This window comes from Vigna angularis, chromosome 4 (assembly GCF_016808095.1).
Source record: "Vigna angularis cultivar LongXiaoDou No.4 chromosome 4, ASM1680809v1, whole genome shotgun sequence".
Lineage (NCBI taxonomy): Eukaryota > Viridiplantae > Streptophyta > Magnoliopsida > Fabales > Fabaceae > Vigna > Vigna angularis.
In genome coordinates, this window is record NC_068973.1 from 31,454,128 (window position 1) to 31,526,159 (window position 72,032).

Consider the following 72,032-nt stretch of genomic DNA (forward strand, 5'->3'; position numbering starts at 1 on the left):
TAATAAATTAAATGTAAAAGTATATAACTAAAAACAAAAATATTTTACAAATTTTGATAGGGAGTCTGACCTTACTTATTTCTTTTGTATATAACTCAAAATAATAAAAAAATGTACCATAAGCTATCCAAAATTTATCTCTACTATTTCAAATAAAATAATAATAAATAAAAATATGATAAAGACTTAAATAGAATAAATAAAACGTTGAGCACTTTGTCTATTATCTAAAAGATAAAGAAGCGTTACATTTAATTAAAAGTTTTAAAATTATAGATATCTACAATCTAAACTATTATTTCAGAAAGATACTTGTTTACTAGCTGAGTGAAAAAAAATTGCCAGAATAAGTTTATAAAGATATATTAATTTTGATTTTTTTTAATTTTCTTTTTAATTATGAATTTTTAAATTTAAATAATTATTCATAACAAAAAAATTATTTTAAATTTTATTATTTTAATAATTAATTTTTTAAATTTAAATAATAATTCATTATAAAAGAATTATTTTGAGTTTTATCATTTTTAATAATAATTTTTTAAAATTTAAATAATTACTCATAATAATTTTTTATACAATATTATTTATAATATTTTTTATTTTAATAAATAAAATTTATTTTATCTATAACTATATTGTAATTATATGTCCTTTTTATTTTTAATTTTATCCTTTTAATTATTATTTTAAATTTAAATAGTTTATAAATAATTAAAAAAATTTAGGCTACTAAAGTATTACAAGTTGTGCAGGTTTTATAAAAAATACTGTGCATTGTTATTCGTGAGTCAGTTTTATGTATATTATTGATACAGTAGGTAGTCGGTCAGATACACGTTTGTATATATATATATATTTTCTTTTTTTTTTCAGGAATCATGTGTAGCAAGTGTAAGTAAATTTGTGACCTAGAAGACCCTAGTATAAAAATATCTATAAGAGCATAAAGCGCTAATTTCTCTTTTTCTTTTTTTACAAATATTTTTTATTCTCCCACCTCACTCTTGTCCTGCCCTGAAGAGAACTGCACGAAATGAAGTCTAAAAAAACGGATCCCAATAAAAAAAACTGAACCCTAACCCTAGAATACGGGGCTTATCCTCTGCTTCCTTTTTCGATTTGTTCTCTCCGGAACCACCAGGTACGATAGGGTTTGTCACTGAATCTTCACTGGCTATACGCGTTAGGGTTATATTTGCAATTTGTTAAGCTAGGGTTTGGATTTATATGATGGAATGCTCCGCTTCCTGTGTACCTTGTTGTTGCCGGCTATGACCGGGGGACGATGTCTCCCGTTGAAGGACATGACGGAGGAAGGGGATGCCGCTGCCGTGAGGAGACCCTATCGGTCTGATTTTGTGGCGGAAATTACTCGTGATTTTTCCGTAAGTGAAATTGATTACTTATCCCAGGCTAGGAAAGCTCTCTCAGAAAGTTCTCCCTTTGATGTTGCCGAAGAAACTTCGACTTCTGCTGCGCTGACGCTGCCCAGTGGATTGGCTGGCCTGCTGAACAGACAGACTGATAACAGGAGACGTCCGAAGAAGTCCCATTCTGGTGGGCAAAAGAGGAAATCTTCGACTAGGGCAAACCAGAAGAAACCTGAGGATTCTAACATTTGGATTGAGACTGAGGAGTACTTTAGAGACCTAACCTTGGCAGATATTGACTTCTTGCTTGAGTTCTCTCGCACTTCTAGTTTAGCTTCTCAGGACTTCTCCATTCCATTATTGGGAAATATTCCGACCTACAATGCAGTTCGAAGTTATAGCGAGAAGGAAATGGAGCCTGCTCCTAAAGTCAGCGTAGGAGTCGGTGGTGAGGATGAAAAGAAGGGTGATTTAGTGGGTAGTGAGGATGCAAAGAAGGTTGGTGAAGCTGTGGAAAGTGAGGATGGATTGTTGGTAATTGAGGCAATTGATGATGCTGTTGTTGAACAACCATGTCCTCGGGATGACAGGAATCAAGACAGTTCTGATTCTGCTATCAGTTTAGAATGGTTTTTGGGACGTAGGAATAAACTTTCTTTAACTTCTCAGCGTCCCTCCAAGAAAAGGAGGCTTTTGGGCGTTGAGGCTGGTTTGGAGAAAGTTATAATGTCTTGTCCTTATGACGAGGGTCAACCGTTTTGCCACTACTGTGGCAGAGGAGACACTGGCAGTGACTCCAATAGGTTAATTGTATGCGCAGCTTGTAAAATGGCAGTTCACGGGAAGTGCTATGGGGTGCATGAGGGTGTGGATGAGGCTTGGCTGTGCTCCTGGTGCAAACAAATGGGTGATGTTGATGAATCAGTGAATCCTTGTGTTCTTTGTCCAAAGAAGGGTGGTGCATTAAAACCAGTTTATAGCAGTGTGAAAGGTGCTGGCTCAGCTGCATTTGTGCACTTATTCTGCTCTCTGTGGATGCCTGAGGTTTATATAGATGATCTGGAGAAGATGGAACCTGTTATGAATGTGGGGGAAGTCAAGGAAACCAGGAAGAAATTAGTGTGTAGTGTTTGCAAATCAAAGTGTGGTGCATGTGTTCGGTGCAGCCATGGTATGTTTCGTTATTGTAGCATGCAATTCTCAATTCTTAGGCCAATTTTTCATTGTTTTCTAGTTATGACTTAAAGCATGTCTGTTAGACCTTCTGACTTGGCTTTCACATAGCAATGCTTTTTAAGGTCACACATAGTTTTGTTTGTCTGTTGCCTTTTAGTCTGTGTGCAAGGATTGCTGGGTTACTTTCTGCTAAGATGATTTGTGTATTAAATTAGGTATAGTGAAGTTGAACACAATTTAAACTCTTCAATGTGCAATTTTCTTACCTTCATAGATTAATTATCATGGTTCACACCAAGCATTTTAATATCTTTGCCCGACATTTTTGTACCGTTCATTGATTACTTGCATCCCCAAATTTATTCTTAGAAACATTATATTGATTAAAGAGCTTTAATTTTTCGATTGCAAAATGATCATTTAAATTGATGGGAATTAATCATTGTGTATGATTTGAGTTAAAAATATTACTTTGGTACTTTGGTTCAACATTAGAGTTGTATTATATGACATGGCTTCTTCGAGTGTACAAGTGTTTTGGTTATTTATTATTCTCTGTCTCCTTGAAAAACACACTTTTATTATTCTAATTGTAGTGCATTGTTATTTTGTTCTAAAACGTCCCTGGTCCTGGATAATTGTGAAATTAGGTTGAAAGGTGACGTTCTTTCCATTTTTCTTTAGACAAGTATACAATTCAACTTAAACTGATTATCTTAATCCTTGTTTTTGAATATTACATATTCTCAGCAGTGTCTGACTTGGGCAATTGTTGATTATGCCTAATCTGTGTTTGAAGTATGCTAATCAAAATTTTGAAATTAATTTTTGTAGATGATTAATTTTTTCATGGTTCAAGAAACTGTCTGTCATTAACATGACTTGCAATAAAATAGGACTTTGGTCTTCACCATTTTTTCCACAATTTTTTTTGTCTTTTCCCCTTCAATGTGATTTTGGGAGGAACTGAAGACGCTGAAATGTGAAGTTTTGTTGGGGATGCACGTATTAGTTACCAATGTCTGATGGTAAATTTCATATTATAAGCATCTTTTTCCATTTCTCTTTTAACTACGCAGTATGCGTAATTTGAATTCAAATTTGGGCTGTGTGTGTGTTAAACCTGCTTCTGTTGATATTCCATTAACTTTTCTGTTTATGAGATTGGACCATTGAGTAAACAAAGAACTCCTTTCTCATATCATTAAGTATTTGTTTTCCCTTTCTATATTCTTATTGATAATGGACCTTGGGTCCAAAAGTCCATCTTTCCTCGTTTAGGAAGGTTGGAGGTGGGGATTACAGAATTCGGGGCAGTGTTACTAATGGGGGAAGGGCAAAAATTTGCCATATAAACAATCCATTGTAGTCTATGGTGCCACCATAGCAGGCCTCCCTTCACAAATTGCATATGGCTCTCGGTGAAACATGTCACACCACTCTGCCTTGGCTGCAATGGCGCCACCATTTTAGTGCACCTGCTCTACAAAATGCCAATAAGATAATTGTTTTTTTTTATTTGAAGGATAAACTTTTAGCATGTTCAATTTTTTTATCAACCTGTTGATACTCTGGTTTGTTATTCATGAGAAAACAGAACATTGATCATCTTGATATTTTCTGGAGAGGAATAGTTTTAATAACGTTTCAGTTCTGATTTTGTCTTTGTACAAGTCTCACTGATTCTGTGACAGGAAACCCATATAAAACAAGCTAAACGGTATATAAACCATTTAGTGCTGCTCTTGAAAATTGGGTAATTAGGACTTTAAAATGATTATATCAACTACTGCAGATAGGTGTTTTATAAGTTTATATTTTGATCTATTGCAATTTGTATATAGGATTTTGGACTCAAGCTTGTTAATGTAGTATTTTCTGAACAGGGGTCGGGATTATGCAGCTTTTCATTTTTTTTTTCTCCCTTTTATTTATTATTTTTAGCCGTGATGAATGATAAATGTCTTGGATTTCAACAAGTTTTACAGTGGTTGCGAAAAACTGCCCAAAAATGGGAATGACTTCTCTGTTTTCTGTTTTTATTAAACAAATTCAGCATATCCTAATCTTTTATTCACCATTTTTTTCTTACCTTCCCCAGCAAGGTTTAGTGTAGTGAGTAAAGTTTTACAAATGTGTTCCTCATAATTAATGTGTTTGCTAATGGTAATTGGGGCTTCTCCCAATGCAACCGACCTCCTTAACCTAGGTCTGAGTCCAGCTACAGGATCATAGGTGTGGAAAGTAGATTGCATCATTTTTAGTTGAGTGAAAAGGGTTACTGTAATACTAAGAAGAGCATTGAATGGAATTATTACGTGGGATCTCATGCCAGGGGTGGAAATAAGGCAGACCAGATCAGACCAGACTTGACCTTCGTTAAAAAAAGTTTGAACCCCTAACCTATTTATCTCCTTTTAAGCCTTTTTTAAAAGTTCTGGTCTGATCTGTATGAATGTTTAACCTGACTTTTGAGCTTGTTTAATAGTTAGTTTTGTTATAAATTTAAAGGGCAGTGTTGTATTATTTGCCCTAAATAGTCCCATTGGTTATTAATATGCGCTAAATGTATTGTGTGTGTGTGTGTATATGAGGTATATGTTATGTATAATCATGTGTTTGTATATATAATATAACTTTGATTTACTTATTAGAAACCTATTTTGACCTTAAACAAAGTAAAAATTATCTTTTAATAATGTTATAAGTTTGACCTTTTATGTGGGTTGATATGCTTATTAATTAAGAAAGGTAAATAAATATATATGATTTTTATATATTATATGAATTTTAATAATAACAAATAATAATAATACTATACAAATCTTATATATATATATATATAATGAAATAGGCCAGCTTGTTAGGTGTAAAAAGCCTTTTGAATAGCTTAATGCTTTACTTTTTTAATCAAATATATAGACTTAGATAGACTTTTACAAAAGCCTAGGCCTGATTTCTTTTCTAAAAGAGTCTAGACTTGCTTGAGCCTGTATAGGGCAATACATAAGCTATGTCTGGCAACCTGACCTATTTCCATCCCAAATCCCACGTCTTTGAGCATGTGGCCTATAATTCACTCAGCCCAATGATATCACGCTATTCATCTGGCTGACTTTGCTTAGGGGGTATTTATTTCATTGTAAAACATTTTATTCCCAGGAATCATATTCCTACGAATATTATACCCAAGAATATTATTCTTATAGACATGTTCGGTTGGCATTTAACAATTTTAGACTGAAAATAATTTTTATTAATTAAAAAAATGAAATAACGGTAGAAGAATGGTTTGTGGATGGGTTCTAATTATAGAAAATAACTTCCATTCCGATGGAAATATGAGATACCCACTCCCTCCTCATGGGAGTGGAAACCAGTTAACATGCGGGAGTGTAACTTTAGGAGTAAGTAGTTGTCTGGAATATATTTTCATAACCTCCTAACAAACATGAGAACAATTGTTCCCATCCTCAATGTTCCCAACACGTTAAACATGCCCCCTTTTATGCCTTGCAGCTACAGTTTCTAAATAGTAAATATTTCAATTTATGTTCTCGTTTTGATCTCTTGAGTTGTGTTTGTAAGTTGTATTCTTAGCTATCTTATTCTCCTCACATTCTTGCAACTTGCAAGTCATTTCTTCTGTGTGGTATTTTCAGGAAGCTGCAGAACTTCTTTCCACCCTTCATGTGCAAGGGATGCGAGACATAGGATGGAGGTTTGGGCAAAGTATGGTAATGATAATGTGAGTAATCTGTCTTTTTTTGGATAATGTCCATTTTCCCCTTTCCACGAAGAAAGTAACAAAATAATTAGCAAAATGTTGAATATTAATATCGGGGTTCCTTTTTTAGTGACAACTGTCTAAACTGTTGTGCTACTTATGTGTCATGCAGGTTGAGTTGCGGGCTTTTTGCTTGAAACACTCGGATCTACCAGAGAGCAAAAGCATCTTGCCACAGGAAGCCTTTATAGAGGTTAGAAATGAATTATCAGAAGCCAGTGACCTTCCAGTGACATTGCCAGTGAGTGGTGAACACAACTTGAGAGATTGCAGGAATGGAGGATTAGTTTCTGACAGTAATCCAGACAAATTGAACCATTGTGACGAACCACCAGATGGAGGACTACCTGATTGCAGGTTAAGTGATCACATGTTGGGATGTGGTGCTGTGCCCCAACAAAATGTTGAAGTGGTAGAGAGAGGGAATGAGAATGCTGATGGATCTGATTCTAACAGTTTTGCTCTAGTTTTGAAGAAGGTATTCTGCATTATATGTATATCCATACATGTGTTTGTTTTGGATAAGGCTATAATTTAGTAAACAATTGATCTTATTCCATGTTTCGTTTTAAACTGACATTCACTCATTTTTGGTAGTTGATTGATCGAGGAAAAGTTAATGTAAAAGATGTAGCATTGGAGATTGGCATTTCACCAGATACATTAACTGCAAATACAAATGTAACCAGTGGAATTTGTCATGCTTTCCTTTTGGAAAATTATCATTCTTAGTATAATATTTGTTTATTAATTTTATGTCCCAATCCTTTTTCTTGCAGGAAGCTTATATGGCCCCTGATGTCCGACACAAAATAGTGAATTGGCTAAAAGGCCATGTATATTCCGGTGCATTTCAGAAGGGTTTAAAGGTCAAATTCAAACCAGCCAATGCATCCAAAATTGATAGTGGAGCCACGGATGGCTCTGATACTTTACCAATATCAGACTCAGGTTTGCTGGATCCTGTTGCTGTTAAGTCGGTTCCGCCAAGGAGGAGAACAACCAATAACATTAGGATTTTGAAGGATAATAAAGTGATATGTTCATCTGAGGGGGTTACAAGTGAGAATGGGATGCCGGTACACATGTGCAGAATAGGTCAGTCCAACTGCGAGAATCCAACAAGTTCCAATGAAGCATCCATCCCTAATGCAACAGAAACGGTAATTTTACTTTTATAATTTATTTTGCTTTGTTTCTGAGTATTTAAATATTATTGTAATACATTATTCTGGATGATTCAATACTTTAAGAGTAACAAAGAGTCTGAAACTTTGTTTTCGGATTGGTAATAGATTGGCTTGTTTTTTACCTGGTTCTTGAAGTTTGAAATCTCATTAATGACTTGACATTATCCGTGTTATTTGTTTTTCACCATTTATTACTTTGTCAATCTTGAACCACATGGCGATTTTTGTTTTCGTTCTTTCTTCCCTTGTGATCTTTGTTACCCTTCTCCCAGAACATTGTTATCATTTTTGCAAGGATTCTTTAAATACACATTATAACTCTTTACAATTTCAAAGTGAGCAGCTTCTTTCAATCATTCATTCATTTTTTACACCTTCTCTATTGTCTGATGGTTCACCTGTTGTTTGGAAGTTGATTAGTGTTGCTACCCTGATTTTTGTCACTCCTAGCCTGCCTTAGTCATGGCCTCTTTGGGGGTTCTTCAAGGCTTGGGCAATTCTCACTTTACAAGCTACTTTTGTGAAGTTGAGTTAGCTTAAGTCATTCTAAGAGTTTTTTTTTTCCCTGCTGGTACTGCTTCTGCCTTGAGAAATCTCAGTTGTGTTTATACTCATTATAATGGTCTAAATTGTCAATTCAATTTTGATGTTTTGTGAAATTTCATGTCTTTTCTATTATTGTTAGTTTAGAACAATTTTTAGTTTTTGGACAGATGTATTTTCTTTCTTTCTTTTAAATTTGTTTTCGATGTTTGATATATCATTGAGCATTATGGTGGCTGCCAAAAGCTTAATGCAACCGCTCTTTTCCGGGCTCGGGACAGGCAACTGAAGCCATTGGCATTGCATGCACAAACTGAAAAGACCTTGAGTAAGGATTATACTGCGAATGTGATATTTGGGTGATGTTAAACCCCATTGCTGGAAGAATAAGTAGTACTTTTGCGATTTTGGGTTGTGGGATGATTAGTGAGTTAAATTCCTACAAATAAAAAGGGGGTTTAGAAGGAGGCTTATATTGTGATTTTATAGGAAATCCAGATTGATGTGGAGAGTCTAGTTTCTTGATGATAGGATATAAGGTGATAGAATATAATGGGTGCAGAGGGAAACAGTTTAGGATTTAATTGTTAGTTGGTTAATGGGTGCAGGAGAGAAGGAGACAGTTTAGGAATTAATTGTTAGTTGGTGGTTAGTTGGTTGGGGGGGCCTTTATAAGAAGGCAGGGAGGTCTTGTGTGGGAGAGAGCTATTTTTTTGTAGAATTGAGTTTGACTGGAGTTTAGTCCAGTGGAGGGAGGTTAGGCTTCCTTGAGTGTAAAGCCTGTACATTGAATTCTTTCATTCATTCAATAATACCAGTATTATCCAGTGACATTTTGTGTGTTCTTGAGAAACCAGTGGGTTGATTGACTTCTTGACTAAAGAAGTCTATCACTTGATCCGGTTTTTGATCCCATTATTTTTAATTCTAATCCAGTGTCAGTGGGTCACATTTTGAAATTTGGAACTGGTTTTCATGAAGCCACATTCTTTGATCTTAATATAGATTTTACTCTCCTCCGTTGCATGAGTTATATTTAAATGATATCAACAACTGCTTTTTGTAATTCATTTTTGTCTAAGGTGTGATGCATAACTGGAAAAATAGTGTTGCTTGCTTTTCTTCTGTGTTCTTTGTTCTTCTTTCTTGATCTGTCTACTTTCAAGAATGTGTTTTGCCTGACTATTGAAGTACTCTATCTTTGTGACATTGTATGACAATTTCATTGTAAGGTAGAATTGTTTGGGTTTATGACCCTTCTTAATAAGGCCATCTTGATGTTTTTCTTGGATGAACTTGACGAATGGGGATATTTTTACCTCTCTAATCTTAATGATGAAAGAAATGAAATAGAAGAGGGTATACTTATGTTCTCAATCCACTGGTTCCCCATGTTTAAATACCTTTTGGCAAATTGATAAAAGAATTGTGTCGCTAATCTTTAAATTACAATTGTGAAGGCTTTCCTTTTCCATCTGCTCCACAGAAACCAAAATAGGAAAAGCCATCATTTTTTAACTTAATTTATTTTTAATGCAGAACTTACCCAAGTATGAGGATGTTTTTCAAGAAGTTCAAGGTATGGCTTTAATAACTGCCCTTTTCAGAGTTCATTAGTTACTTCGTAGTATTTGACAATTTCTTTCTAAAATCCTCTCCCCCTTCCCCTTTTCATTCTGTTTCTTTTAAAGAAAGATGATTATTTTGTATGATGAAAACATTGTTTTTAAAGATTTTGGTTTGCTTTTAACTGTATATGTCTGATACTCTTCTGAGTAATCTTATATTGAATTATTGTCATTATGTTTTTTCCTCTTGCTGCTCTATGTTTTTTAAAAAGTATGTATACTCATTTTTGCAGAGAATGCTGATAACCCTCACAAATCCTGCTTATCTGGGTACGTTTCAGATGACAAGTGTAGTATTTGTTTGCAAAATCCTTCTACGCTTTCATATCAGCAATTTCTTGTTCATTCTGCTTCAGAACCATCTGATTCTGGTTTCATGTGAGCTTTTCAAAGTGGATAATTTTAGTTATTTGCAGCAAGTACTGTTTTCTGTCTCTTATTATGTTTTAGTAGAAGTTCTTTGATGTGAGGACTTACATAGGTTGGTATTCTTCTTTAAAGCCAATTTCAATTTATTTGAAATGCAGAAAGGGTGCAATCTCTAGTTACATTCATCCATTCATCAACAAGAAATTGCTGCAGATTCAGGATGGGGTGCCCTTGGAGAATGTTATATGTGAGATTAATTTAAATATTCTTTTAAGAGGTGTTTGGTATGGCTGTTCTAATTTCCTGAATGTATATATAAACCTGTTTTTGATAAAATATTTGGGTATATTATATGTGAAAATTTTCAATTCTCAAAAGTATGTCAAAACTGATGTTGGTGTGTGGTATTGTTATACCCAAATATAAAATAAATAGGTTTCTGTGTGCATAGAAAATTAGAATGAGGCTCCTTAGTTGTTTTCTTTAATATCCCTTTGGAATGGTCTAACAAATTCCTGTCTCAGCAGGTTCAACTGACAAGGGAAATTCGGGTTTGGTTGAATCCTTTGGAGCTAGTGGCTGCTCAAATAGCCAAAATCAGAACTTAACTTCCAGTGAAATATCAAAGCCTGACGAAGTAAAGAGGGAGCAATTGGTTAGGACTAAAAAAGTGGAACTTTTGGAATTTTCTCCCCAAGATGAGTTGGAGGGGGAACTTGTTTATTTTCAATATAGGTTATTGCAGAATGTGGTTGCAAAAAGAAGGCATATTGGTGTGTCTCATTCTTCCCAAATTCTCATCAATTCCTTGTTTTTAAAATTTAATTTGAAGTTGGTAATATTGTTTGGAACCAGGAATTTGTTTTCTCTCTTTGTTAAACATAGAGCGATAGTTATTCTTGATTTTGTAATTGCAGATAATTTAATCTATAGTGTTGCAAAGAGTTTACCACATGAGATTGATAAGGCACATCAACAAAGATGGGATGATGTTATTGTTAATCAATATCTACGTGATCTTAGAGAGGCAAAAAAGCAGGGCAGAAAAGAAAGAAAGCACAAGGAAGCACAGGCAGTATTGGCTGCTGCAACTGCTGCTGCAGCAGCATCTTCTAGGTCATTCCGGAAAGACACATTAGATGAATCTATGCAACAGGAGGTCGTAGATACTTTATTCTCTCCCTCTTTCTATAATCAACTAGTTGTATTGACAACACAATATTATCCTTTTTTTCAGAATTTTTTAAAATCAGACCATTTAAATGGAAGGGCGGGTGCTTGTTCTCAACCAATGCCTCGAGCTAAAGAGACACTTTCAAGAGTAGCTGTGACTAGAACTTCATCAGAGAAATATTCGGATTTTTGCATGCCAACCTCAGATTTTTCTAAGGAGCAATGTAAATCATGTGATATTTGTAGACGATCAGAGACTATTTTAAACCCTATCCTAGTCTGCTCTGGTTGTAAGGTTTTAGGACTCATCCCTGGTCTTTTTTCATGTATTTGTTTCTCTTATCTATGTTCCCATAGTAATTGTTATTCTGTTGCAGGTTTCAGTCCACTTAGATTGCTATCGTAGTGTGAAAGAAACGACAGGTCCGTGGTACTGTGAGTTATGTGAAGATTTGTCATCTAGAAGCTCTGAGGCATCTGCCATCAACTTTTGGGAGAAACCTTATATTAGTGTGAAATGTGCTCTCTGTGGTGGTACTACTGGTGCTTTTAGGAAGTCTTCTGATGGTCAATGGATTCATGCTTTCTGTGCTGAGGTTAACTATTTCCCTTTGATTTTTTAGGGAGATTGTTCTTTCTTTCTTTAATTCCTAAGTTTGGCCAAGTGTTAACTTGTATTTGGAATACTTTCTAGTGGGTTTTTGAGTCTACGTTCAGAAGAGGACAAATAGATGCTGTGGAAGGAATGGTATGGGCCTAAACTCTAATTCCTTAGTTTGGAATTCCACCCTCCTTGCTCTTGCTTGTTAACATGGAAAAAGAATTGACCTATCTTTATTAACACCTCTCGGTGTTCATTGTTAAATGCCAGGAAAGTGTGCCAAAAGGCGTTGACACTTGTTGCATCTGCCATAGCAAGAATGGTGTATGCATGAAGGTAATGGTAACAAAAAAATTAATTTTCTTCTTTATCCTCTGTTTCAATCAATAAGCTTTTGAAATTAACGTTTTTGTTTGAAAATAAATGTTTAAATGGTGAATGCAGTGCTGCTATGGGCATTGTCAGACCACATTCCACCCATCCTGTGCTAGAAGTGCTGGTTTGTACATGAATGCAAGGACTGCTGGTGGCAAGGTTCAACACAAGGCTTACTGTGAAAAACATAGTTTGGAGCAAAAAGCGAAGGTTAAATTTTGCCTCTAGAATTAAAATGTACTTAGTTTGTCTAGCTTGATCGTATCCTGAGTTTGTGCTCCTAATTTTATTCAGGCTGAAAATCAAAAACATGGAATTGAAGAGTTAAAAAGTATCAGGCAAATTAGGGTGAGACTTCGTTTTTTTTAATCAGCTTCCTCATTATTATTGAAGGACTTGATAATAGGATGCATTGTACGTCGAACTTTGCATGTTCTATTTGTAGACATCTAAGCCTGCTTAAAACATTTTGTCGTCTAAATTCTATTGGATAAAGATTCAGGCTTGGTCCTAATTTTGGTTGGGAAGGTTAGTCAAAATGTGATGTAATGATGGTGTCAATTAGTGTATCTTTTAATCCGAGTTAAAACAACAATACTGAGTTTCTCCTCGGTGAAGAAGGGAGTTAAGAATGTGAGCATTACTCCTATATTTACGAGTGCTTTGTGCGGTGTTATATAATCAAGATGACAATTCCCACAAATTTTTTTGTTGTACTTAAATATTCTGCCAGTTTTTGTGTAACAAAAAACTCCATCTAGGATATCCTCACAATTGCTGGCTTCCTTTAGTTCCCCGAAGTTTATGCTATAAATCCTTTAAAATGATTTTTTAATTCGTTTGAGTGACAATGATCTGATATGGATGGATTAACTATCTGGCTAGTGATAGCGTGAGGAAGTGACTAGTGTTTGTTGCACACTGAAATCTGTAGCAGTTGCTGTGGGGTTATGGTTTTGGCGGGGTTGAAATATGTTGGAAAGCTGCTTCAGTTGTGAGCATCCCTAGGCCAGTGTCTCCGTAAGGGGGCCTTACCAGAAAGGATGAGTGAGGCATCATATGTTGAACTATTAAGACAATAACTCTTAGAGTATTTAGATCCCATATTAACTTGAGATTTGGCCTTAGTATAGTGTGGGTAGTCCCCTCCTTTCAGACCAATTTTGCAGAGATGAGTTAGGTCCTCACTTCTAAGTCAAGATTCTATGAAAATTAGTAGTGCCTTTATACTCACTTGAGTGCATGACATGCTGATGTGTGGCTCTTTTATCTTTAACAAAATAAATTGAATGGTTGTTAGAAACTTCAAATTGCTAGCAATCATTACCAACCATAACATGATATGTGGAAAAATACAACCTTGCTTGTATTTTATATAGTGTTTGTGTTGTGTGTGTGTGTAGACGGGTCATCATTATAGTTGTTTGTGCATAATATGATTTTTCTGTTTTGAAGTCTGTTAGTGCGATTGATGTTAGGAATAATTTGAAGTTTATCAGATAACTTATTCTTCCTCTGTGTTTCTGAAACAGGTTGAACTAGAGAGATTACGTCTCCTTTGTGAAAGAATTGTCAAACGTGAAAAAATAAAGGTAATCATTTGTCAAATTTGCCATAAGAATCTCAATTGTTCTTACTTTCCTTCTTTTGGCAATTATTACTGATGAAATTTAATTGCCATTCTCAGAGTGATATATAGAATCTCTATGTAGCATTTTCAATTAGGTTGTAGATTCTCATGTTTGGATTTTCTTTAACTTTGTGTCATGCATGGCGATTTTTATTTACTTTTAGTATTGTGGGCATTTGCAGCGGGAATTAGTACTATGTTCACATGACATACTTGCCTTTAAGAGAGATAATGTTGCGAGGTCTGTGCTAGTTCATAGCCCTTTCATCCTTCCTGATGGTAGTTCAGAATCAGCTACAACGTCTCTAAAAGGGAACACAGAGGGATACAGATCATGCAGTGAACCTCCACAAAGATCAGATGATGTTACTGTTGACAGTTCTATTTCTGCTAAGCGCCGTGTCAGAGTTGCCATATCTATGGATGCAGACCCAAAATTGGATGATGACTGTTCAACCTCCCAGAGCAAATATAACCACAAGATTCCAGAAAGAACACAATTTTCTGGCAAGAAGATTCCTCATAGAGCTGCTGCATCACGAAATATTTTGGATGAAGGTGGATGGAGATCCAAATCTAGAAAGGTGAGTAATGACAGACTTCAATGTTTAATTATCATTTTTTAATTTTTCAATGAGATATGTAGTTTGTGGCTTATGGATTTAATGGGAGAATTTCTTAAGTCTGTCTTTGCAATTGCAGCATGCCGAAACATTTGGAAAAGAGCTTGTTATGACGTCAGATGAAGCGTCTATGAAGAATTCAAGGCTGCCAAAAGGATATGCATATGTTCCTGCTGATTGTCTGTCAAATGACAAGCACTCTAACGAGGATATGTATGCTAGTGGGCCTGTGGAGCATGACAGATAGTGTTGGATCCCAGCCTGGTTCTTTATTTTGCCCTCGAGGCTGACATCCATAATAATTGATGCCATGCGATTTTGCGCTTGGGGGATTTTATTTGAAAATGGAAAAAAGTAGAGATAGGGTTGATCACACTGAATTGTTGCAAAATGTTGCTTTCTGGTATGCGGGGCAAGTTTTGTTAGCATTGTTGTACATTCCTTATGAGAGTAAACTGTACAGTGGATGAGCATTTCTTGCATTTACTTGTATTAGAAGGGGGCATGCCTTCCGTTTTATTGACACTCGTGGGAATGATCGAACGGAAGCATTCCTTGTAATCATCATCATACAAGGGAGGATCAGGGATTCACCTGTTTTTCTGTAAAGTTGATGTACATATTTTATGACAGTCGTAGTAATCTGAAAGGGATCGTGCTCGGCATCAGATTCACGAGCATATAAATTATATTCAACTTCCATCTAAATTTGTATTTCCCCCTTTATGCTGCATTTCTATGATGATGATTCTTGTGATTACTGAAATCCCTGATATCATAAATTGTAATGTAGGTAGTGATAGTTGATCTATGCATTTTTATTGTCGAAAAACCCTTTTCTTTTTAACTGCTAGATCAAACCTCTGCTTGTATTAGCTGAATAAAAAACAAAGTGCTTCATGACATTCGTCGTACTTTGCATAGAGGTGACTTTTGAGTCATGTGTTTTGAAACACTTCTAGAAAATGATTTCCATAAAAAGATTTCTAGAATAAAATTTTTAAAACGGGATTTTCGGAAGAAACTATGCATTCTAGAATGAATTTTAATAAATCGAATAAGCTTTTTAGAACATGAGATTTGTTTCGGAACACGACTTTTAAAACAAGATTTCTGGAATGTCTTGGAACAAAATTTTTGGAAGCTTATCACTAACCTCACCGTTTTATTCTCTTCTTTTCGTAAAGTGCAACGGTGATGGAGAACGGAGTTGTAGTTTGAGGTATAGTAGTGATTGAGCAGCAGAAGTAACTCGCCATTTTATTCTCTCTTAAAGAGTGCAGCATACAGTGAAAAGGCTTTGATTTTCTTTGAGGTGCAGAAAGAAAAGAATCATGGTGATTCAACGAAAGTTTGGGAACTGGGCTTTATCTTTACCCATTATTTTCTGAATTGTGTGATCCATTGTTCAAACAATTTGTTTAAATAAGACAAACTATCTGCTTTTTATATTGTTGATTTGTGATCTATTCATTTATTATATGTATACTTTAATTATTTATATGTTGTTTAAATCAACCTTTGAGCGTTTCTTTGTCCTTAGGATGTAAAATAAGGGCCATTCTCGTTGTCTACACAAACAATTTGTGTCTACATAGCCAGTCAATCGTTCACTTTGTTGGGTGAGTTTTAATTTTAAGAAAACCAATTGTTCTTGAAAATATTTTAAAAAATTGAATGAGTTACTATTGATTTTAAAATTATTGATTTAAAGTTTAGTTTATTATTACTTGTCATTTTTAAGGTTTTAGATTTGACCTCAACTACCATTAATGTGTTAAATATGTGACCTCAACTACAAGGTAAAAACATTAGACCAGTATTTGCTTGTTTTCTTCTTCCCATTACATTCATTTGCATGATTTCTATTTAACGTTCTTTTCAAATTTTGCCTTGTTTGACAGGCTTAATTAGTTTTAAGTCTTCCATATATTATCTAATATTGTTTTGAGAGGTCAATTTATTGTTTTTAACTCAAGCTTCTTTTGAAAAAAACTTATTTATATTAAAAAGTGAATTTAATCTAATTTAGTCTCAAAATTTAATCCGCAGATAAAATTTAATTAACTTAGTTTCAAAAACATCTCACCACAAATCCTACATTTATTTATGGAGAAACTGTGATTTCCTAATTTCTTATCTAAAACGGTTTATTCATCTCAGTTCTAAAGATAATCGAAAATATAGTATTGACTAAAGATAAAACAAATTTATAATATATAAATAAATGTAAATTTTATTTTATAAATAGATTTTATAGAATTAAATTAGATTTAAAATTTATTTTTTACCCTAATAGAATAATTTTAACAAAATTTATGTTGGTTAATCTCACTTTACAAATATATGGATATCCAATAAATTTTTACACACATTTTACATCTATTATTTCAGCATCAATCTTTATTTTTCTTTATAAATATAAAAAGTTAACTTTTAATAACTCTAAAAATACGTTGTCAATTGGTGAAGTGGTGTAAAAAAAAACATTTTTCTATATTAAAATCCCAATTGAAAATTTTCGCCCCCATTTGATGGTATAAACAGTATTGATGCTACGGCCTGATGTTGTTGACTTGAACTATACTTTACTTTCACAAATCATTACTTAATTATACCATTTCTCACTTTCGTAGAGGATTTACTTATCTGCATTTCGCTTTCACAGTGTACAATGCTGACTTCTTATTCCTAACCACACTTCTCAATCACATGCCTTTAATTCAAATATTGCGTTTGGTGTGGAATTTTTTAGTGACAAGGTGAAAGAAAAAATGCTCTTTTGTTTGACGTAAAAGGTGAGACTAAAATTACAAACAGTGGTAATAGTTTATGAGTCTTACAATTTCCCATTCCTTTTTCAGACGATTTAATATGGAATAAGAAAAAGGGTAAATCATAACTCTTTCACTTTTTTTTTCCTTTCCTTTATGCTTTTATCTTACCAAATAAAACCTAAAGGGCTTGCACAAAATTTTCAGTGTTTGGAATTCGCGGGTTGCATCAAAGTCACCAAAATCTAAACTACAGAAAAAAAAACAAAAAAAAAAAACCGTCCTATGAATGGAACAGTAACCCCAACAACACCTGACTTCAATAATTGCTACGTTATCAATGTTTGTTGACCATTACAAGGAGTTAGCAGTTCATATTTTATGAACACAATGCAACTTCATTATTATATGTTTTATGTTTTTTTTCTAAGGTAGAAGATTGATCTTGGACCATTTCCAACCATAACCTCTATCGGATAACGGATTCAGGTCCAATTATAAACAATGATGTAAGAATGGATTTCATCATTTGAATATTAAAATATTTTTTGAACGAAATATATAAATGAGATAATATGCTAGTTGTTTAAATCCTGATTTCATGTAGCTTGATCATTTTTTTCTAATCTCCACGTGTTTTTATCTTCATTTCCACAAAGTCATCACAAAAGAAAAAAACTAAAATTTCTAGTTAGATATATAAATAACAAATTGCTTTTTATTAATGTACAAGGAAACAATGATATAAAGTTTCTTTTGGATATAAATCCTAATCTTTAATTTCTATCAAATATAAAGGCGTACATATTTTCAACAAGTACAAATTTGTATTTTATTGAATACCCTGTATGTAGTCGATACTAAATGTGGATCGAAAAGCTTAAAATGTCAGCAAGACCATAAACCTAAATTTTGCATATTGGAGAAGATCTAAATGGAGCAAACTCTTATCTTTATCAATACAACGTGAACTTTAAATATTATAAGTAATTTTGTTTTTTATTTTCAATATAGAATTCACAATCAAACAAAGTGATTGAAAAAAATAATTAAATTTTATCAATCTTATTTCTGTATTGATTTGATTTTGAATAGATCTAAACTTTATTTTTCGTTTTCATGTTTTATTCAAGGTAAATTCACAAGCGAATTTTGATTAACTTTCCAAAATATTGATAAAAATATCAATCTTTGTAAACTATAATGACAATATTTTTTTATAATATTTTAACATTGATGTATCATTATGTGATTGATAAAAAATTATTTCACAATCAATAATAATAATTATAAACACTAATATAAATGAATCACAAAATAATACACGTAAATGATATTATAAAAAAAATATTTTAAAATATCATTATCCTCTTGTAGAACCGGCCATAAATATTGAAAAAATAAACTGCGCCCTGAATACTAATTAAATTTTAACCCCACACCATTTCAAAGACAACAAAATAATTAACACGCATTAAATATTTGACCATTTGACTTTGACCGGTTTAGTATTGTATCAGAAAACATGGCCATGGTGATACTCTGCATCACCGCCACGTGAGATGCTTCAAGAAACAAAGCAAGCAAGAAACACAGGAAATGGGAAGCCTGGAAAATTAGAAGAGAGAAGAAAACCCTTTACATTGTATACGATGATGTACGTAACAATATGAGAAAACAAAAACAACATAAAATAAAAAAATGTAATAATCGAGGATTGGATCTGTGGATTTGATTATCAAACGGTTGGAGGTTGATGAAAAATCCTCGGATGGTGAATCTGTTGAAGCTGTAAACTTTTGAGTGCAGGTCTAGCCGTACCCGATCTCCTTTTCCAGAGACTATCCAATTCTTTTCCTTCCTCCAACTTGGGAACTCTTTTCACCACAGGCAAAGGAGGATCCATGTCTTCAATGCTCATCATGCAAACAACATTGTTGTTGTTCTCACTCCTGAGAAACTTTTGGTTTCTGGGCTTATCCGAAAGCTGTTGCCTTGATCTGCAGCTTGGGATGGCGGCGGCGGCGGCGGCAGTGGTGGTTTTGGGGGTGGTAACGATGAAGTTTTTCCCCGAGAAGAGTCTTCTGAGTTTGGAGTATTTGAGAGATGGGGAGGATGTGTTAGTTTTGTTTGAGAAATAAAGTCTGTGAGAGGGAGGGATGCCAGCTATTTTGTTGTTTCTCTTGACCTGACCCATGCAACTGATTCTTGGGGATAAAGGGTCGTTGGCGGAGGGAGCAGAAGGGTCTCTGAACCGTGGCATGGTGACGTCTTTGATGGTAGGTCGTGAACAGAGCATTGGAAGGAATGTGCTTTTCTGATAGTAAAACTGATGCTGCTGATGGTTTTCATTGCCCATATTAATATATTGATAGTTTTATAGAACAAATCAGAGAGAGAGAGAGAGAGAGAGAGAGAGAGAGAGAGAGAGAGAGAGAGAGAGAGAGTTGGAAAATGTCAAAGCAAATGGTTTTGGCTAGGTCTTTGGGCGTTGCAATCAGAGACACAGTGAGGTGTGAGAGTTTGAGGTTGTCAAATATGTAAGTTTTTGTGTGACTTTTACTGGGACTAAAGAAAAGAAATGCAGAAGGAAGAAGAAGACAAATGATTGCAAAAGAAGAAGGCTGATGGAAGAGACAGGACCAGTCTGGAATTGTATATTGGTTTTTCTTTGGAATTTAGCAGAAAATTAGGTTTTGTCTGTCTGATTAAACTCTGGAAGAGACTAATGATTCCAGCTTGCAATTGCATCTGGTTTTTCTGGTTGTGAGATCTGAATGCTAAGGAAGTTTATTTTGATAATGGGATCTGAGTGCTACTATGATATAGGTGGAGCCACCACTTGTCCCCTTTATGCTTCCTCATTTTTTTAACTTACAAAGGAAACAATACTCATAGAGTTATGGGATACGCATTCATAATATCTTATTATTTTGCTCACTCACCACTCCCAACCCAATACAAAACGTGCAATAATTTCTCTAATGTTTTCTCACCATCACCTACACCAAAACCTTTCCAATAATTACCCATCTTACTATGCTGTCTCAAATTTCTTTCATTTTCCAACGTATCATTAAAGTTACAACCAGCTTTCTCCTTTTTATAATTCAATTACAACTTCAAGTAATCTTAGTCATTTTGACACGTATTATGAGGACAGCCACGTTTTTTTATCAATAAGGCAATTTGTTCAGACTCGGGAGAGGGTATTAGGAAAAGTAAATGTTAGTCAAATTTTAATTTTAATAAACTCATTATAATATAGAAAGAAAAAGAGTAAGATTTTAAAAAATAGATAAAAGGAAGAAAGAAATAGAATTTTTTACGTTTCATTTCATATGAGTTTATACTAAATTGAATAGTGTTTTAACCCAACAATATCCATTGAGAAAGACGTTAATTAGCGAACTGGAACCTACTTTTAATGTAATTTAAAAGTGTACAAAATGAGGCGGGATTAAAAATTTTTGTAAATGAAATATTTTTAAATCAATATTTCACGAGTATTAATTAAAAAGTAAAACAGAAACTTTTTAATAGAAATAAAATAATAATATATACAATCATTAAACCTGTTAATACCAGCATTTTAAATAATTTAAAAAAAAGGTTTACATGTTAAGCAAAATTAATGTGATATTTTGATTAAATGATAGTTTTCACTTTATATTTTTAAACAATACAATCAAATCAAGCAATATTAAATGTTGTTTGATACTTATTAAATTTTCAAAGTTTTTAGAATTAAAGAAATTAAAAGCTGATGTATTTTACATTACAAGTGAATGAGAAGAGTTGATTTAAATGATAAACTAAAGAGAAATTAATTGTAGTCAAAATTGAAGATAGTATATAGAATAAAAAATTAAATATGGTGAGAGGGGGTGGTATGGGTTCAAATTTTTAGACGTGTAAGTTTGACTTTTTGTTCCACAGTCAAAGTACGGTAATGTTTTCGCGGTGGTTCCACTTTTTCCTCGCACTCCTCTTACAAAGCAGTGTATTATTACTCCAACCATTAACGTGGACAAAATGATATATATTGAACTAAACCGTTAAAAAGTAATGGTCGTGAATAAAATGTAGTTTAAGTGATCTAATTATTTTTTGTTTTATTAAATTATATTCCATTGAAAATGGTTAATTTATATTTTAACATGAATGATTAATTTGGTTTGTAATTTGGGCTAATTTTTATCACATTTGATTGAGTTAAATTTGGATGAATTTTGATAGAATTGATTTGATAACAAATTTTGATTGTAGCTAATTTAATAGAATTTGATCAAATTTTGGATATAACTGATTCGGTCAAATTCGGTTAGGACATACCAAATTTAATTAAATTTAGTTTAAGATTATCTCAATCAAATTTAAATATAGATTAATTAGTTGAATTTTATCAAATTTCAATTAAGATTAACTTAGTTAAATTTTTTAGGATTGACTTAATCGAATTTGATTGGGATCGACTCGGTCGTATTCAATCAAATTCTGATCATAATAGATTCAATCAAATTTAACCAAGTTTCTATCGAGATTAACTTGACAAATTCGATTAAATTTTAGTAAATTATTAGATTAAATTTGGATAAACTTTTTGATAAATTTTAGTCGAATTTAAATCGAATTTCAATAAAAATATTTAGTAAAATTCAACTAAATTTTATTGTGACTGAGTTTATTGAATTCAAATATATTTCGATTCATTAATAAACAATTAACGGAAAGATAATTTTAAAAATTTAAATTTTTAAAACTGATTTATATAAAATGATTCAGTTTATTTTTTGCTGTAAATAATTCATGATTTTTAATATAGAATGATAGACTTTATTTGAGAGGTGAGTTGAGTTTAACTAATTTTATTCACTACTTAATTTTACCTTTTGCCACGTTTAGCTTTTAAAAAAAAATGAAAATCAGATATATTGATGTAATATAATAAAATCTTAAATGTAATCATAAAGCATACACATAAAAAAAAGTTAATGTTACAGTGTACTTAAGTTGGGTGGCTAAATACTATATTGTTAAAAAATCATTTTTTATTATTTTAAATAGTAAATAATAGACACTTTACATATTTAATTTCTAATAATATATTAATATATAATTTCAGATGTAGGATGGATTGAAAATAAATAAGTAATTATTATGGGTTGAATAAATCTATCTATCTGTATATCTATATATAAATAAGATTTGTTTTTCGTGTTTACACTTTGTTTTCCAATTTTATTTTTTAGATTAAATTTTTTAAAATCAAAATAATTATTTCATCAATTTTATCTTTTAAGTGATTATTTATTTAAATTTAATTGGTTTTTTATTTAATTAATTTTTTAATTATAAAATTACCTAAAAAGTAAATAAAAATATTTACAATATAATTATGAAAATTATTTTAGTTTTATAATTATAATAATTAAAAGAATAACAATAATAATAATAATTTTATAATTTTGATTATCATACAAAATATGAACATTTATTAGTATATATAAAGAAGATTCTCCATTTTTATATTCACATTTATTTTTTAATTTTATCTTTTAAATAAATGTTTTTTGTTAAATTAAAATAATTACTTTTGCAATTTTTCTGTTTAAGTGACTGCTTTAATAAATTTAACTGTTATTTTCTTAATTAGACTGTTTTTTTCAAATTTAATTATTTTATTATAAAATAAATAAAAACTATTTATAATAAAGTTACAAAAATCATTTTAATTTTATGATAATAATAATAATAATAATAATAATTTTATTATTATTTATATCATAAAAAAATAAAAACATACATGGACTCATGCGTTTGCCGCTGGTGTATAAAACAATTGAAAAGTTTTTATTATCTAATAAATAATAAGTAACGTACGCAACTGTTTTGACGATTTTTATTTTTTATTTGTTGTAGAAATTTTTGGAAAAGAAAAATAAAGAAAATGAAATTGAATTTTCTATAATTTTAAGTTAAACTCATTTAAAGAATTAAAAATGTAATTTTAAGTTTGAATTTGTTTTTTAAACTGGACAAATGAATTTGAACCTCTATTAATGCATTAATTAAAGTATTTATATTTTTGTTTATAGTATTGTATTGGACTAGTTTCATGACAAAGTAAGATTGTTAGTACTGGGCAAAGGTTTTTTATTATTAAATATTAATACATTTTAACAAAAAGGAGTTCTTTGGTATTCAACTTGAGAAAATGTCAAAGTTTGCATTAAACTAATTACAGCTATTTATATTGCATAGCTGATATATATGTTTCCGTTAGTTAGATAATAAAGAGTATAATTATAGAACAAGAAAAATGGTCTTGCTTATCTTACAAACATCTATAATAGTAATTACCAGCATGTTGAAAAAAAATGTTTGAGCTTTTAAGAGTAACAAATTGTAGTTATAAGAGACAATAAATTCAAATTAATATAAAAGATATTAATAGATAACGACTTTCTCTCTATATATAAAATTTCTTGTATAGGTAAGGATGACAATTTGATATTTATCTCATTTTCATTTGTGAAAATATCTCTCTTAAATAAGAAGGATGATAACAAAAGTACACTACTCTAGTCTTAAGCAAGAATAATATGCAACAACTCAAAATGCGTAAAAATCCTTGACGGCCAATCATCTCGCAACTTATATATAAATAATTTTGCATTTATGAAAATGTTAATTTACATATTTTTTATGAAATAAAAATATCAAACTTTTATGCATGTAAAAAAATAGTGTCGGTTGACACAGAAACAACAAGTGCAGTGGACAGAGAATACACAGGTGAAGATTGAAAAAGAAAGACCCAAAATGTAAATACATAGAAAAAAGATCTTATAGTTTTCACAAATTTATCCATTTATTTAGTCAAAAACGTCCAAAATAGAAATGGAACAAATGAAGTTAAAATAAAAAAATAAAAAAATAAAAAAAGGGGAACCAATCACGTGGGCGGAAATTTGATTAGGAACATGTCATCAGTGTCTGCATGTGTGAGGCACGTGATCACACTCTTTTCATATCTCGTGCGGTTAAGGTTGGCTTTTAGGTTCTATTATAATATAAATTACAAAATATAATATAACCAAACTTTTTATACTAAATAAAGTAAATAAACTTTCAGCTTTTGACACTAACCCCAATTGTTTATTTTATATTACATAAACATCTTAAGTATTTTTTTTTCATAATTAGAAGGTCTAATTTCTTTCTATCCAACGATCCATTTGTAAAGTAAAATAATGTTTTTCTAGTTATGACTTTATATTCAACATAAATCAAACTATATATATTAATTAAATAATTCAATCATCAAATCACTTGTGTTATCATTCTAAAAAAATTGTTTTAAATCATCACATTCATCTAGACTCAATGATTTTATAAGAGGTTGATTTTCATCTCAAAATCTTAATTAAGAAGAGGAAGTCATAAAAGTTTTCATGATTATTAATTTTTAAATAATATCTTCCATCTTTGCGTGATATAAAAATTGAGAATGTGTCTCACACCGTCTTTTCAGAAGAATGTTTTTAGATATATTATTATAAGTATCTCAAACAAATATAAAATTTGTTTACAATATTAAGAAACTAAAACGAATTTTTCAAAACAACTCTAAATAAAAGAATAAAAAGCCTAAAAGTACTCAGCTACACCACTATTATCCTCAATAGGTAAATACTCTTATGTTTACTCATATGCTTACACCAGTCATAAGGTGATAATTGCAAAATAAGAAAATAAACAAAAAAAAGGTAAAAGAAAGTGTAAGCTAATATACAAAAGGATTATTATAAAGTCACTAAACAAGCAACATTGACAAGTTAAGACAATCATCCAGTCTTTAACCCAATTCACATAAAAAGAAACTTAATCATTCGATTAAACACATTAATGTTGGACTACAAGGAAGTTTTAGCATTTGTGATGGATACCATCTACCCACAAGGTTAATCTTATACATCTCACTAAAAATTTAAATGTGAATGACCAATAGAGTAACATGATAACTTCTTATATAAGTCCTTACTTTAATTCACTGTCTAAGAAACATATTTCACAAACCGTCAACGAGATCATTCACTCGCATAGTGAGTAATGCCAGACTGTAACGTCCCGACAACTCAGAGAGACCATCGACTGCCCCCACAGATCACCACCAGGCTTTCCAATGTGCTTTGTCCTCACTCGCACACTTTCCGGGAAAACTTCCCAGAAGGTCACTCATCCCAGAATTACTCCAGGCTAAGCACGCTTAACCATGGAACTCTTATGAGTCAAGCTACCGAAAAGCAAATGCATTTGGTGATATGAGTAGTCAAATCAATTCCTTTAAGTTATCCTTCAACTGTATAGTCCCATACCTACACAGTCTCCAGATCCCTCTCATTCCGGTGTATCCGGTGTATGTTCAATTCGTCCATGTACCCCTTCCACCCGAAGCTGCCAGGAGCCGCTCCTTGTCTGTGCCCCCTGCACCATGCCTCTTGCACCGGCGTCACTCCCCGCCCTCGTCAGTGCCCGGATGTCACACAGACCGTTGAAGCTCTTAATGATTTATATGCCAAAAATTCGCCTAACGAAAGCTAGACACACTCAACAACTACCAAGTCAATGAGTTCTATAGCTTTAAGTCATTAAGCAAAAATACTCTCACCCAACAACCACCAAGTCAGGAGATCTCTGCCTTAGTCGTCACTTAGCGACACAACTCTTCGCCTAGCGAGACTGCATAATTGCAGAAAATGAATTCTTGCTATTATGCATATCCAAACCATTCAATTTCTATTCCAACGGTTCAAACATAATACCAACATACCATTTCAGCTTAGTACAAACCATTACATTTGCAATATCAATCCAAATTCTACTTCAAAATTCATCATATATCCAACCTAAGCCTAAATTCCACAAGCGATACTCATCATATAACTCAACAAATTATGCAATCATAATACAATCACTCTAATTAATAATTTAAATATATTTATACCTTATAAATAGTATAATTAGCTTCCTTACATGTGATATAGCTCAACCTGCTCTAAGGATTTAGAAATCCTAAAACAATCTTGTACACAGAAGCATCTCTATATATTTCTAGGAACAACACAAACATAATCAATGTAAGTCATTAAAACCACTAATTAACAAATAATTTTATATATGACTCTAAAACACACATAAACAAGATATGTCTACATGTAAAAGAAAAACATATTGAACCTAGCAAAAAACAAAAATTAACCTACTTAAATTGAGAAAGTGCTTAGTTGATTTTGAAGAACTCACTGTCAGAAGAAATCCTACAATCTCAATTCTTCAAACAGACAAACTAAGAGTAAAATAACTTAGAGAAGAGTGAAAGAGTTATAAAAAAGTGATTTCTAGAAAGATAATGTGTTTTAAAGTAATTGAACTCATTTAAGAAATTTCTATTTATATTTAAACATTTTATTATTAAAATAATCAAATTTCATTATTTTAAAAATAATATATATTCTAAAATACCATTTTATAAGTTTTTACATATTTTAATCTATCATTTTTGTACCTTTAATTCTAACTTGAATTCTAATGTTTTAAAAAAAAATATGATAACTAAAATAAAAAGTATTTATTTGGTGCAATAGGTGTAATAAAACACTATATTTTAAAGACGTGTTTATAGATTTTAATGACATAAAAAAGTATTTATTGTGTGCAATAGGTATAACAAAACACTATTATAATTACTTATATGTTTTGAAGTGATTGAAATGTGTCATTATATATATAAATTAGGGAGAACAAACCTAACGGGGAGCTTAGAATTGTGGGAAATTGAATTTAGAGGCACGCCATGCTGAGCAGAGTCTTGGCAATTGCTTTGTTTCACACATTTTCATATCAATGTTAGTTTGGTCATGTGATCCTGTCACTTTCCTGCCTCACAATATTTTGTTTTGTATTATCATGGCTGAATAACTTCCAAGAGAAGCAAAAGAAATCGCTTTTTCAATCAACTTTCTCTGTTATCAATCAAAAATCATAACTACCATGCTTTTGGGATGTGGAGAGATTGAAGGTGTTAAGAGACCAAAAACTTGGTAGATTGTGTCCCAAAATAAATGCAAACAAAACGAAAAAGAAAAGAAAGGGAACATTGTCACTGTCCAACAGAAACAGCTCCAAAAAATAATTAACAATTATTCATAGTACAATGGTAAAGTGGAACAGGCATGTAACACCTGGTAGTGAAAGTGAACCTACTTAACAAATAAACATAGGTATTACCAAAGATTGTCTTTAAAGAAGAGGACATACATGTCTTTGAATGCTCTCTCTGCACACCACACGCACGTGACAAATTCAAACTCTGCATATTTTTCAAATTAAGTTAGAATAAGCATGGGTGCACAAGGTTATATGCCCCGAGTCCCTGACCCTGATCCTAGACAAATCAGAAGGTTATTTGAGCCAGAATCAGATTACAGAACAGTGAAACACGACCGTATAGGATTATTTATTGGAGAATCTATCTCTAACCCAATTTGCCCCCAAGTATTAGATAATAAGGGGACATGTAGTTTCAAAGATGGGCTAGGTTATGTAATTGCTGCATTATTAAGGGAATAAAGTTATTATAAGAATATAAGAGGAAGGGACAAAGCAAAGGTGCTATCCAGCGTCTACAAATGAAGCATAATCTATTTTTGTTGATATGGGGGGCATGATTTCATGTATCTCCTCCTGATTTCCAATCAAGCACCCTTCAGTTAAAACATAGAAAAGAAACCAGAATTGCACATGCATTACGTATGTCCTTTCCCTCATATACATTATTTTATTTTCTTCCTAGTGATATCTACATGGATGGGAGATGATTGGGTTAGATCTAGTCGGTGCAAGAACGTGCTTATAAGGAGGTTGATCTGGATTTTCTGCCCATGAGGCCCAATTTCCATGATTCCCGATCTTCATGTATTTTGAAGTTAACACTCAAGGAAGTGAAACATATACCAATACATACCACCATTCATGTTGAGCTTTCTTTCACATCCAACAATACAACAAATTTGCAATATCGAGGGGTGGAGTATACATAACCAACCTCTGATCATCAGCTCCTGATTCATGATGAATATCCACCGCAGCTTCAACTATCCGTACGCTGATGCAACTGGCATATTATGTTACTAATGTTAGGCCTTAGTTTTCTTTTGAATAAAATCAATTTTCAGTGTACAGGGGTTTTAAAACAACCACATTCAAATCTTCGCATTCTTTTTGCATCACAACGAAACGTACAATTTCTATTTGTTGCAGCCCTAAAATCTACTTTAGAACAATGTTACAGAGGGCATGTTGGTCATGGTATGGCCATTCCTGAGACAAGGAAAGAGAGCAGCCACTACTCAAAGAACATCATATAGATTTACAGACAAAAAAAAGGTGAAAAAATGGGGTATGTGGTGCTGTAGAAAACGGTTGAAGCTATTTCTCATTACTTTATCGGGGCATCACCCTCAGGAGCAGCTGGCTCATCCTGTGACAAACCAGGCTCAATTGTTTGCTCCTCGATAGGTGAAACTTTATCCAAACTATCCTCTGTTTTATCAATAGATTCTTCTGATTTATTATTCTCATCTAGAGGTCCACCGTCTGAAGAATCTATTGTTGTTTCAGCACGGTCGTCAGAATTATTTTGGGCGGCTGGCGGCTGAGATGTAGGAGAGACACCTAATCCTTTAGAAAGAGAGACATACTTGAAAACAAGTTGTTTGTAATTATTTAGTAGGTCTTCAACATCACTTACTGTTAGATCCCCTACACTAGCAAACAAATATGGAAACTCCCCAAAAACTTCATTCAACTTGTCCTCCTTCAGGATCATATTTGCCCCTTTATTCTCCAAATCAGAGAGGGATGGAACTTTTGTCATCAGTAATTCATCTGCAAAAGCAACTTTCTTGCCTTCTGATCTTGCAACAGATGACGGAGTTCGTAGTGCAGAGTCCTTGTTATCATTCAAAGCTTTAATTTTGTGCCTAGTGGGTTCTGCTACCGGATGCTGTCCATTATTTTGATAAGGTGAACCAGGATCTTGTGTATCAACTGAAATGCCTGAAAGCATAGCACGAGCAAATTCCATGTTACTCTCAAACTCAGCTTCATCCATTGAAATGGCTTTTGCATCAATGTTTGAGATGAAGGACTCAGCAGACAGCATGTTGGTAAAATAATATGCTGCTTCAGCAACCAATCGAGATTGATGCCTAAACCTTTGTATGTACAGTAGATTTGAGTGCAGTTGTGGAGGGTTTGCCTGCATAGTATCATTTAGAAGACATTGTCAAACTGTAAAATCAAGACTGGCACTTAACAATACAGTTTATGAGAATATATAGTTGCTCTAATGGTTAACGTTCTTTTTTTCCAATTTCTGGTTAGCCTGTATAAAATATAAATTTTAAGCTTCTTAGCACACAATATAATACTGTATATGAAGCCTTCCAAAAGTCTGAATTATCTGGCTTCATCAATTCAGTTTTAAGGAAACACTAGAATCAAATAATTTTGACAGCAAACATTTCAGAAGAAAAGGTCATATAGCTCAGCACCATGAGAAGCTCAATGAGTTTTAGAATTAGTGGAACTTTCAAGCAATATGGTCAGACCATGATGACTGGATCAGTGCATGCAAGATGCATTTCAACAACCACGTCAAATATTTCTTTTGAAATAAGCCATAAGTGACTTTACATAACATCAATAAATTACAAGCTTTATTTGTGCGAGTCAACTTCATTAGTGAAAAAAACAAGCAAGAATGTGCATTATAGAACAAAGGAAATACCAAAATATAGAGGCACACATCCACATGTCATACTCATAATTTTATAGATAGTACAAGTAACAATATGTTAGGAAGTTAAAGTTATACGTGAGAAGGAATAAAAGGGGAGGAAACTAAAGACGGGAAAGGTGGTTAGTTTGTTAGTAGAAAGAGAAAGTATAAATAATAACAGAATAGGGATAGAAGGGTTATCAGATATTTTTCCTTTTGAGTAGAGACTCGACATCTTTTCCAGTTGAGGAAGGGAGGCTTCCTTGGGTACACTTACTTGAATTTCTTCTTTCCATACATTACAGAATTAATAAAATACATACATATACTTTCATCTTCTACTGTTTGAGTGTTGTGTGAGAAGAGAATCATCTGTTTCGGTTCCCTGAATAAAGGAACCTAACACAATAGCATCTATCAAGCAAAACTATTTCTAGTTGAGAATTATGCGTGTACCAATTTGTGAAGAAACATTGAGATTACCTTTATGGTTACATATATAAGCACGGGAAGAAATTCATCAGCTCCCGGAGGATTCTCTTTGGAAGCAAGCGAAGCATTAAGCAGCAAGTTGCTAATAACCCTGCAACAATTCAGAATACACACAAGTTTGTCCCTTGGTGCTTTGTACATGTTGATCTTCTGTAATTCTTTCTGTGCGAGCTGCCACCATAAGAATGATACAACATATAATAACATTTCTAGAAAACAGAAGTATATAACGAAAACCATGAACATGTCAAAATTGTAAATTTTAGTAGCCAAAACAAAGTAAAAACACAAGTACACAGCGTAGGGAGATTCTTAGACAGCTGCTGCCAGCAACTAGTAAATTCCGTATTTACAACTATAGGAGTCAGTGGTGGCGTTATGGCAGTGCGGAGTGGTACTAGACTGATATAGTAATCCAATTGCGACCATTTGGCCAAATAAGCAGTTTTTTGTGTGCTATAGTAGCACTACCATGATATAGCGTTCAAAAACCCATATTTCCCCTAGAACACTGTTGTTTGGGTTTACGGGGAAAATACTGCACAAAATTATTTCCTGTTTTGAACTCTGCTCCTTCACACTTTCAAGACTTCTTTCTTTCATATGTTATGTTCCTTGTTGTTCCTCTAGACTTCTCAGTTCACATTTTGCTAAATCTTATCAAATTTGTAATGTTCTTTTTGGTCAGTTTCTTCATCAGCTTTCTGTTTCTTACATTGTTAGTCGTTCATATGTTCTTATTGCTCCTAGATTGATGGTGATTGCATGCGTAAACTGACTTATTATTTATTATGAAATTCTTTAATTTTGTGTACCTTTTTAGCGTGTAGTATATGATATTTAGTTTATGTTATAACCCAACTTCTAGACAGAGTTTTTAAATCCTGGATAGCAGCTGGCCCAAATAACACCATTGTGGGATAGTCGTTATTCTGACATTTTTTTCATTACTTTTATGATGTATACATACATATAACTACACAAAAATGATAAAATTTTATAAAATAAGTAATACAAAACATACAAACATTAACAAAAGTCATACAAGTATCCAATGGGTCTATAGCGCACGCAATATAAAACCCTACTTCCTGCTATAGAATTTCCAGAATTGTCCTCTACACATCACTATCTGAGATTGATACAATGTTTACTTATTGACTGACTACCATCTAGTAAAAGCCCAAGGATACATCGGACAGAAAACTTATTTTGAAGAAAATTTGGAGAATCAAGAACCAATGAATCTAAATTCCATTGAAATCCAAGTGAGACATGCCCAAAAACTAATCAATCTAAAGGCATTGGATAAAAATATTAGTAATAAATAAGTAAAATGTGGAGAAAGAATACGCCAGCTGTTATATAATATGCTAAAACTAAATTATAAGAATAAGGATCCTTGTGATATGAACTTAGATCACATTGTTTGTGGTGCTGATGACCCAAGTCAAAAAACAGGTAGTTGGTGGGTGGGGGGGTCAAGCATAGAAATTAATCAAGAAGTTCAATTAAATTATGATTGAGCTATACCAAAAATGTTACAAACAATAGCATTAAAAACCAAACTACAAATACGAGAGATATGAGAAGAATTATGTAGCATTTGAGACTGGTCTTTTAGCAATAATAGTAGATGATAGAAGAATTATGTAGATTATACACTTAGTGTCCCTTTTTTAAATGATAAATGTTGTTAACAAGAGGAAAATGAACTTAGATGACAAAATTACATACTGTGAGCTAGGTCAGATTACTTTTGAATGGGACTCACCAACCACGATGATTCATTCTGAAATGGTGGCTTGATATCCAGATTTTCAGGTCGAACAAATTGTTGAATCAAAGCCATCTTCTCGGAAAGTTGGTCATCAAGTTTTACATCATCTGGAACTGAAGCAAATACACGAGCAAACAACTTTGTCATGACATACTTCTCAAGCCCCTGTATATGATCAAAATTCAAGGTAAAGCAATCAGTCATTGTAGAAGCACTATATACTAAAAGAATATAACAAGAATATAGAACAATGTTTTCTATGAAAAACAAAATGTACACAGATGCAGGAGCTAACACTCAACTCCTTACTCGAATGAATTTGTGTTGTATTCCAGGAAAACAACACGATCAATTGAAACTTATTTAACGTGTTTATAACTACCATGGAATATTAAACCAAAAGGAATGAGCTTTCCTAAAACGACTTTCCTAAAAGAAATGCCAGATGAAGTGGAATTGAACTTGCTTGCTTCTTATAAAAAATACTTGTGTTGAATAGAATATACACATTGTGCATCATCAAAACCCTCTGTTAACGTTTGGTGTGGCAGCAGTCCTAGTTTTATTTACCTAATATTGAAGCTGAAAGATAACAACCTTCTATACTTTGCGTAACAAATTTTTGAAAAAAATTGTCTCACTCACTGCACACTATAAGTTTTGCGAATGGAAATTAAAGTATTTTTATTTCTTTCTGGTTTTCTCTACAACATTGGACCTCACAAACCTAAAATGAAGTATGACAGTGAGTTAGATGTCCTGAGCAAACCAGGCTTGCAAGACAATACGCACTCACAATGGATTAAATAATAGAATAAATAAACGAGTATTTACGACAATGTAACACAAAAGAGTAAATATTAAGAAAGCTAAGGAGAAAAATGTGAATCGACAGTGAATGAGAAATTGACTTGCGTATGCTAGCATAATATTTTTAGTAGTAAACATTAATTTTTAAGTGTTGTCTTTTATGCTAAGACTGCATCAGATGATTACCCAAATTCCCAAATAAATTTCTATAAGTTAGTAGATTCTATATTGAAATTAATAGACTGTAAAAAGAACATACAGACGCCAACACGACAATTCAAAGATTATAGAAGTGTTATCAATTGGGGAAATTGAATAATCCACCATATCATATAACAGATTGTGTCCTGGGCATATGGCGGAAGTTAGATAACAGTTAACATATATGATATAAATTATCTTAGTATAAAAAATTACTTTTTATGCAGAGAAAAATAAATGAATAAAAATAATCATAATGTTAAAAGTTCAATTGGCTGGAGAATTGCCAGAGATGACAAGAGGATGCAAGATGAATGCTGTAACAATAACAATAATACACAGAGTCGCCATCACAGATCCATGAAACTCCTCTATGCACAAGCTTTATAGTTCGGCTACAACGGCTATTTAACAACACCGTTTCAAACAGACATCCACATTTCCCATAGCCTTTCTGAATATTTCCAAATATTTACAGTTCTCTTACGTTTATATATTATTTGAATCAATACACAATCTCTTGCCTAGGTTCTAAAGGTGAATTTGAACAAACTTTGAAACAAAAAATAAAAATAAAATGTGATTTCAAAATAAAGCTTTTCTTCAGAACCTTTTTTCAAAAACCACCTTTTTTTGACTCCTAACAGAAGCACTGGAAGAATTATTTTATGCTTTTGTTGTTTTTCGCTAGTTGCAAACGCTAGCACACCGGTAAAGTTTCACCTTGGTCACCGGTTGGTCATGAGCAAATCCAGTCACGACCTTTTCAGATATGTAAGAGAAACATTGTAGAATTGTCCTCTCCAATACTTTCATGAAGCAAGGGACATCCGGGACTGGGGTGCGTCAGTCGTTTAGTGTTTCCTTCTAATTATTATAAACTTAATAAACAAGTTTTCTAGCAAAGGAGTTTTTTTCTTTAAACAGGCGAAAAAAAGCAGGCCATAAGATGAGGATTCAGATTGATTCATTTCCACTAGATTTCTGGTGCTCGTGAACATCTCACTCAAATTTCACGTTTTTAAGAGCTAAAATAATCATCTCAGATAATCAGGCACGATCCCAGAACAGCAATTCATTAATTAATATGCGCTATACTGCTATTCGCAGACCCGCTACTCTTCCTTAACATTTATGCCTTATGTTCAGTATCTTCAATTCAATTCTATATTTTTTATGCATAAAACTTTGGATCTTCATTTGTGCCTTACAGAATTCATCATTATTGAGGGAAAAAACCGTAAATAGAACATGAAAGGATGAGTGAGTTGTAGCAGTGATCGTAAAAATAACCCAATTCAATCAACCAGAGATCCAGCGCAGAAAATAAAACTTGAAATGTCTTCAATGTGAGGTGACAGTAGAGCAATTTAGTTGATTAGTTACTGTAAAATTGAAATGTATCTTCATTTATAGAGAACAATAAGTAGAAAAAGCATGTTATGAGTTAAGCAGAAACTGACTTCACCGGCACTTTCGAGCTCCTCTTCAGAGCAACCAGCCCAGAGTGGATGAGCCCTGAAATCCGCTTCCATTTTCGCAAGAAACGCTTGAACCAAGGCACTGTCCCTCTCAGGATCAGGAGCATTGTTCGAAAATGAAACGATAAAACTGCGAAAATCTCACTTCGTTAGTTAGGGTTCCCATTCCAAACCTAAATCGTGATCGCAATGTAAAAAGCATGAGAGCTCATAGAAACCTTTTGATTGCTTTGACGAATTCAGCGGCGGAGGGCTGCCGCATGCGCTCGAGGAAGTCCTGTAAGCCCAAGAATACATCGGCGTTTTCCATTCTCCGCCGCCTCGTTCACACCGCCCAAGACGGAGGACGCGATCAAACACAATTACTATCTCATTTCACACAAAATCTAGACATCTTATTACATGTTTTCCCCTCTCATAATTATAATAATATATAAATAAATTCGATTAATAATAACAATCATTAAATTAAATGATAATTGCAACATATAAGTTTAGAAATAAATTTAGATTTAGTGCTATACAATGAGAATTGATACAGACATTGGAGTGAAATTAAAATTCGAAGATTAGAAATCTGCATCCAAACTTTTTACCATTGTTTCTTCTTTCAAAAATTCATTGTTAGCAAAAGATATTAGTAGTCACATATTTAATATTGAACTAGCAATACTAATTGTTATGTGTTTTACTTGTTTAACATTAAGCTAGTAATAAATGAATCAGATTAATTTATTGATCGTGATACTTCTCCAATGATAACTTTATAATTGGATTAGTTTGAAATAACATTTTATTTTCAATAATCAATAAAAAAATTATGATATTTCCTTTAATTAATATAGTTCTCAGTTAGCTTTACGTATATTACTGTCAAAACAAATTGAGTTAACATATATATCTAATAAATGAATCATTTAAATAAAATTTAGCTCTTATTCAAATTCTTAATTTTATGAAAAACTTGGTGAATATCTCCTTGTTGATAGTTAATTTTACAATTATTTAATAATATCTTATATTTATTCTATAAAAAACCTAAAAAATAATATTTTAAAATTAATAATATAAAAATAATAATAAGATTTAATTATTTTTATCATTAATTTTTGAAAAAATGTAATTTTTTTATACAGGTCAATTTTCAACCCGGCCGTCCACTTAGAACCCGACTCACCCCAGATTGAATCCATAGTAAGTCAAGTTGACTCACCAACCCACCTAATTTAATTTAATTATTTATTACTTTGTCTTTAATATTATTAATTAATATTTTTTTATTGTATTGTAGATGGGGATAAAGAAAAAGATGTTTCAAGAGAGCAAAATATTATATATTTATCCATTCAAGATTCTAATTTTATACATGGATAAGTGACACAAAAATGATCAATATTAGAAACTTATTTATTAGCTTTTTGTGTTTGCTTTCGGATTACATTTAGATTGTTTGGTAATTTTTTTTATTTTGAATTATCTTTAGAATATTAACATCATTTTAGAATAAAATTTATTTAGATTTGAATTAAAAAAATGTAATTTATTTAGATTTGAAAAAAAAAACTTGTAATTAAGTGAGTCAATCCATTTAACCTACCAACCCGTGGTAAGCTAGCCCAGGCCGAGCCGGATGACCTGTTTTAACATCATTAATGTTTCTATTATTCATAGGGACAGATAGGGCTCCTTGTGCGTCTAAAGATGTTTTGAGGGTTTTAGAGTTGTTTGGTCATATATTACGTAATAAAAGCTAATGACCTTGTTTAAGTTATAAATGTGATGAAAATGGTAAATTGCATGTGTGGTTGATTTGAGTATGTTGAATTGTTGACTTGGTGTTTGAATTGTTAAGTAATTTGAATGTGTTGAAATAGTTATGTGTTGTTTGTAATTGTCTGAATTAATGTTGAAATAAGGAATTTAGGATTTGACCATTTGAGCAAGTTGGTATGCACTATGGCATTGAAAACAGTTTTTGAATCAAGCACTATGTTAGGAATACCAATTTGATCATCTGAACAAGTCCCTAGTTCTCAAAATCACAATTTTGAGTTTGTTGTTATCTACTATGGCATTGAGCATAAGCTTGGTTATGCAAGTCTGAAAGCATTTTTTATCCAAATCGTTGAACGGTCATTTTTGCAAATGCTCTCACACTGAGCGGTAGCATGATACCGTTGAGCGTCACTTTTCGCTACAAGTTTAGAACAATTTAATTCATGGTTGTTGAACGAAAGAATGGTGTCGTTGAACGAGAAGTTTTGCGAGAAGAATGATGATGAGCGCAAGTAGTGTCGTTGAGCGCCAATACTGCTGCTGAGTGCCACCTTTTGCGAAAGGCTTGGGAGTGAACGTCAGGATTGTCGCTGAGCACTCTCTTTTATGAGAGGTCTTGCACTAAGTGTTAATGTGTTGCTTTCTTATGTTATAACTTGTTTGAGATTGGTTTATTATGATTCATATGTATGTTCAAGATGTATGATGATGTTTTTATTGATGGAGAATATGATTTGAAGTGTTGTTAAGAGAATTTCAAGGAGAAATTTTGTGATGTGGTAAAGTTTAGTATATGCATTGACGTATGCGGGGTCATAAAGGAGATATCCTAGACTCTAATAACTATTCATACTCAAATATAGTAGAATGAGTTATATGATGAGAGCCATAAGAGGTCCTAACCACTGGACTGTTGTTCATAGGCGTGAAGGGGACTAACTTTGTAGGTGGTAGGGTGATAACCTCTTTGTTTATGACTTTGCAGAGCATAAATACTATTACAAGTGCACGTATACGTTAAAGCCATATGTCGAATATAAGTATTCAGATAATTGAGTTTACTGTCAACGATTTGTGTAAATATGTGAATGGTGGTATGTTATGCATGTGTAGACCTTGATATATTATGACTATTGTTTGTTTTTATCAAATCTTTTGCATATTGGCTTAACTTTTTCTCTATTTTATTTGTCTGTGTTCTTCTCCTTGTTTGAGATTATCACCTTAATGGTGTGAGCAGATGAAAATGTTCTCGTTGATCTTGTGCAAGGTGAGGACAAGACAACAACCTAGTTTAGAATAGTTTACCTTATGCCTAATTTTTGTTTGTAAAACCTTTTCTTTTGAAAGTTTAGTTTATGTTAGTGTGTATATATAATTCTCCATATATTCAATACATATTCAATACATATTTTATAGATAACAGTAATATAATAGTGATATGATTATCTCTTTTACTGGTTGATTATATAATTATATTGTTTTATTTAATAATTTTATACTATTAGATAAAATGTTACATATTCACTTTTAGTTAAACAATAATTACTTAGTATTACATGAATAAAGATAAAAAAAATTATAAATAAAGATCCGCATACAAACTACAATTAAGAATTTATATCCTAAAATATAATAAATAACTCATTTGTTACTATAATAATCCTAAATCATAAAAAAATTAAATTAAATTACTTTTACATGATAGATATAGGATCATATCCATATATATTGATGGAATTTATCCTTTAGATACCAAACTATTCATACAATTAATAACATTAACTACGTTTTATTACACAGGACATGTTTAGATTTTAGTTAGAACATCAAAATAAATTTTGAGTTTTTATTAAACACTATAATAACATGTTGAACACTTTTTTTTTGGTTTCAGATTCATTTGTAACTAAAATTGACTTCAAATTCCAAATAACTTAAAAGTTGACAATTATTTCTTTTTCCACTTTGAATTAAGTTCGACTAACTTTTCTTAAGGGAAATTTAAATACACACAAAATACCAAGTTACTTAATTGATTAACATCAATATATAAGACTTCATACTAAAATTAACATTAATTAATAATAATAGATAATATTATTAATTGAGCTATTTTGGTTAAAATTTTAAAGTTTAATTGTCATGAATTGGCAGTAAAATTTTACTGTAAATTAATAAGAATGTATATTAATATAATAGAAATATTTGTGTGAGATAATTATCATTCATATTAAAGAATTTACGATATTTATTAAATCATTTATGATATGTTCATAACATAGAACGTTTTATACACTTCAAATTATCATAAAAAAAACAATTTTGTAGTAAACTTTCAACAAAATAATAATTAAAAATACCAAAATTAATCGAAAGAAAAAAAAAGGTTAAACACACTCCACGACTTCACGTACAATTAAATATGGTGTTGACATTTGACTATATGTGTTCCTGATACATGCCACTCTCTCATCAACTACCAACTATAATATAAGAAAATTATAATTTTGATACCTATTCATTTATTTAGTTTTTTTTTGTCATTTCAAATCCCAACAATTATTTCCTTGACCAAAATATTCATATAATCTTTTTTGTGTAACATCTCATATTTTAAATAATATTAACACTATTATAGGAATTATCACATATTTAATAAACTAGAATAGTTAAACAAAATACATACATGAAACTATTATAACTATCCAAATATAACCATAATAGTAAAATATATATAAGAAAGGGAATTCAACAAATTCTTTTACACTTAAAAACTAAAATGCAACCAAAAATTTGTCAAAAGTATATATATATATATATATATATATATATATATATATATATATATATATATATATATATATTAATATATGTCTTAATTTTTTTTCCATATTAATATATGTCTTACTTTTGTTTACTCATGCTTTAGTATTATTATTACTTCAATTCATATTAACAGTATGATTATTTTAATTTAAATATACTTAATTAGTGAGTTTTATATAAATAAAATGTTTGATCAAAACTAAATATTGAATATATTAATATTTAGTTTTAATGGATATTTTTTTAAATGAAAATAAGAAATAAAGCAAAATAAATTATAAAAATGACATTGTAGATCTTTGCTATGCCAAAAGAAACTTATGGCAGAGTAATAGATATGAAATTAGGAGCGAGAAAAAAAGACTTTAACCAAAGACGGCAAAAAGAAATATGCCTAAAAACTTTTGGTATTGAAAAAACATATAATATTTAATTTAGGATTGTCTTAGAATTAACTTAGAAGTATTTACAACTAATTTAAGTGATATTACATAAAATTCGTATTGTCTTGAAACGTTAATTTAGAAATTAAAATGATAATTTTATTTATTTATTTAAAATCATGAAAAACACATTAAAAATTTACGACATAAACCCTTTAGATACACCTGAACATCTTTCACTTTTAACTTATTAAATTCTGGTACTGTTATTATAGTATGTCTTATTTTTTAAATATTTATATTATATTATAAGTTAATGGTTGGAAATTTAACTATAAATCTAAGTTTTACATTGAATAGAAACCAGAGTGAGGCACCAGATAAAAATCCATAAACTCATTATTTTAAAATTTTTTTGGTTAAAAATAATGTCAATTTCTTATTTAATTGAATTTAATTTAATTGGTGTTATATCTTCTATTAAATCTCCTCTCTCAAATAAACCAACAGTAATATTAAAGTCAATGATTATTGTTGATGATAAACTCAAACAAGTAGAATATATATAAAATATTAAAACATATTAAAAGAGTAAAATAGGTGTAAAAAGTGTATGCAACAACCACTTTAACAAACAAATAGTGATTGGATGGTAACATAGTAATGATAGGTTTTGGTTGATGAGGTCAGTTGTAATCGCATGGCAAATTTGACCTGATATACTGATGCAGTTGAATTCATTTGTATTTTGTTAATGTCCATTTCCTATGACTTTTCACAATCAGGTGAGTGGCCCTCAGATGTTTGAAATAATTTCTAGATCAAACGTAAATATTTTAAAGTTCAACCTTTGATTGCATCGAAACAGTGATCAAATTTAACGCATTAGAAGAATCAATACATTGTTTTTCATTACAAAGGGCACAACAACCAATCTCGTCCTCATACGGACAAAAACATTGTATAAAAGGAACAAACTAAAACTATAAACCTTGAATGGTTGTCATACCTCCCCCCACATAGGTCCACACTAAAAATTAACACTGGAAAGCCATCATATCCATATCCACGCAATTGCTACCTTCAGCTTCCACAAAAAATCATGAACCAGCCTTGTTTGCCAGATGCTCCATGTTATATCTACCTATTTGCAGAAAATAATCATTCTCAAAACTGAAAAATGCCTTTGTTCCAGCTGCAGTTAAATAATTAGTCTCTCTCCAAACCACAAAAAAGCCATTTTCCTTTGAAAGTATCTAAAATAAAGCACTCCAAACAGCTCCATCCCCTTCTCCACACTTTGAGTGGACATATTTAATCTTCTCCACTGACTTGCAGATTCCACTGCAGCTCCAATCAAATGAGGCAACGCAAATGTTACCTGCTTGTGCCTTCCACTCACAGTCTACACAAACATCAAACATAAATCAGGATCATTTCCAAAAGAAAAAAAAAAAGTGAGATTGGGGGAATTAAGAAACTGAGTTCCGATTATCCTTAAATTTTATTAATGATGGAGCTTTATAATTGCTTCCAGCTCATTAAACCGAAGCATCTTCCATCAAGAAAAACTTGAAGAAAGGATACGAAGAAGCTATATTAGAAGAAAAAGTTCGCTTATAGAAATCTATAGGAAGTCAGTCATTAGTGACAGCAAGACAAAACCATAAATTCTAGCTCTAAATGGTAGAACATATAGGTAGAGAGTGTTTGCAAGTCAACAAAACCAGTACTAAGTGCCACAACATTATTGCAGTAGAGACCAGAGATGGTTTTCTGATTACATATTTTCACATATTTTCATGTTAAATACCTGGAGGAGTTCCACAGCACATACTGCGGTCATCAATATGCTCAACTTCAAGACCAATGAACCATGCACCAAGCGAGACATCTTCATTGGCATACTTATGCAAAATAGGCCTGCAGTCATATTTATGATTCACATAAAATTTCGTGTGCAGACAATATTCCATGACAATTTTTACAGCTCCAAAGAGAACACAACTAAAACCTAAGATCACAATTAAGACAGCTTTCCAACATCATGCAAAATACGTAATTTTCTTTCAGAAAAAAATGCTGAACAATCATTTGCACGAAGACTTATTTTCCTGCACAAATTATCTAGCAAAAAGTACATAGTAGTGGCCCATAAATCAGAAAATAGCCAATTAAGTAAAGCAGGGAAAAATAATATACGTACTGGTTGATGGAAATGTAAGTGGCCAGATCTTTAGAGATTGCATATATCTGCCCAGTTGCATGTCGAAAGTATTTGTTTCCCTCTTCTCCAAACTTCCAAAACTCAGGTTCATGGTATTTGACATCCCTAAGATACGAAACAAAAGTCAAACATAAATACAAAACCACGATGAGGGACATAGAAAAAGGGTAGCCAGCAGAAAAATGGACTTACTTTCTGGAAAGGACAGGCCCTGATTTCATACACCCAATGTAGACCCTGGGTTTTGAGCGGTGACGAGCAAGGGTTGTTGCCAGGACACCTAAACATATTAAGGCTTATTTGTGAGAGAAATGGGGCAGAGGAAGGTGGTAAAGAAAATAAAATGGCCAGAAAAAACAAGAAATCCAGAATCCTGAGATAGCATATACCTAAATTAACATGGACATCATCATCAACCTTGACATAGAAATCAGCATCCCATTTTGCAACTGCGGTAGAAAAGAAAATCTTTGTTTTTGCAGACAGCTCGTGATACCCTTCAACATGTTCCTACAACATGATGAAAAATCACATATCAAACTCCTGCCAGATTATCCAATGTTTTCTCACACTCTTTTTTATTAACAATAATATGCCTTACTAGGCGAAGAAAGTCTTTGTGCAAAGCTTCTTCTGAATCAATAGCTCGATCTAGTATGCTGTTGGAAGTTGCACTGAGACAACAATGGCAATATTTCCCACGTTAGTGACTTTAAGTAGCAATCCATATATAAACATTTCATCTTTCACTTAGGATAATGTACACATAAATTAAAAAGTTTCTTAGCAAGGTAACGATAACCATCCCTCCACAAGTGCAGAGTAAAAGGGGAATAATTATTATTGCCTGTGCACAGGTAATAATAATCAAGCTTCCAAAACTCAGTTTTTAGACTAAAATGTGCTTCTTATAGGTAAAATATTATGAAGCAGATTTTAGTCTATGACTCTATATACTAATAAATTATAGGAAGATTGATAAAAAAATTTGAATATTTTCATATTGACTCAACACAGAAATTAATATCAGTTTCATAAGTTTCCTTTTCAATCTCACATGCATGGGCAGAATACCAACTGTTACAATATAAAAATATCCCACAATATTAATATTTTACATTATAATATTTTAGAGCAACTTAGATTTTGTCTTAAGAATAATTTTCCTATTTCCTAGGTTTTCATATTTCCTTATCATCTCATGATGTGTCTCCTAATTTAGCAAATATTTTGATCAGTGTAAAAAGGGATTGACGTGTTATCAACACAGACCACATCATAAGATAAAAGTTGATACAAATGTATTTAGTCTTAATTCTCTAAATTCAAAATTGCATTGGGGAGAGAATCACTGCTGGCCACCTCTTGTATCCATTCATGTGACCATCATATCCTCCTTCTATATCACACAGAATATAAACAAAAGATAAACTCCAGGGAGATCAACTAAATTACTTGATGAAAATCATAGAGCAAGAAGCACCCATGGTTAATCCCATACTCTGACTTATGATGGTCCTAACCCATTTAAAAACATGCTACCTAATAGTCTAGTACCATTTTAAGTGGTAAATTTGAATATGTTTATGCTTTAGGCACAATACAAGCCATTAAGGAAACGGAATAGGAAAAATTATCGAAGAAAACAAGTCGATATCTTCAATGAGTATTGATGTTAAGAGATAGATTAAGCAGTAATATGATTCAAACTTCAACGGAAGATACAACTAGAAATAGATATGCTGTAAGAGTCTTTGACTAACAAAGGGGCTGCAAGAGCACAGCTGATATTAGAAGCCACTTTTGTAGTCAATCATAGTTCTTTAAGGTAACTAGGTAAGCACTCAAAATGTTGACACATGACCATTTTAAAGGTGCCCTTTTTTTATCTACCAGTTGGATAAGTAATGTGAACAGGGACAACCTTGTTCTGGTAAACAAACAAGAACGATCGTTTTGTGTTGTTACATTAACTCAAATAATAACACTAATGTACCGTTATTTTCTAAAGGTGTCATTATAATTCTCTCCTGGTTCACACAAACTGGAATTACCTGTGGCCAATCATGAACCTGATAACAATTCCCTTCTCCCGTTCCAACTGAAGAAGTTGTTCACCTGATCAAAACGTGAATACCAAAAGCAACCTTTTAGAAATGAATTAGGGCAATTACCCCCTTAAAAATAGGCGTTAAGAATATGGTTCCATTTTAGAAACTTTTGTGCCCTTATAGTTGACTCCTAAAAACAGATTTTTTTTTGTTTACCTTGAGGCATCCAAGTCTCTCTTACTGAATCACGCCTCTTCCTGCTACTGAAAGCCGTGTTTATGCCAATCACTATAAATGCCTTCTTCCTTGCAGAACCTTCCTCGGAAGTGGTGGTTGAAGTATTCGAATCAGAGATCCCATTTTCACGAGAACTCCTAGCTGCTGCTAGCTCCATCTGAAGCATGGAAACTTGTTTGTCTAAAGCCCTGGCATGCCCCCCAAGAAATTGAAACAAACATCAATAATTAGAAAAAAAAAAACCTTGAACTTCAAACAAATCTGGAGAAATTGAAACGGAATCCAGGTGGCACTCACTGGATGGCTTCATGGGTCTTCTGTAACTCGCTCACTGCATCCTTGGGCTGCATCTGATGGGGAAAAAACAGAGATTTCAAAAACCAAAGCAAAACAAAATGGAACACTTTGCTGTGAAAAACTTCATAGGAAACAGAAACATGCCTTCTTGGTCGCGCAGTCCCCTGAGATCACTTGCAGCTGTTGGTCCTGCTGATGCTGCGCAATAAGCATCCCGTTTGATTCAGGTGGGTCCCACATCCTGCAGTCAAACAAACACTCAGGATCGGACCATGATGTTTAACCTCTCATAAAACAAGCCCCACAAACCAAAGTTTACATATTCACAGCTCAAAACAATTAAAAAGGCAGAATCTACGAGAGGGGAAGAGTTTAATAGAGATACCTGCTTGTGATGAGCATACCAAGAATGAAGGAAAAGACAGAGAAAATGGGAATCCACGATGCAGAGATTTTGGTAGGGGTGCGAGCCTTCATATTGTTCTGTGTGAGGGAGGATTATAAAATTTGGTGTGAGGAAGAAAAAGTTTGCAGGGAACGATGAATATGAAGGGAGGAATTGGTCTACTGAGAAGAGATAGTGGTAGGAAGTTGCAACGCAGATACGTTTACTTATGTGAAGAGAAAGAGAGGTTAGTATACAGAAAGGTTACGAGATTTGGAATTTAACCGTGTTGTAAATAAAGTGTGACGACTGTTAAAGCAGCTACAGTAGCCGTGATGCTCCAATGTGTCGTGTACAATGTACATCCTCTGCGTTGGTGCAAATGTTTGGCAGGTAATGTTACAATGTGCGTGTCTCGTAAGGTACGGCGTCTCCTTTCTCCCAAGTCAAACCTAGAATTTAAAACTGTACTCATCTCATATAATAGTGGTTTTTAAGACTGTTTTTTCATACCACATCAAATAATAAAAATATACCTATAGTTGATAGAATGTTTCTCCTTTAATGTTTTAACTCTATGATTTATCTTAAATAAAGTAATTAACATATGCATTGAAATAATTATAAAATAACTAAATAGAAGGGTTTGTAAAAAAAAAGTTCTCAATGAGTTGGAAGTAAAACTTTCAATACAAGACATCTTGTAATCATAACATCTAAGTTGGTCCATTGATCATTTTAAATGGGATTAAACTTGGCCGCAAAATTATAATATGTTTTTGTTTGAAATTTTGATATGTTTATATTTCAAAATTATAAAAATAATAAATATAGGTTTTTAATTTAATGTTAATTTTTTTTTAATGCTAAAGCTAGTATTTGAGTTGTAGTTTAAACAATTAAAATGTCAGTCTAAAACGTTATTTGACATGTAAAAACAAATTTAAGGTAGTTGAATTATGAGAATTATATTTATTTATCTTTTTAAGTTTGATGACCAAACTATATTAAAGTTTGAGATATGGATGAATTTCAATTTCACGTCAAAATTTGAGGACTACAAACATATTTAACCATTTTAAATATGTATCGATTATTAGTATAATAAAGTAGTTCAAGCATAAAATAACCTAAAAGATAAACAAGTAGAAAAGAAACAATTTGTGCAACTTTTGTTCAATTTGATAACTAAACATCATATGAAACTTTTTGTCCAAAAAAAATCATATGAAACTACTACAATGACAAGAAACACATTATTTGACTCTCGAAAGGTTATTGAAGAATCGCATCAAAATTTCTTTCCTTTCCATTAAGGCAATATATATATATATATATATATATATATATATATATATATATATATATATATATATATATATATATATATATATTTACACAACAATCAAGACTCAACACTTGTGAAATGAATATTAAGTAAGTTTTCATGAGATTATGTTGTTAGGAAGATAATAAAAAATATTAAATAACAAGTGGAAGCAAAACCATGATCAAATCTTCCCTATGTAAATAATATGCAAAATAATGATATGCTAAAAAATATAGAAAGGAGAACCTAACCAACAACAAAACTTTTAATGTAGGAAAACCTCAATAATTAATTGGTACACTACAAGTTCTCTTGCAACTTCATAATGGATACTTAAATAAACAAAAGAAGGAACCCCAATAAATGAGAAGAGGAATAAAACCTTTTCTCTAAGGCAGCTTTTTTGCCCTGGCTTGCAAAAGACAAACTGGTTACTCTCTACTTCTTCTTCTTTGATGACTTCTTTTCTTTTTCTCACATAGGGCACTCACAACTTCTATCTCTTCCTTCCTCACTCTATTTTTCCTCTCTAAACATATGTAAATGGTTGCTTATGATTTAAAATTGCATAATTGGTTGGGAGCCCATATAAATAACACCAAATAAATTGGTGACCCATTTGACAAATCTCTCCCTCTCTCCCTCACCAATTAATTGGTACACTACAAGTTCTCTTGGAGCTTCCATAGTAAACCAAACTCACTTTCCCCTTCCAGATAGCAAATTTTCCTCCATGTAAGATCATTGTCATCATATCTAACTCATTCTCATCAATATGCATTTTCTATAATGATAATTGCTTCATTTCTAATGCATATCGTATCTGATGACATCAGACTTCAACATGCTTTAACCTTGAATGAAAAGTTGAGTTATTGCTGAGATGGAATGCATTTTGACTATCATAATACAAAACATATTTTTCTTATGATAATCCCAACTCTTAACGAATTTCTACACCCATAAGAACTCCTTAGCAACTTTTGTAACAACAATATATTCTGCCTCTATAGAAGATAGAGCAACACATTTTTGTAGTCTAGATTGACATGACATTGCTCTCCCTACAAAATTCATCATATAAACAAAAGTAGACTTCCTAGAATCCACATCACTTGCCATGTTTGCATCTGTGTAACCATTCAACATAGGCTTACCAGTTCTAAAGCATAAACAAACTCTGGAAGTACCTTTGAGATACCTAAGTGTCCACTTTACAGCTTGCCAATGCTCTTTCTCAGGTATGGTCTTGTACACACCACAACATATATCAAACTGCCAACTACACATGAATATGGAGTCTTCTACATTTCTTCTTTCTCGTTCTCACTTGTAGGACACTACTTTAAGCTCAACTTGAAGTGACCTACAATTGGAGTGCTAACAAGCTTAGAATTTTTCATAATAAATCTCTTTAATACCTTTTCAATATATTTTTGTTGGCATAGCCATAATTTTCCATTCTTCATGTAACAAATAAATCTCATGCCAAGGATTTGTTTTGCAAGACCTAAATCATTCATTGCAAATACTCAACTCTCTTTTAAGAATTTGAATGTCATTCTTATCATGACAAACAATCAACATGTCATCAACACAAAGTAAGAGGATAATTTATTTTTCATTAACGAATTTATTCGCAAAAACACAATTATCAAAAGAAGTTTTATGATACTCGTGATCCATCTTGAAGGAATCAAGTTGATCAATTTCTAAATTTAAACTTGTAACCAAGCCAAGTACAACTCTATAATTGAAAATATTTTAACCGTAGGTGGAAATATCTCTTCAAAATCAATTTCTTTCTTTTGACTAAAGCCCTTCATAGCCAATCTTGTCTTATACCTTGGCTATGAGTTATTCTCCTCTGATTTCAATTTGAACACCCATTTATTTTTTAGTGTTCTCTTACCTTAAGGCATTTTCACCAATTCAAAGGTATGATTCTCATGTAAAGATTTCATCTCCTCTTGCATGGCCTTGAACCACTTGTCTTTTCCATCATGCAACATAGCTTTTTCATAACTTGCAAGTTACCCCCATCAATCAACAACACAAACTCATAAGGAGAATATTTTGTGAAAGATGTCTTTCTCTAGCAAATCTTCTCAAAAGGGGCTCTACAAGTGGTTCAGGAGGTGCTACCTCAGTTGGTTCATTAACTTGAGTCTTAGGCATATAAACAACATTATCCAAATATACATTTACATCTTCCCGTGATCAACAACTCTAGCAAGAAGTTATGGCTCAACATCAATGAACCCATGAGTAACCTGTTTTGGCATTTCTTTCTTGTTAATATCTTCAATGGTTTGGTTACAACATCTCAGCTTCTAACGATCTTCTTATCAACTAGATCCCAAAATTTGTAACCAAAAATCATCCCGACCATAGTCAAGAAAAAGGCACTGTTTAGACTTTCCATCAAGCTTTGATTTTTCATCTTTAGGGATGTGAGCAAATATTTTGCAACCAAACACTCTCAAATTAATTATAAGAAACATATTTCTCCCTCCACACCCTCTCAAGAACATCACCATCAAGAGGAATGGATGGAGAAAGATTAATCAATTCCATAGAAGTTCTCAATGTCTCACCCCATAAAACTGTAGGCAAGTTTGCATCAAAGAACATGCATATAATTCTATCATTAATTGTGCAGTTCATTCTCTCTACAACTTCATTGTGTTGCGGTGTCTTTGGAAATGTCTTCTCAAGCTTGATGCCATGCTCTTTGCAATAATGTTCAAAATATGACATCCTTGTACTCAGTATCATTATTCTCAAGCTTTTATCTTCCTAGTAATCCTCTCTTGAAAGACCCAACAAATTAAGACTTAATGCGCGAAAAAAGTGTATCAAATCCACAGTAACTTACATAGAATTGAAATAACACCTTATACATTAAGTTCAATTTATTTATCAACACAAAAACACTAAGTATTTCAAGAACCATATAATAACATATCATATATTTCAAACAAGTTTTGAAAGTGGAGTTAAATAGAATTTCAAGACTTTTCTCATATATATATATATATATATATATATATATATATATATATATATATATATATATATATATATATATATATATATATATATATATTATTAGATTATTTATATGATATTATCTAATAATATAAACAATAAATTATATCTATATTCATTCACTCGCTACTCATGAGTTATATCCAATATTTCTTTAAGTAAAAAATTAAAGGTTTTTCTAATAAAAACAATTGTATTACAAACAAGTACATAAGTCCTTTTTACTATCATAAGTACATAATTCACTTATAATTATCCTTTTTTTAATCTTTTCTTGAAATTAAGAATTCAAGTTTTTTAACTATCTTTTAGCTTCAAAATAAAGCATTTGGTCAAATGAAAATAACTAAAGAAAAGATAAGTAGGTGCTTCTTCAAAAATGAATAACTTAAAGATTAAAAGATTTTAATCTCCTTATTCGATCAAAAGTTTCTCACACTTTCCAAACAAAAACTTATTACATACAATGTTTAAGATAGTATGTTTCTTTATGTATCTAGCAACTTGATATTTATATATGAGATTAAATATACTTTTGTCCCTGTACTATCACACAAAATTGAAAATGGTTCTCATGTGAAATTTTGAAGTATTTTGATCCTCTTCTTTCAAAAGTAATGGTTTTAGTGCCTGAATTTGGTTGATGTTAAATTTTTTCCATGTGACAAATAATGCTCCACTTAAGTTGCCACATATAGTGACATGTGGTTATCACGTGTTTAATTTTATTTTTTTGAATTAAAATTTAATTTTTTATAAAATACAACAGTGTCTTTTAACCATTAAAAATATTTCTTTATCCCAGTTTCTTTGTTTCTTCTCCACCCACGGTTTTTATAACCAAAATTTTCATCTTCTTTGCCATCATCTTCTTTTGATTTCTCTTTCTCGCATACCTCCATCTTTAGGTCACAGTGTTGTGCATCAAGCCTCCAAGTAAATTCCTCGCCACACATCTTCCACCTCCTCCATTCGAAACTCTACCGCTATTATACACTATTTGCTTGAGACTCAAATTCATTGGCACCTTCCTCCGCTTCTTTGTTCTAATTAGGATTTGCACTATTATAAAAATAGCGTATAACGTCACGCGTTCAACATCCAACCACTGAATAACCAACATTAAAAATGACCGGTGGCAGTTTTGTAAATAAATGTAATTATTAAACGTTGTTTAGAATTGTAATTCGATGTAAAAGAATATAAAACGTCGAATGTCACAGAGTTCGACGTCAAAAGGTTAGTGAATTCAATAAAAATTTGAGCGGGAGATTGAAAATTCATTCACTTTATCTTAGCGCACGAGACATTTTTCTCTTCTCAAACTTTTCTCAAACGAAGTTTGACGGCCATCACATGTAATCTTTCTTTCATTTGATACAAATGCATGTTAATTAACTATTTTATGTATGATTTTCGTTTGTTTTGACCAATTATTTTCGTGTTCTTGTCCTTCATAGGCGCATTCTGCTTTCTCTCTCACTGGTGACGACACTTTATTCTGACGAACCCACCTTTTGAAGGTTAGTTTTCGTTTTCGTTTTGAAGAACTTATTTTTTGAACTTGTTTGTTGTTTTTTTTTTGTTGAACTTGTTTGTTGTTGTTGTTTGGTTGAACTTATTTGAACTTGTTTATTGTTGTTGTTGTTGTTTGATTGAACTTGTTTGTTGTTGGTTAATGTTGTTTGTTGTCGATACTGCACTACACATTCATAGTTCTTGCTTTATAAAATACCAAAAATTAAAATTTGTTGTTTTTCTACTTTTCAGGTCTCGTAGAGTTGTAAAAAAGGATTACAATTAATTAAAAAAAAAACAAAAACAAAATTGATTAATGTCGTATATTGACAAAATTCAACGTTAAGTTAACGTCGTATATTGACAAAATTCAACGTTAAGTTAACGTCAAATTTTTTAAATCTAACGTCAATTTAACGTCTCTTGATATGATGTCGTTCGTGAATTCGCTGTTAAAAGCCCAAAATATTTGACGTTGTATGTGATTTTTGTACTAGTGTTGGATGGTGATGAAACTGTGATGGGTTTCTGTTTTGGTATTTTTGTGCAGGTAGAATATGAAGGTGATGATGAAGGATGGTATTTTTAGGGTGTTGGAAATTGGAGATTGAGTCTGTATATTTGCCCTTGTTTGCTTCGATTTTATGTGATAAGGAAGGAGAAGTAGAAGTCGTGAATTGTAGTAATGAAAGTATTGATAAATGTGTGTTTGTGGTTGGAGCGTGAATTAAACTTTTGGAGGTGAAGAAGATAGGGGAAGATGAGTGAGTTAGGTGGCTATTGTGAGGATGATCGAGTGATGGGAGAAAAATAAAGATGATGGATAATAGAGGCAATGTGAAATTGAGTGAGTGGGACATGAAGAATTATTAATGGAAGATAAATGTTGAGTTGTTGAATGATGATGGGAGAAAGATCAAAGAGGATTCTTGAGGAAGATGATTGGTGTTGGAAATGAAGAGATGATATAATCAACAAAAAAGATGAAGATGATGGAGAAACGAAGGGAAGATGTTGTTGATGTTAAGAATCCAAGTATTGATATTGAGAATCCAAGTGTGACTCTAAGTCTCACATTGGATAGAAATGAAAAAGTAAAACACTATATATAAAGGTGAAAGACCCATGTCTTAAGGTTTTGGATAGAGGTGATGTTAATCCCTTATATGATTGGACTTAAATCTCATTAATATTGTGTCTTTTCGGTAAACTTCCTCGATACCCAACAATTGATAGGGAGAAAGAAGATGAAAATGTTGGTGGTGGAAAGTAGGTGGATTTTAATAAATTTTTTTAAAAAATTAAAAAGTAGTTGGATTTTATAAAAAGAAATTAATTTTAACTAAAATTAAATACGTGGCATCCATGTCACTGTACGTGGTAGGTAGCCAAGTGTCATGTGGGCGAAATTTTAAAGTCGTTTAAAATCATAGATTAAAACCATTGCTTTTGGAAAGATAAGGATTAATATGCTTCAAAATTTCACGTAAAAACCATTTCCAATTTTTGCGTAATAATATAATAATAAAAAACATATTTAATCTCTATATGGATGTTGTGGAGATAAAAAAGTGTTATCTTTACCAAATAAGGATTATTTTTAAAGGTATAAAAGACATGTTTATAAACTACTTGAATCATGTTGCAAGTTATTTTTAATGGTGTATAATAAATAATATATAGTCTAGAATAAAGTAAAAAAGATAAATTTTATAAGTAATTCTTTTATTCACTTATATAAAACTCAGTTTTAATTTCACCGATTGTTTCAATTTACATTTTGTAAATACTTCTTCCTTTTTATTAAGAAAAAATATTTCATATCAAGAATAATTATTTAAATTATAATACCTTAAATAGAATTAATATTTCTCTCGTCTTTACCTTTTTTATGTTATATGTCAAAATTGTTAGTGATACTTAACACTACCTTATTTAAAAGTATTTTGAAACAATTTATGTTTTTTAAATTTTTGTAATACTCTTCAAGCAAAAAATACATTCACTTTAAATCTATTTTTAATATTATAATAATATATATTAATATTTTAAATTAAGAAATAAATAAAACATGGTTAAAATGTTAATATATTAAATTTTCAAATGATTTTTTTAATTAGTGGATTTCAAAATACTAAATTTCGTTCTCAAACGTTCTCTTGCAACATTGCAAACAAACATAACAAAACAAGGAAAAACAAAAAAACAAAGTTTACAACTTGTAGTTTCACATAGTAATGCTTCTAGGTCTATGTCATGAAGAAATATTGTGCAATATTAAAATATCAAAATTGGCTAATAAAAAGGATAAATCAGAAAGAAAGATAGATGCTAATATATAGTTCTATTTAAGCTTGTAATCTATTGAAGTAATAACAATTTAGATAATACATATTATTTACACTTCAGTCTAGTTTAAATATACTATTTTTTTCAATTTCTTGAAATTGGCACATACTAAATGAATCAATTTATTCTAATTCATTTTTTTTGAGTAAAAAATTTTATAATCTAATTTAACTCACTAGGTAAAGGTGGATTAACTCGTTTAAAAAAAATTAAAATTTCTTATATACTTATTACAATACAATAAAAAGAAATTGGCTCAATTTCATTAACTTATAAAAGTACAATCAAAATATTAGGTTATTGTACAAAATATTATTATAAAAATAGTATTTGAAAATTAAAGTGTTAACTTATTTAATAAGTCAAACAAATAAATTAAACATCTAAATTATTAAATCATTGTTTAAAAACATTATAAACTTTACAAAAAATAAGTTATCAACCTTCTTAACTAAAAGTATTAAGTAATTATAATAAAAAAATCAAATAAAATAAAAAAATAATAAAAATTTATTATTGATAGATTACAAATGAATCACTACCAACTTAACTCTGTATCCGTCATTTTAATTTGACTAATGTTTAATCAAATTGCGTTTTTCTTTTTCAGTCTAACCAGTTTAAACTTATATTAAAATGACATTGATTTACGAATTGAGATCTATTTTAATTCCTAATTATAGCCGTGACATTTGTAAGTAATACACGTTTATTAATAAGGATTGTATAAAAAAAATCCAGAATAATTTCCTAATATAGGATAACGTTATTGTCTCTATCCAAAAGTATAGTAAGTTTAAATATCTAGCATGAATCAATGCAACATTTTTCTATTTTAAATATCTACGTTAAATATGTAGAGAAAAAAAAATATTATTCCCACTTATAATAATCTTACTCAACTTATTTACGACCATCTTAAAAAAAATCAAATGGTACTAATATAAAACCATTATTCTACCATTTAAAAACTTTCATCATAAATGAAAAAAAAAAAAAACACTTCGTTCTCTGAATTAAGGAATAATAAATGCTGAAGGAAGTTTATTCTGTACTGTTTTAATACTTTCATCATAAATGAAAAAGGAAAATTTTCACTTGCTTTTAATTTAACAACTTTAAACAGGCAACCTAACACAAATACCCTTCCCTCAACATTACAAATTTGGTCATAACTAAATAAAGTATGGTAAATTATTAAAGTTTATTAAAGACTACCATTTTATACATTAACAATAATCAAAAGATGTAAGAACTTGAATTTTATGTATTAATTAATTTTTAGGATAATTGAAAGTATTAACTTTTATTTGGTTTAATTATGATATCCTAGTTGTAAAAAATGATTTAATTATATCCTTTTCATCACATAACATTGTTGTATAATACATTAACATATAACAAAAAGTTATAAATTAAAAATACTATAAACTGACACGACATTAATATCAATCTAACAAAACAAATCTAATTAAATTATTTTTATAAATATGAAAATTTAATTAAACCAAATAACAATTAAGAACGTTTGTACAACATCAAAATTTCCTTCTCACTACCCTTTCTAGTACGGAGTGACATTTTCCCTAACACAGAAATCGAACTGAGTTAGAAGAAGTGTAACTGACAAATTTTGAAAATTTCAATTTGATGAGGTTGGAAAAAATTAAGTTAAAATTCGAGTTTGATGATTGAAATATATTATGAACAGGAAGAGTGATATTTTCAAACCAAAAAATTTGCTATCTTTATAATGGTAAAATAGTTCTAACAAAAGTGATCTTTTGTATTTTTAAAGGAAAAGACAGTAAAAGGTAATATCAGAGTAAAAATAAATTGATGTCAAAATACCATTATCTTATAAATAGAGTTTTATTTTTGAAATCAATGTATGGATTTGTTTCATGTATTGATTTTTCATCTTCATAAAGACATACTCACGTTATTAGCTAACTATACTCATTCTTTAAAATTCATCAATAATTTATTATTACATAAAGCATTATTAAAAAAATAAAATAATAAAAAACACGAAAAATTACACTAGATCTATGATAAAATTTAAGTTTCACTATACATAGATAAATTATACCCATTATAAAAAAATATAAATAAATACATTTAGGCTAAATTAACTAACTTATAAACACCGTGTTTCTTCTTAAAAAAACTTTGAAATGCATATATGTATAAAAATATAAGCACCAAATTTATTTCTCTCCAAGACTTTGAGAGACTAAAAAAAATGATTTTTCAATAAAAACATCTGAGAGTTCTCTCCAAGCATGTTTTAACGTATAAATGATCTTATAAATTCAGCATAAATAAAGTTTGTACCCTTAAAACAAGTATAAAACTACTTACCTATCCATTTTGATTTCTTCTAAAAATATAAGTAGATAAAATCAAATTAAAACAATCCTAGTTGCATTATCAATATCTATCTTAAGCCAATTAAGAGGTTGCTTCAGAATCGTTCAATATAATCAAATTTCTGTTTTTTTTTTCAGCTTCTAATTATATATATTGGAAAGTTACAATAAATGTATAAAAGGAAAAAAAAATATGTAAGACCGATGAAAAATATTTAAATTTAATAAATAGTTGTTTTTTTTTTAATTTTTATAAAGTTAATAAAAGTATGATAAAAAAAAATTAAAATTTATGATAGGTAACAATAATAATAATTTCAAAGGAAGGAGTTTAAAAATTTGAGAATTTATTTTAAAAGTTAAAAAAAAAAGTAAATAGTAAATAGTGAATAGTTAAAAAAAATATTAAAATAAATTGTGGAAGAGAAAAAAATATTAAAATAAATTGTGGAAGAGAACACTCCACGTAGAATTAATCATTCAGAGATAAGAATGGTGAATAAAAAATAATTTTTGAATAGTAAAAATGAATAGTAAAAGTGAATAGTAAAAATGAATAGTAAAATTTTTTTGGCTATAAATAGCCAAGGGGGGGAGGCTGAAGATTTGCACCAAAATTCTAGAGAAATTGTGAGAGAAGAGAGTTGGAGGAAATTCTAGTTGAAGAGGGGAAATTCTGGAAGTTTCCGGAGAACGGTTTGAGAAGAGGAAACTAAGTCTGGAATACAGGTAAGGGGAGCTAACTTTGAGTATTTCCTTTTGTATTATCTTGAGTCTTGAATATGCTATATTTTGCTTTTGTCTGATCTTAAATCTTGAATATGGAGTATTTTGTTTCTGTATGATCTTGAATTTTAAATGAGAGTATGCTTTGGTGTTGATATCCAAGTGTGATAGTTGTAAAATGTGATGTTGATTATGTTATGTCATTTGTATGTTATTAGTTGTTTATTTTTGTATATTGGAAGGATTAAAAGTTGTATAACCGGCTCTGCCAGATTCAACTTCTTGTTTCCCCAAACTTTTTATTTCTTTACTTATTTATTTTATTGCATTTTTGGAAGGATTAGAAGTTGTCTAACCGGCTCTGCCAGATTCAACTTCTTGTTTCCCCAAACTTTTTATTTCTTTACTTATTTATTTTATTGCATTTTTGGAAGGATTAGAAGTTGTCTAACTGGCTCTGCCAGATTCAACTTCTTGTTTCCCCAAACTATTTATTGCTTTACTTATTTATTTTATTGCATTTTTGGAAGGATTAGAAGTTGTCTAACCGGCTCTGCCAGATTCAACTTCTTATTTTCCCAGACAGATTCAACTTCTTGTTTCCCCATGAATTTTTATATTAAGATTATTTTTATGATTGTCAAATATTGTATTCTTCTATGACCATTTATAGTAATATTTTATTATTGTTAATTGTTTATAATTATCTTGTATGAATTCTATTATGAATGTTTATTGTGATGTTTGATATGAAATTATGCATTTGAAATATAGTATGAGTCTCGGGGAGAGACTATAATGGCATGGTATTAGTGTATATGTTGATGTTGAGGGTCCTGTTGTTGGTGGTGATCCTAAAACTCTAATAATCTTCCAGTATCAATTAGAGAAGGATGTGTTATGTGGTGAGAGTAGCAGGAGGTCCTAGTCTATGTTTATAGACATTAATGGATTAACCTTGTGGGTGATATGATATATTATATTTGGCCAAAATTTTTGTTGTTGAAATCACCACAAGTGCATGACCACCCGAGACTTCCATCAACATTATATCCGGATAATAGAGTCTAGTATGATAATTGCATCTTACAAGAATTTATGGTGAATGTATTACGTATATTAATAGTGTCATGCTTTTCTTTGAATTGTGCATTGTAGCTCACCCTTCTTGTTTGTTTGTGCCGGAAAAATCTTATTTTTGCGATGATCGTATAATGTTTTTGTTATACGGGAGCAGATGAGGGAACGACATCTGAACCAATTCAAGTGAAGGAGGAAGCAGCAGAAAAATGAAGAGTATTTTAAGAAGAAAAAAAAATTAAAGAGTGTTTTTATTTATGTGTAAAAATATAATGTATTTTCAGTGTGAACCATTTTACTCATAAATGGATGATTGTAACAATGTACGATGTTTATATTATTAATGAAATAATTTGTGTGTGAGATGTTTTATATTTTGGGGTGTTACAAAATATGCTTATAGACACAATGCTTTGATATAAATTTTATAGTGAGTTAGACGGTAAAGAGCTATAAAATGATATTTTAGAAATGGTAATAGTTTAAAAATAGTAAAACTCGATTATTTTAATATTAAATGATTTTAATATATATAGTTTCATTATTTTAAAATATATTGTCTCTAGAAATCATTTTTTTAGAATTCTTTGATTTCTCTCTAGAAGTTTTTCTCATATGTTTATCTGTTTGAAAATCAAAAACTACTTAAGTGATCAGAATGGTGAGATCTTTAAGTTTACATTATTAGTTTATTCAAAAGAGTAAGTTATTTAAACTTTTTTTTCTTTTTGTCTGTCTCATTTTCTTTGTATCCAAGTCATAATGTTTGTGCACTTGTCATCTAAGTTCTTTACAAGAGTCTATTGATTTGTGTTTTTATGAATTGTAGGTGCATATATAGTTCTTTAAACTAATAGAATCCTTCTAACTCTTATAAAATAGTTGGATTATTTGTAAAGTAAAAGAAGTTATATCTTGTTTTAAAAAATTTAGATGTAAGTCAAAATATTTTGATGTATGAAATCTTCTAATAATAATGTGAAATGTTACCGAAGAAATATATTCTATTAGTACTTTGATAAAATTTATAGATAAAATACGTAAATTTTTAAAAAAAATATATACTAGTAGAAAGAATGTGAAATAACTGTAAGAATGGATATCGAATTAGGCTTTAAGTTATTTGTATTAAACTAATATCTCAATCCTCTACAAAAGTATATTAGGTTTGATTAGGTTGAATTTTATATAATCAAATAAAATAAATTCTGATTGATTTAGTGTTATTAGTTTAATTAATATTTTTTTTTCACTTTCCCATTAGTATGAAATTTAAGATAAGTTATATTTTATAATACATATATTAAAATAAACACATTTATTATAATAACGTATCATTTTTATACAAAAATATTATTTATAATTAATTTATTATTTTTTTACAAATCCTAAATGTACTTATAATTTTATGGAAATTTTAATTGGACATGTATAGAGTTGTTTTTAAATTGGGATTTCTCCTAATCAATATCACGCCAGAGTAATATAATGAAGTCATTTGGATAGTGATAAAAGTTAAAATATATACATACATATATACATATATATATATATATATATATATATATATATATATATATATATATATATTCAAATCCAAATATCTCATTTTTGTTGTAATTATTTTTATTTGTAATACTATATATTTTTTAAATTATATTTAAAAATGAAATAAAAAATTTAAATACGTTTTTACTCAATTAAAAACAATCTTGTTGGCTTTTCTAATTTAAATATTTTATATTTTAAACATTTTATGAATGTTATTTTTAGTTTTTAAAAACATTAATGATGTTGATAATATCATAAGTATATAATGAATTTAGTTAAGTTATATATATATATATATATATATATATATATTTTAAAAAAAAATTATTGAAGACTTAATGATGATTTTATTTTTGTCAAATTATGTATATTATTTATGCTTAAACTCTAATTAATTTGTTTAGTTCTCTGATTTTTTTAAATGTTATTTTTAATTTATGGAGTTTGATAAGGTTTCATATCTTTATTATTTAAATTTTCAATCAATTTATGTAAACATATTGTAACAACAATTTCTTTCATTTTATTGTCACATATCAACGATTTAGTAAAATAAAATTACAATAACCTGAACATATATATGTATATATTTTTCTTTTAAGAATCAACAACTCCCCCACTTTAGATATTTTGGAGGATAAAGTGGTGTTATAGTAGACAGAGTGAAATTATTTTGAAATGCTTTAAATGATTTATCACCATTAAATAAATATTTTAATAGAAAAATAAACCACGACATAACATCCAAACTTGTTGAAGACAAACCTCAACAACAATGGATAGTTGTTTATTATTCTTCTGATTATTAGAGCAAACAAATATATGCATTATAACCAAAATATTGTCCTTTTAAAATAATGTGATGATTATTATAGCAAATGAAGACATTAGATTATTGTTTGTCTTATGATAAATAAAGATTAAATAATTGTTTTGTAACATAATAAATACTATATTATTATTTCACTCATCAACTTCGTCAAGAGAAGATAGAAATTTTTATTTGGAAGAGACAAATAAATCATATATAAAATTTAGTTGACTAAATCATATTTAAATTTCCATAAATTTTCAAATGATCATATCTGTAAAAAGATATTGTTCAAAACACCATTTATCGTATCATCCACCTTAGTAATACTATTTAACTCTAAATAATATTTTCAAAACTCAATGACTAAAAAATAACCATTTCAACCAGATAATAACAACAAATAATATTTTTAATATATATAGGAATGCAATGACATATAAACTTTTTTTTATAATAATTATACAATCTTTAAATAATTATAATTATAAACAAATTAAAAGAAAAAATCAATAATGACATTTATGAAAAACACATTGCTGTCAGTATCACAACCTAATTCCAATATAATTTGTTCTAGAAACACCCATAAATAAAAGTACACAAATGTCAAACAAATCCTTTTGATACAATTTTTGAAATCTCTAAAATACCACCTTTACTAATATTCAGGACATTAAAAAATACATAATTCTTTCTTTTCTTCAGTTTGTTTTATTTGTATTTTATTCTTGTTTTTCCAATATTTGGCTTTGTTATCATTAAACATTTCAATCAATCAATCAAAACTGTTTTTTTTAATCTTTAATTAAATATACAATTATGTACTATTACATGCCTGTAAAAAATTCAATATAATTAAATTATAAATTTCTTTATGAGTTAAATTTTGTAATTGTTTATTATATATATTTTTACCTTATTACACTTATAATGAAAAAAAACATTTTTAAAGTATAATTACAACAATAACAATTAATAAAAGTATAATATTTTTATAATCTTTTTACAAATTTTATTAATTATTTTTTATTGTAATAATAGTTATATTATTATTTTTATTAATTACCATAAAAAATATCAACTTAATCACACCAAATATACTTTCTTGACCATCTTATATTAAAGAGAGTAGTTGAGAGAGATAAAAGATATATAAAATACACCACAGATAAAATAGAGTTAAATGTTTATTAACTTAGATATCATAATATAATATAATAGATAATGATGTGTAATATAAGTTCTATAAAAATAATAATTAAATGCTGAAAATTGAATTTGAGAAGTTATATAATTGAGTTAAAATTGGCAGCTTACTGGTGACAAGTAATGGATAAAGTTACAATGATAAAAAAAAAATGGAAAAAAATCTATAAAGTTTGTAAGGTGAACATTAATGCACAAAAAGAAATCCTTTTATAAAAAAATTACCAAAAATATTATAATCCAATATACTAAACAGAAATAAATTTATTTTAATTAAATTAATCATTAGTTGAATAAAATATAAACAAATATTTAAAATTTGAATATGAGAGACTACACCACATGTACCTATACCACGAGTTGTGTGTGACGATCAGCTCGTAGTTTGTTATTGGTCTGTTACTTTTAAAAAAACTTTCTCCAATATAATATACCAGAATCTCTATCTTTTTTTTCATTATTTGACTTCTGTTTGCCTGAATGTAACAAATTTATTATTATAAGGGCAAAAGACAAAGAAAGCTCTATTTTTTACTTTAAAATAATGTTTTTAGTATATTAGAAATATATGTTTACATTAATACTAAATAAAATCATCAAGTAATTAGCCCTTTCTCCTTTCGTAAGCTGTACAATATTAAATGAAGAAAGAGAGGGAGAAGACAGATTTAATTTTAGAGATGATATCTTAAAACTCATAAATCAAAATACATATACAATATAATCTAAAATATTGATATTTTGACTATTTTCATATCTTTTAACTTAAAATATTAATATAGTATTAAAATGGTCTTGAAGTGGGCAAGTAATATTTTTTTTTGGTGAATGTCAAAATATAGTTTTCCTTAAAGTTACCCGAACAACAAGGCTAATAATTACATCTATTCTGTTTACGCAGATAAAATAAAAAAAGATAAAAGAATTAAAAATATGATAGAATTAGATGAAAGGATGGGAATGGCTAGAGGCAATATATTCTGTTATGTGTAAAGAGGGACAGAATAGTAAATGAGTGAGAATTGTGAATTCCAGGAGACAAAATAGTTGATAGAGTGAGAAGATGACTGTATCTTTCAGTTAGAGTGTTATCTTTCCATAACAGAGACCGGATCACCAACACTATAAAAACAATACTCCCATTGGATTCTGTATGTTCCAAAACCCTAAGCAATCCCACCTTAATCTTCTGTAGTAGGTAACGAATTTTGAATTTTGATTATCTGATTGAACAATGCCACGACAATCGCCACCGTCACAGCCGCAGCAGCCCAGCGAACTGGAGCCGGCCATATGGCAAGCCTGTGCTGGACCGTCTGTGGAAATCCCGAAGCCAAATTCTATGGTTTACTACTTTCCTCAGGGACACTTTGATCAAGCGTCTTCGGCACCCAAGAATCTCTCCAGTCACCTTCTTGCCAAACCCTTCATTATCTGCAGTGTTGTCTCGGTTAATTTTCTTGCCGATCCTCTTACCGACGAGGTTTTCACCAAGATGGTTCTCCAACCTGTTGGTAACAACCTTCCTGTGGAATCCTTCCATACTCCTGCCTTTGCTCCTCCTGCTGTTGCTCCTCCGCCAAATGACGACAACGAGGTTGTTTCGTTCGCTAAGATTCTCACGCCGTCTGATGCCAATAACGGCGGGGGCTTCTCCGTGCCTAGGTTCTGCGCCGACTCTGTCTTTCCGAAGCTGAACTTTGGCGCCGACCCGCCCGTGCAGAACCTCTCTGTCACGGACGTGCACGGCTTCACCTGGGAGTTCCGCCACATTTATCGTGGGACTCCACGCCGCCACTTGCTCACCACTGGCTGGAGCACGTTCGTCAACAACAAGAAACTGGTAGCTGGAGACTCTGTCCTGTTTATGAAGCGTGCCGAACGTTTGTTTGTCGGAATTCGTCGCGCCACACGTTTCTCTTCTGAAAGGGCCAACTGCCCGAAACTCATGTTAATTGAGGAGGAGGAGGACGAGGAAGAAGACGAAGAGAAGATGAAGAGAGTTTTCAAGAGGGACGGGAAGGGGAAACTGACGGCTAAGGTTGTTGTGGAAGCTGCAGAATTGGCTGCGCGACAAATGAAGTTTGAGGTTGTTTATTATCCCAAGGCTGGTTGGTCTGAGTTCGTGGTGAAGATTGAGGTGGTGGATGCAGCTATGAGGATTGCATGGAGCGAAGGAATGAGAGTGAAGATGTCTGTGGAGACAGACGATTCATCCAGGATGACTTGGTTTCAGGGTACCGTCTCTGCTGTCTCATCTCACGATAATGGCCAATGGTGCAGTTCGCCTTGGCGCATGCTTCAGGTATAATATATAATAGCCAATTCTTTCGGAATGACAGTGGTTTATTTTGTTTGTCTTTAATGTGTGTGAGTGTGGGTATTATGTTTTATGAATTTTACTTTCTTGGATAAGTTTTGGTTTAGGGATTAATGTCAAAGAAGATTAGGGTGGAGATGGTGAAATAAAACTTGTGTATGACTTTTCCGAGACACTGAGTCTTTCCTTCTTGTTGAATTTTATAAGGAAGGGAGACTAGGATGCATGCGGGTGGATCTACATAGTTTTTAATTAGCCAATCGCCGAAAATTATTTGCGTAGAACTCTTCATTTGCTTGCAAAATGTGTGGCTATATGAGTATGATACACTTCTTGTTCTGTCGTAGATTGATTCTCTATGAGGTTTCATTTATGCAGGGATTGATTCTCTATAAGGTTTCATTTAATCATGTTTCTCATTAGCATTGTATTGATTCTAGAACTGAACTTTACTCAACAAGAAACTGATATTGAAAGGTGAGAACCCCTAATTGTGTCATTTAATTCTCCTAGTTGGAGAGGGGTCGGTTTTTTGTTGTTGTGGAGTGAAACTTAGCACGGAATTACTTATCTTATTTTATAGAGGATTTTTCCCGAAATTTTTTTTGTGGTTTATGGTTCTATTATTGTATACAAGGCTGCTCTCAAAATAATGGAATGGGGCATTGAAAAATATATTCATTTTATTTGCTGGTGAAATATGAGAACAGAATACTGACACGTTCTTTTGGGCATAAAAGCATTGGAGAAGGTTCAATGTAGTTTATATTTATCATTTTAGCTAGTGTATGTTAAGTGAATGAAGAGACTGAACAGGGAAATGTGGCAGTTTGATAACTATGGTTGTCTGCTATGCTGGGGTACCTGCTTTTTGTTTTGTCTTGCCTTTGTCTGTTCTGCCTGTTGAATTTATACACCTTTGTCTAGATGTTCTACGTTGTTGAGGTATGATTTGCAAAAAATTATCAAATTAGTGGATAGTTTGTTTGTTTTTTGTTTGCAAACTGTTTTCTGATTTTAACATCATAGGTTACATGGGATGAACCTGAAGGGCCGCGGAATGGAAAATGGGTTAGTCCTTGGCAGGTGGAACTTGTTTCCCCCCCACCTGCCCTTCATCCAGCATTCCCCCCAGCTAAAAGGCTCAGAACTGCTAATGGTTATGGGGTGTTGACTAATGGAGAGGGAGGAACCTTTTCTGTGGCCGGAGTCACTAATTCAGCAATGGTACAACTGAATCCGGCATATTTGGGTTATAGTACTTTTCCTGCTGGCATGCAGGGAGCCAGGCATGATGTATTTTCTGCATCAAGTTTTCCCAGTTATCCAAGGGACTTGTCTCATCTGTGTATCGATAATTCCTTTGGAAACAACACATTTTCAAGGCAGAAAAATTTGCCGACAGAACTACATGTTGGCGGCAACTCTCAATCTGATGAATTATCACCTGATAGTAGTTTCCATTCCTGTGTCACAGACACTCTTGGGAATACCAACAACTCAATAAAACCTGCGCCCGATTCATTTCAGCTATTTGGTGCAGTCATTCGGAAAGAACAACCTGTTCAAAATGATTTAACAGGCACTGGTTGCGCTATCACAGGAGATAAAGCCCCTGGCAGATGACGATTCTTACTATTGAAAGTGGCTGTGATTATATGATACATATAAGTAGCTATACAGGTATGCATTTATTTCCTAGTGAATTGAATTTCTTACCACCAAACAAATCAATTACAAAATCAGCTACTGGTGCTTTATTGATGGATTCCGTAGCTCAACTACATGTATTCTGTCTATAATGTTTGAATGTACGACTTGGTATATTTTGAAGGATTGTTCCGACCAAGTGCGTAGTAGATTTGAATTCTACATATTAGTCCCCCCAAATCAGTGTGAAACATTTATGATTTTGCTATTTTGAGTGCATTTAGATTGTGTTTTTAATTATGTTTTTATTCTTATAAATTCGCCTTTAGTATATTCATGATATCGAACCCCAGACACTTGCCTCGTTCATACCATATATAGAGTCAAAATCATAATGAATGATTTATTAGTAATGGTTGTGTGAGCATAATAATTATACTAAAACAATAGTTTAGCTGGTTAGTTTGATGTCTTGTTGGATTAAAAAGCATGTAAATTCTTTTACTAACTTTGGTTGCAATTTATTCATCCAGGTAGGAACTTCTTTCCGGCCGGAAGCTGACTACCCTTTTGACCCTGGACTTAAATCTCATATCTCACAATTTATGCTATTTTTTTTCACAGAACATTTTATGATATTTCTAAATACAATTTTTCTTTTTATTTGACGACTGATTCTTTTGTTGGTTTACTGCATATTTTTTCGGTGTCGATGTATACATATTTTTACTTTTATAAGCAATTTGTTTCGGTTTTGTACATCGGTCATTGAATTAGATTGAATTAAATTTTGTGGTATCAACTCAATATTCTATCTAGGGTGTTGTAAAGAAAATTATTAAATAAGATTAGTGTCGAAAGAAATAATAATATAATCATTATTAATTTTGTTTTATTTTCCATTAATTAAATATATTTTATGAAATATTAAATTTTTAAATATAAATATTGTAATATGTTTTCTATAATTTCTTTAAAATATAATACACTGGTAGATTTCCCTAAACTTAACTCAATAGGATAAGCAAAAATCCTCATTCACACCGTGAAGTATTATAACAGTTTCCCTGGTGAGTCAGAAGAAAAGTCTATGACTCACCAAATTCTAATTGTAATTATATATACATGTATATGTATATACATATACATGTATGTGAATTATTTGTTGTTTTTAACATTGTTCTTGCATTTATAATTATTTCTAAATTTATTTTTATTGTATAACAAAACACAAATGTGAAATGAACTTGATCAATAGTAATAAATGTTGATTGACTTAACAACACGGTTAAATAATATATTTAATAAATTAAATGTTATTAGAACCGAGCACGAAATTTTGTTTTAAGTACTTCTAACTCATGCCCAATTATTCAGTCTTAGTCTTCGAGGGAATTTTAAAATTGACAATATGAATATATGAAAGAACAATAATATGAATAAAAAAATGGAGTGTTAAAGTGAGTCAGAGTCAACCTTATTAGTTCTTTTTTTATAGTTAAAACTTTTGCAAACTTAATAAAGAATTGTTGTTGATGAGTTTTAGATAAACTCATTTTTAATTTGGTTTGAACCTATGGATTAAATTTGATCAACATTTAAAAATTTAATTTTCTTTAAAATTTTATAATAAATTGAATTGACTCACGTGTTAAAATTTATTTGAATATCTCTACTAAAACATGTTTTGTTAAAATATATAGTAAAACAATACTAGCACATTTGATTATTAGTTAAAAGTTACTACAGATCATAATTTTTTTAATTTCATTAAATGCTGAAGTTTTTAATAAATTTCAACTAAAAGTATGTTAGAGAGCTTGTTATTGACAGCTTGTTAGTGAAAAAAGGAAATTTTTGTAGCCAAAAGAATCATGCTTACATTTTTTTATTATTTAAAAAGTAAATTTTAGAAATCCTTAACAAAATCAAATAACGAAATATTAATTTTAAACTATTTAAAGATTTACTTTTTAAAAAGATTTACAGTACTTCTATAGATTAAATATTTTACATTATAATTATAAATATCAACCAAACATCATTTGCAATAATGTTTTAATATTTGCTTGGCACATATAGATCAAGTCTTTACTATCATATCTTTATCTAGGTCCTTTCAAATCAAGGAATTGTTCGTCAAACATCGATTGAATTACCCGTTAGAGATTCTCTAATATCAAAGTTAATTCGGTTTAGATGGTAACAACAATAAAATGTCCAATTAATATGTAATTTATCTCATTACCTCAAATCACTATTTACATATTCTATGATGGACTTTTGATTAAGGTCGACTTAATTGCAGTCAAATATGACTAATAATTATTTAGCCTTTAATCTTATTTTGAAATTAATTCGTTTTACAATCAATTGGTTTCCATAATATTTGGATCGTTTAATCGATTCACCTATTGAAAGGTTGACTGTCCGACTAATAGTTAACTCGTGGGATGGATATGTTTAATATTGTTGATCTTAAAACTAAATATTTATATATATCTTTAGTTTAATATATTTCATTTCTAATATATTATTTATTATTTTATCTTTTTATACTAAAAAATATTTGAAATATAATATATTGTTTTTCATTAATTTTACTATTTATTTATATAATAAAAATTAGCTTGTAAAACTTGAGTTTTATTTTAAGACGTGGGATATCTCATGTTTAGAATCCAAACCTCATTTAAAAAAAATGTTTTTAAGGTTGTATTTGACATAAACTCATTCACTAAGATAACACTGAAGTCATTCATGGCCTACTTGAAGTGGTAGCAAAATATGGGTCAAACTAAATTGAAATTGTGATATTTATAACTAGTTAAATCCCTGTTAATGATTTGAATGTCTTTCTTCTCCTATTTGGGTGTTATGTAAGGGAAAGTTGCTATTGGTGTAGGGTTTGCTATTTGGTAAATTATTTAAAGTTTTAGTGGATTTCTGCAAGTTGCCAATGAAGGTAGGTACACTATATATAGGTTACGAGTTAATATTAGAATCTAATCAATATATTACTTGTTTAGATACTTGAAGAATGTGATAACTAAATTGTATTTATATGAAAGTTAATCTTTGTACATTTTTATACAGTTTATTGAGTAATATGAAATGGACATGATATATCATATGATTCTTTTAAAGATGAGTACCGATATAATATAGTTCGTATGATGAATGAGTTGAAATAAGTTATCGATATTCAATTTAAATTTATTGGTGAATTATTCATTATGACACTCTGAAAATTATAATTATTAGAAAAATAAATAAATAAATAAAATTAAATAAATATGTTAAGTAAAAGATAAAATGATTTATTAATTATTTAATTTAAATGATTTATTTAATTTAAAAAGATTATGACATGAGATAAAATGATTTACTTAAAAGCTTTATTTTATTTTAAAGATTTTTTAAGTTATACAAAGTTTAGGAGTTAAGAGAATCATATAAATGAGTTCTTCCACACAAAAAAATTTATCAGCATCGCATATCATGTCCTTTAAATGATCACTCATTCATTCGTCAACATAATATTCCTCGTGACATTGTAGGCTTGAACAATAGTTCTCCATGCCAAGTCCAAACTCTATAACTCCTCATTATACCAAAGATTAATAGATGATAACACATGTTGCACAAGTCTTGATTTATTTAATCAAGATAACGAACACAAAGATAAAAATGTGTCTTGTTCATAGAGATTGCATGTTCTTGAACATATTGCAAGAACTCAAACCTTTTTTCATACTTTTCACTTATGCAAAGTTCATTTATCCAACTTTGATCTATATTGTGTTCATAGAAAACTTCATCAATCTCAAATTTTTGACTCTCCCAAAGGTTAGACCCCACTCATTCGGAAAAAATATTTTTCGTAATCTACTGACACATATAGGAAGAAGTTTAACATCATAAATTTGAAAAATTTTGACATTTCGCATTGGTCTTCGAAATACATAAAATGAAAGTGATCACTCATGACCACAATCAAATATGCCTTTAGAGAACAACATAAAATGATCTAAACTGAAATTTTATTAAATTTATGCATAAACTTCAATGTACATGTTATAACAAATTATGAAAAATAACTTTTCCAAAATGTTCAATTGGACAATTTGATATTTAACACAAATAATTAAAAGTTTAATCATTTCTATTAATTCTTAAACGAGAACTGAGATTTACTTAGTGTTTAACTATCATTAGAATAAATCTTAATACAATTAAAATTATTAAAACTTACAACATCTAATAATAAATCTAAATTTCATACTATAAATATTTTTAAAATTTAATAAAAATAAAATGCAAAAGCACACTAAAAAAATTGCTTAAGATAAAAACAATAGTGAAGAAAATAAAATATAACTAATGTCATGTACAAGGAATAAGAGACAAAGTGCAATGAGGACTAAAAATAAAATTTAATCAAATCAAATTCCTAAAAAAAATTTGGCTAACTATATGCAGACCATGGTATCCAAAATTTGGCAAAGGGAAACTCCAAAATCACATCGAACAACCAATCAAAAGACAAAGTGCTATCTATATTGGAAACCAAAAACTAAAAACTAACTGTGTATATTGGAGGGTGGTGTTATTGCCACAATGGAGGAGTCTTCGTAGATAAGGGAGAAAAGAGAACTCACTGCTGTTTAAAATAATGTATGTGCACGAAAACAATAAGTCAAAATGAAAGAAAATTATACCTAAAGCATCCAAGCAACGTCCATTGGTGTTAAATGAAACAAAAATTACCTTTGTTAGTAGTGCATTTGTTGTTGAAACAGTTCGAAGGCTTGAGAAGAGAGAGAGTGAAGAAATAGTGGAAGGAAAATGCTCTCTCATATTGTTTTTTTTTAATTCATAAAACAACATATGATGTTGAACAAGTAGGTGGACCGCCGTCTAATGGGAATTGAAAAATTAGACGTTGCTCCCCCTGATCATCTGACAGTGATATGACATCGGTCCCTAAACTTTCTGATGTCATATGTGTACGAGAAAGGTCTTTTTAGAAAGTTTTTTTTTAATGATTTAAAAAGCATATGACGTCGGTCTTCCTAATCATTTGACGTCTAACGTGTTATAATGTTGGCGCCTTTCGACATCAAACTCTTCGATAATATTCCTTTTCCAGCTGACTTTTTTAAATGTTTAAAAAGATTTAGACATCGACCTCCTAACCTTCAAACGTTTAATGTGATATGACATCGACTAGTTGATTGTTTGACATCATAAAGGTACATAAAAGGTCTTTTCAGGAAGAGTTTTTTAATGATTTAAAAAACATTAGACGTCGATCACTTTACTATCCGACGTCTAATGCGTTATGACGTTGACGCCTTGATTTTCTGACATCAAACTCTTCGAGAACATTCCTTTTCTAGCTGTTTCTTTAAAATGTTTAAAAAGAATTAGATGTTTCCCCCTTTAACAAACATCTAAAGCTAATATGGCGTCAACTATCTGGGTGGTCTGACGTCTAATTGTTCATTTTATTTACAAAAATGTTATTGATAATATTTTATGTTGGTTTTGTTTTGGGCTAATGTTGAATGCTAGACGTTAAAAGCCCATTTCACATTAGTGTTTTGTAAGGTTGAACTAGGTTTAAAGTCTATTTCTTAACATGGTATCAAAGTCATGGGCTACAACCTATCCAACGAAGTTTGTTGTTTATTGGGTCTACTATTCCACCCATTATCCGCTTTCAAACCATCCATTAATGTATAGTCTCACACTCAAGATGCATATGTTTCGGCATCAGGGAGGTTTGTTGATAGTTTTACATTGACTAGAGATAAACCAAATTTATAGTATATAACACATACAAACATTACCTTACACGTAAGTTTTGTAAGGTTAAGATAGACTTAAAGTTCACTTCTTATCATATCTAAATTGTTTAGTTAATATTCTCTTTAAATATAACTAACATTTTGGACTGATAGTTTATGGTTTAGATAAAACACTCAAATCCAAAGATTTTTTATGGTTTAGATAAAGAAACATGATGGGGTTTTCTTAAGGGGGACTGGGTGATTTTTTGAAAATTGGTTTATGTGTATGTGATGTTTTGACTATATGATTGATGTGTTATGTGCTCATGTGAGGAACCCTATATGGACAGGGGTACATTATGAATATTGTAAGTCTATGTGTGAGCATGGATGAATCTATTAGTCTTTGTGTGAGCATGAGTGAATTTTGTTAGTCTTTATGGGATAAAGAGTGAGATTTTTTAGTCTTTGTATGAGCATGAATGAGACTTTGTAAGTCTCTTTGTGAGTATGGGTGGCCATGTAAGTCTATGTGGGAGCATGAGAGGACCTTATACGTATCTGTGTGGGCATGGGTAGACTATGTCCGTCTCTGTGTAAGCAAAAATAGACTTCATAAGTCTCTGCATGAGTAGGAATGGACCCTATAAGTCTTTATATGAGTAGGATTGGACCTTGTAAGTTTTTGTGTGAGCATAAATACACTCTATAAATCTCTGTGTGAGCATGAGTGGAATTTGTAAATCTCTATGTGGGAATGAGTTTTAATTATGTGTGAGTAAATGACAGGTAATCTATGTGTGAGTGGCACAATTAGTAACTTTGTATGAGTTGTGATATCTGATAAGCTCTATGGAAATGAGTGGTTGAAAGCTTTGCATGAGCAAATAGTGGATAATATGAGTAAGCGAAAGACTGAAACTCTGTGTGAGAGTGACCATCGATAGTTTCACATGAAACATTCCTGTTGTGTGAAGTGACAACTTTGTGTTAGTTGATGGAGGTTCTATGTGAACCTATAACTCTATATAAATATTGTGTTGAGGTAATGTTTGAAGTTTGTATGTGTACTATGTGCATTGTTTTTGTGTTTGACTAAGATGATTGTCATTTATCACGAAATAAATGATAATACAAGTGTTAAGTATTACAAACAATTTTCTTAACTTATTTTTATTATTTTCTAAAAAAGAATTTTCTTTCCGTTGTAAAGACTTTATTCATATGTCAAT

General features: G+C 30.9%; 5 protein-coding genes across 10 annotated transcripts; 2 read left to right on the plus strand and 3 right to left on the minus strand.

Moving 5' to 3' along the window:
- The first annotated feature begins 970 nt into the window (after window positions 1–970).
- Window positions 971–15,176, plus strand: LOC108331517 (uncharacterized). 5 transcript variants are annotated; one of them, XM_052875925.1, is made up of 19 exons: window positions 972–2,544; window positions 6,212–6,297; window positions 6,449–6,814; window positions 6,934–7,017; window positions 7,116–7,499; window positions 9,609–9,648; window positions 9,931–10,075; window positions 10,225–10,313; window positions 10,591–10,839; window positions 10,984–11,225; window positions 11,304–11,534; window positions 11,617–11,835; window positions 11,934–11,987; window positions 12,111–12,176; window positions 12,285–12,425; window positions 12,510–12,563; window positions 13,748–13,807; window positions 14,028–14,429; window positions 14,548–15,176. In XM_052875925.1, exons 1-19 carry the CDS (start codon window positions 1,239–1,241, stop codon window positions 14,713–14,715), a joined length of 4,386 nt encoding a protein of 1,461 aa, XP_052731885.1. In that variant the 5' UTR covers window positions 972–1,238; the 3' UTR covers window positions 14,716–15,176. The 5 variants fall into 5 exon arrangements, with proteins under 5 accessions (XP_052731887.1, XP_052731885.1, XP_017421727.2 ...); XM_017566238.2 differs by having other exon boundaries at window positions 10,594–10,839; XM_017566239.2 differs by having other exon boundaries at window positions 9,931–9,967.
- A 3,666-nt stretch (window positions 15,177–18,842) lies between these two features.
- Window positions 18,843–20,279, minus strand: LOC108331329 (uncharacterized). The gene has a single exon (XM_017565985.2). The coding sequence runs from the start codon at window positions 19,599–19,601 to the stop codon at window positions 18,981–18,983; it is 621 nt and encodes a 206-aa protein (XP_017421474.1). The 5' UTR covers window positions 19,602–20,279; the 3' UTR covers window positions 18,843–18,980.
- An 8,213-nt stretch (window positions 20,280–28,492) lies between these two features.
- On the minus strand, window positions 28,493–35,248 carry LOC108331805 (vacuolar protein sorting-associated protein 9A). Its single transcript, XM_017566745.2, has 5 exons — window positions 35,072–35,248; window positions 34,836–34,983; window positions 32,356–32,526; window positions 30,573–30,752; window positions 28,493–29,567 (listed from the first exon to the last, which is right to left on the minus strand). The coding sequence occupies exons 1-5, from the start codon at window positions 35,161–35,163 to the stop codon at window positions 28,746–28,748; spliced, it is 1,413 nt and encodes a 470-aa protein (XP_017422234.1). The 5' UTR covers window positions 35,164–35,248; the 3' UTR covers window positions 28,493–28,745.
- A 5,449-nt stretch (window positions 35,249–40,697) lies between these two features.
- Window positions 40,698–45,323, minus strand: LOC108332077 (beta-1,3-galactosyltransferase 7). Of its 2 annotated transcripts, XM_017567183.2 has the most exons (11): window positions 45,039–45,309; window positions 44,798–44,894; window positions 44,654–44,706; window positions 44,336–44,544; window positions 44,123–44,186; window positions 42,670–42,742; window positions 42,458–42,578; window positions 42,261–42,348; window positions 42,048–42,173; window positions 41,655–41,764; window positions 40,698–41,246 (listed from the first exon to the last, which is right to left on the minus strand). In XM_017567183.2, the coding sequence occupies exons 1-11, from the start codon at window positions 45,128–45,130 to the stop codon at window positions 41,098–41,100; spliced, it is 1,182 nt and encodes a 393-aa protein (XP_017422672.1). In that variant the 5' UTR covers window positions 45,131–45,309; the 3' UTR covers window positions 40,698–41,097. The 2 variants fall into 2 exon arrangements, with proteins under 2 accessions (XP_017422672.1, XP_017422673.1); XM_017567184.2 differs by lacking the exon at window positions 41,655–41,764 and having other exon boundaries at window positions 41,107–41,246; window positions 45,039–45,323.
- A 16,741-nt stretch (window positions 45,324–62,064) lies between these two features.
- LOC108330793 (auxin response factor 17) lies at window positions 62,065–65,680 on the plus strand. The gene is made up of 3 exons (XM_052877248.1): window positions 62,065–63,340; window positions 64,385–65,038; window positions 65,539–65,680. The coding sequence occupies exons 1-2, from the start codon at window positions 62,270–62,272 to the stop codon at window positions 64,979–64,981; spliced, it is 1,668 nt and encodes a 555-aa protein (XP_052733208.1). The 5' UTR covers window positions 62,065–62,269; the 3' UTR covers window positions 64,982–65,038; window positions 65,539–65,680.
- The last annotated feature ends 6,352 nt before the right edge of the window (window positions 65,681–72,032 follow it).

Bases quoted from the DNA above. Each gene is read 5' to 3' on its own strand.
- LOC108331517 (XM_052875925.1), top strand. From the start codon at position 1,239: ATGCTCCGCTTCCTGTGTACCTTGTTGTTGCCGGCTATGACCGGGGGA. The intron at 7,018-7,115 runs GTAACCAGTGGA...TTTTTCTTGCAG, and splicing joins CATTAACTGCAAATACAAAT to GAAGCTTATATGGCCCCTGA. The intron at 12,426-12,509 runs GTTAAATTTTGC...AATTTTATTCAG, and splicing joins GTTTGGAGCAAAAAGCGAAG to GCTGAAAATCAAAAACATGG.
- LOC108331329 (XM_017565985.2), bottom strand. From the start codon at position 19,601: ATGGGCAATGAAAACCATCAGCAGCATCAGTTTTACTATCAGAAAAGC.
- LOC108331805 (XM_017566745.2), bottom strand. From the start codon at position 35,163: ATGGAAAACGCCGATGTATTCTTGGGCTTACAGGACTTCCTCGAGCGC. The intron at 34,984-35,071 runs GTTTCTATGAGC...AGATTTTCGCAG, and splicing joins TTCGTCAAAGCAATCAAAAG to TTTTATCGTTTCATTTTCGA. The intron at 29,568-30,572 runs GTAATCTCAATG...GATACTATGCAG, and splicing joins TTATATATGTAACCATAAAG to GCAAACCCTCCACAACTGCA.
- LOC108332077 (XM_017567183.2), bottom strand. From the start codon at position 45,130: ATGAAGGCTCGCACCCCTACCAAAATCTCTGCATCGTGGATTCCCATT. The intron at 44,895-45,038 runs GTATCTCTATTA...GTTTGACTGCAG, and splicing joins GGTATGCTCATCACAAGCAG to GATGTGGGACCCACCTGAAT. The intron at 41,765-42,047 runs GTACGTATATTA...ATATGACTGCAG, and splicing joins ACTTACATTTCCATCAACCA to GCCTATTTTGCATAAGTATG.
- LOC108330793 (XM_052877248.1), top strand. From the start codon at position 62,270: ATGCCACGACAATCGCCACCGTCACAGCCGCAGCAGCCCAGCGAACTG. The intron at 63,341-64,384 runs GTATAATATATA...TTAACATCATAG, and splicing joins CGCCTTGGCGCATGCTTCAG to GTTACATGGGATGAACCTGA.